Source organism: Anopheles nili, chromosome 3 (genome assembly GCF_943737925.1).
Source record: "Anopheles nili chromosome 3, idAnoNiliSN_F5_01, whole genome shotgun sequence".
Classification (NCBI taxonomy): domain Eukaryota; kingdom Metazoa; phylum Arthropoda; class Insecta; order Diptera; family Culicidae; genus Anopheles; species Anopheles nili.
The window spans coordinates 67,481,833-67,548,031 of NC_071292.1; the positions used below are offsets into that span (position 1 = coordinate 67,481,833).

The 66,199-nt window shown below is 47.5% G+C and overlaps 10 protein-coding genes across 13 annotated transcripts in view; 5 read left to right on the forward strand and 5 right to left on the reverse strand.

Annotated features, from left to right (window-relative positions):
• The first annotated feature begins 2,360 nt into the window (after positions 1–2,360).
• On the forward strand, positions 2,361–7,846 carry LOC128725778 (F-box/WD repeat-containing protein 7). The gene is made up of 9 exons (XM_053819549.1): positions 2,361–2,679; positions 2,716–5,744; positions 5,817–5,930; positions 6,032–6,550; positions 6,621–6,802; positions 6,904–7,129; positions 7,201–7,411; positions 7,491–7,662; positions 7,735–7,846. Exons 1-9 carry the CDS (start codon positions 2,427–2,429, stop codon positions 7,844–7,846), a joined length of 4,818 nt encoding a protein of 1,605 aa, XP_053675524.1. The 5' UTR covers positions 2,361–2,426.
• A 2,590-nt stretch (positions 7,847–10,436) lies between these two features.
• Positions 10,437–11,856, forward strand: LOC128723509 (solute carrier family 66 member 3). Of its 3 annotated transcripts, none has more exons than XM_053817261.1 (4): positions 10,437–10,634; positions 10,712–11,264; positions 11,344–11,464; positions 11,539–11,856. In XM_053817261.1, the coding sequence occupies exons 2-4, from the start codon at positions 10,875–10,877 to the stop codon at positions 11,664–11,666; spliced, it is 639 nt and encodes a 212-aa protein (XP_053673236.1). In that variant the 5' UTR covers positions 10,437–10,634; positions 10,712–10,874; the 3' UTR covers positions 11,667–11,856. The 3 variants fall into 3 exon arrangements, with proteins under 3 accessions (XP_053673236.1, XP_053673237.1, XP_053673238.1); XM_053817262.1 differs by having other exon boundaries at positions 10,437–10,613; XM_053817263.1 differs by having other exon boundaries at positions 10,437–10,609; positions 10,730–11,264.
• A 253-nt stretch (positions 11,857–12,109) lies between these two features.
• LOC128725589 (uncharacterized) lies at positions 12,110–14,119 on the forward strand. Its single transcript, XM_053819344.1, has 6 exons — positions 12,110–12,154; positions 12,229–12,517; positions 12,605–13,112; positions 13,175–13,426; positions 13,493–13,802; positions 13,907–14,119. Exons 1-5 carry the CDS (start codon positions 12,110–12,112, stop codon positions 13,620–13,622), a joined length of 1,224 nt encoding a protein of 407 aa, XP_053675319.1. The 3' UTR covers positions 13,623–13,802; positions 13,907–14,119.
• Positions 14,120–21,482: 7,363 nt separating this feature from the next.
• LOC128725367 (NF-X1-type zinc finger protein NFXL1) lies at positions 21,483–24,611 on the reverse strand. Its single transcript, XM_053819108.1, has 5 exons — positions 24,147–24,611; positions 23,591–24,043; positions 22,845–23,503; positions 22,026–22,779; positions 21,483–21,940 (listed from the first exon to the last, which is right to left on the reverse strand). Exons 1-5 carry the CDS (start codon positions 24,609–24,611, stop codon positions 21,527–21,529), a joined length of 2,745 nt encoding a protein of 914 aa, XP_053675083.1. The 3' UTR covers positions 21,483–21,526.
• Positions 24,612–24,887: 276 nt separating this feature from the next.
• Positions 24,888–25,942, reverse strand: LOC128726910 (uncharacterized). The gene is made up of 2 exons (XM_053820755.1): positions 25,808–25,942; positions 24,888–25,745 (listed from the first exon to the last, which is right to left on the reverse strand). Exons 1-2 carry the CDS (start codon positions 25,940–25,942, stop codon positions 24,888–24,890), a joined length of 993 nt encoding a protein of 330 aa, XP_053676730.1.
• A 424-nt stretch (positions 25,943–26,366) lies between these two features.
• On the forward strand, positions 26,367–29,248 carry LOC128723398 (phosphatidylserine lipase ABHD16A). Of its 2 annotated transcripts, XM_053817132.1 has the most exons (9): positions 26,367–26,547; positions 26,666–26,719; positions 26,789–27,102; positions 27,177–27,316; positions 27,378–27,631; positions 27,707–28,056; positions 28,121–28,260; positions 28,327–28,463; positions 28,530–29,248. In XM_053817132.1, exons 1-9 carry the CDS (start codon positions 26,488–26,490, stop codon positions 28,638–28,640), a joined length of 1,560 nt encoding a protein of 519 aa, XP_053673107.1. In that variant the 5' UTR covers positions 26,367–26,487; the 3' UTR covers positions 28,641–29,248. The 2 variants fall into 2 exon arrangements, with proteins under 2 accessions (XP_053673107.1, XP_053673108.1); XM_053817133.1 differs by lacking the exons at positions 26,367–26,547; positions 26,666–26,719 and having other exon boundaries at positions 26,943–27,102; positions 27,180–27,316.
• A 390-nt stretch (positions 29,249–29,638) lies between these two features.
• LOC128726030 (ribosome biogenesis protein BRX1 homolog) lies at positions 29,639–30,951 on the reverse strand. The gene is made up of 2 exons (XM_053819811.1): positions 30,760–30,951; positions 29,639–30,694 (listed from the first exon to the last, which is right to left on the reverse strand). Exons 1-2 carry the CDS (start codon positions 30,949–30,951, stop codon positions 29,666–29,668), a joined length of 1,221 nt encoding a protein of 406 aa, XP_053675786.1. The 3' UTR covers positions 29,639–29,665.
• Positions 30,952–31,774: 823 nt separating this feature from the next.
• Positions 31,775–36,404, forward strand: LOC128723613 (serine/arginine repetitive matrix protein 1). The gene is made up of 5 exons (XM_053817371.1): positions 31,775–31,786; positions 32,030–33,032; positions 33,102–33,300; positions 33,385–34,005; positions 34,156–36,404. The coding sequence occupies exons 1-5, from the start codon at positions 31,775–31,777 to the stop codon at positions 36,311–36,313; spliced, it is 3,993 nt and encodes a 1,330-aa protein (XP_053673346.1). The 3' UTR covers positions 36,314–36,404.
• Positions 36,405–38,339: 1,935 nt separating this feature from the next.
• LOC128724868 (uncharacterized) lies at positions 38,340–43,586 on the reverse strand. The gene is made up of 4 exons (XM_053818590.1): positions 43,566–43,586; positions 42,462–42,837; positions 39,385–39,553; positions 38,340–38,529 (listed from the first exon to the last, which is right to left on the reverse strand). The coding sequence occupies exons 1-4, from the start codon at positions 43,584–43,586 to the stop codon at positions 38,340–38,342; spliced, it is 756 nt and encodes a 251-aa protein (XP_053674565.1).
• A 14,626-nt stretch (positions 43,587–58,212) lies between these two features.
• LOC128724869 (nucleolar protein dao-5-like) overlaps positions 58,213–66,199 on the reverse strand; it is a 9,297-nt gene continuing 1,310 nt past the window's right edge. The window contains exons 2-9 of the mRNA XM_053818591.1: positions 66,063–66,199; positions 64,864–65,375; positions 64,258–64,261; positions 63,251–64,169; positions 62,468–63,112; positions 60,462–62,329; positions 60,174–60,359; positions 58,213–58,978 (exon numbers count right to left, since the gene is read on the reverse strand). The exon at positions 66,063–66,199 is cut by the window's right edge and continues 487 nt beyond it. Of these exons, the coding sequence (XP_053674566.1) occupies positions 58,823–58,978; positions 60,174–60,359; positions 60,462–62,329; positions 62,468–63,112; positions 63,251–64,169; positions 64,258–64,261; positions 64,864–65,375; positions 66,063–66,199 (4,427 nt within the window). The 3' untranslated portion in view covers positions 58,213–58,822. The remainder of the gene's footprint in view (positions 58,979–60,173; positions 60,360–60,461; positions 62,330–62,467; positions 63,113–63,250; positions 64,170–64,257; positions 64,262–64,863; positions 65,376–66,062) is intronic.

Here is a 66,199-nt window from a genome sequence, read left to right on the forward strand (position 1 = left end):
GGTCCCTTCCGTCAAAAGAGGCTCCACGTTGGGAGCTGTGTCATCTGCCTCTGTGTCGTCCACTCTGTGTCGGGATATGTCCTTTGAGAGCCGCGAGTTCGTGTCCTTTTTTTTCCTGCCTGTTTTAAGTTCGATCTGACCAATTGCCCCCCGGGGGGCGCATTATCAGCAAAGAGAGGCCACACTGTGATCACCTGACGTGGTCATTCGCTGACCAGGCGTAATCATTACCCCCCCCCCCCGTCCTCCTTCTCCTCTTCCCCTGCGTTTGGAGGAGGGTAATTGCTAGCCGTAGCGTAGTGTTCTTTGTGGCATTTTTGTTTTTGTCGCCCATACCAGACGCCGCGTCATTTTGCGGGTTCGGTTTGGTATTTTTGCTGGTGCCTCTGTTGATGCAAATTTATCGACCCGCATCCTTTATACGTATATATTAGCGTCGTCAGCATACCAGCGCAGCATCCAGCCCGGAGGCTCGCAATTTTCAACGCTCGTTCGCATTTAAGCGTCTGAAATTCAATGACCCGTCACCGGGGGGCATAAGGCAGGGGGAACTGCATCGTTTTCAGGATGCATGGTGGTGGTGGAAGCGTTTCCTTTTTTTTATAAATTACATGGCATGCGAGCTACTGCAGATTATAATTTATAAATGCATGCTTAAATGCCAACCACCGCTTTTTGTGGAAGCGGTTAAAAATATTGACGATCGTATAAATATTGATTATGGTTTTAGAGATGTGAAAAAAAACGTTTCCAAAAACCGGATTACAGTTTGGCATTGATACACGGGGAGGGAAGTGGAGACACGACGCTGATTACGAGCGGAACTCTCCACGCATTTGCTTATGGGTTTCGATATGCTCGTATGTCTAGAATTAGAAATAATTCGAACCAAAGGGAGGGGGGTTTCGGTGGTTCTGAGAAGCTGAGAACTGGGCTGAGGTTTCTGCGGTTTACATTATCGGGTTTCCCTTGAGACGTTTATCATATTTCAGGTTTGTGTTATTGTCTTGCTAAAAAAAAGCATCAACTTTACAACAGCAGGAGCCGCCAGTGGTTTGTGGTTTCATCTTTGAACATGCTGCCAAAATCGAGCTGCAGAAAAGTGTCCCGAAAAACTCGTTTTTTCGCCCTATGAGATGGTAATCACCGCCGATCGACGGCGCCCGTACCTTCTCGATCTCCTTGAGCGATGATTATAAGTTGATATTAAGATTTATAATAAGGTTGCTTGGTGGTTTTTTGTGTTTTTTTTTTATTCGTACGCTAGCTATTTGTAGCTTATCTGACAAGTGGCACATTTTATCGTGTCAGTTACGACAACGAGAGCCAAAGCTAGTTCTACTGGTTTCGAGGGGTACGCGTTAACGTTTCAGCAAAATAAAAACGCATCCATCTTGCTCGCCTTTGCAACCTGGTAGCTGGTAAATTGTTCGCCACATACCAAAAAAAAAAACCAGACTCATGAGCAGCATATGTGCGCCACAATCACCGCATAAGTGAACGGCGCTAAAGTTTCCCTTGAACGCAGGAGGGCACCTTCACAACTCAAACTCAACGACGTCACCACTCATATGACGTGGCATTGCTGCAACACGTGTTAGGTTCATGGCGAAGAAGGCACAGGGACACGGAGGGAGTGCACTACGCATTTTCCTCCTCGAAAGAGGGTCGTTTATTTCAGTGCCAAAAGTACGCACCACAAATGCGACAACGTATAATGATGACGTCGTTTGAGACGCGCCAGTGGCATTGGCGAATATGCTTCTGGTGGCGTTTGTTTTTGTGACCTGCTGATTGCAGCTCTTTCCGCCTTTCTTTTGACCTCGCACACACCGCGCCCGTTGATGGGATGGGGCCACCCTTTACTCCCGAGCCGGGCGTGTGCAAAAGAACCGCATCAGCCATTCAGCTGGTTCTGCGTCGTTAGAGTTTAATTTTAGTCCACCACTGCAAGTGTTGCACCTATGATGTACGCCGTGATAGGACCTAGTGATGGTGATGATGATGATGATGATGATGGGGTTGATGATGTTGCATATATACGCGCGCCAGTGTTACTGAAAGTAGATGAGGCGTTAAACTGTGTCAGCAGCAGCAGAAGCAGTGGCTTATATGGCGCTTTATGGCGGACTTCTGAAGGACTATGCTGTAATGTGCATAAAACAAAGCAACAAACAACAGCATCGTGCTTAATGGGCAAACCAGAAAGACAGCAAAGAAACTGAGATTTATTTGCTCTATTCAGTAAATTGTTGTATGACATTTTTTAAACTACTTTGTATAACGTTATTGGAATGTTTTACTCGGCGTTAAAATTCTAATCATGTATGTTTGTGCTCTTTGTGTCCTTCCAGCCGATAGTACGCCAACAAACACACAGTGCATGCAACCGCGATTCGACGTCGTCTTTGTCGCCGTATCGAAGAATGGCAGAACAATGTATCGTCAGCATTGAAGACAGCAAGCAGCACCAAGCGCAGTCCGACTGCTCCCATGACCTCGACAGTCATCCTGCCAGTCCCCTAAGCCGTATCGAATCCCCCACGTGCGCCGACGCGACAGTGACCGCCACATCGAACAGCGACGACGAGGATCGGCTTTTGCTGCCTGATGCTGGTGTTGTTGGGACCAGCCCTCCAAGGACTACTTGCGATCATCATTCCACTCCAACATCCGGTGGTATTGGTGGCGGCGTTGGTGACGTCGGTGCCGGAGTAACTCCACTTTCATCCGGCTGCGATGGGAACGATGGCCCGAAGAAGCCCATCTGGTTGTTCTCCTCGGTGGAGCAAGATCGAAGGCACCTGACGCGCATGGACAGCAATGGCAGTGATGATGTCGATGGTAGTCTGCAACATGAGCGCCTTCTTCACCTGCAGCAACAGCATCAGTGTCCAATTCTCTTGGAGACTCCTACGCTAGATCGCGCGGATGACTGCGATGGAACCGCGAGGGAACGGTGCAACGATGTAAATGCTAGAAACGGTGACATGGATGTGGGGAAATGTGGAAAGCAAGTTATTATCAGCGACAAGTTGGCGTCAGCGAAACCAAAGCGCCTCAGCGATGAGTTCTTTGCGGACGACGACGATGACGATGACGATGAGGAAGAGGACGACGTGGATGAGGACGAGGATGGCAATGGTTCCACTGCGAAATCCGCTCATCGGCCGATGGCCGATCAGGACGCGCTGGTGGATAGCGAGGCACAGGCAAGCTTGAGCGAGATAAAAAATCTAAGCATCACCTGCAACGGCAAACGAAAAGGGGCCATCGAGGAGGCGGATGACGAAGAAAATGGCCAAAGTATGCTCGACCGGGAAACTGAGCAGGATGGTGAATGTCGTGATTCGTCCGGATCGAAGGATACAGCACCGTTGTCCACGTGCCGAGACGCGAGCGCAGGTTTGGCTGAACAGCTGAAGGGTGAATCCGTGCGGATGTTCGATGACGCTATCGAAGAATTCCCAGGACATCAGTACGAGCAGCACGACGATGTCGCCGACGACGAGGAGCTTCTGCTGGACGATGTGCAATCGATGGACGCGATCGAGCGGCGTGATTTCGAACAAGAGGGTGGCTTTTTGATAAGAAACAGATCACTGATATCTGGCGATAGACTGAATTTAGAATTTTTAAATACCCTTAATCGTCCATCGGCGAACGAGCGATCGCAACAGGGGCAACAAACGGTTCCGACGGAGGAAGCCCCGACGGTCCCGAAGCCCTCGGAAGCGCCAACGTCGGTGACTTCCGCCACATCCGCCGTCGAAGCTGTACCGTCTACTTCATCCTCCGTCTCTCTTTGCTCCACCGCGCCAATGGTGGCAAGCACGAGGATGGTGATTACGGAAGTACAGCATACGACGACACCGACGAGCAGTAGATATCAGTACAAGCAAGATCCTCACTATCATCCGCACCACCCTCGGGATGGTAAAGCCGGTGGAAAGGTGCCCGTCAGCAGCACTGGTAGCAATAGCTTTAGTAGTAGTTATAGTAGGGAAACCGAGAACAATAGTACAACCAAGTCCGCAGTTAATAAGCTTACGAGAAACCTCTCCGCTAGTCTAGCTAATTGCAACACGAAAAGGATCGAAGGAACCGAGGATGAAGCCACCGGCACTACGGCTGGTGGTACATCTAACACGACGACACCTTTATCAGCATCGCTTGCCTCCTCATCGTCCTCGTCCGTCTCCTCATCCTGCTCCTCCTCGAGCTACTCTCTGTACTCAGCGTCCGCGGCAGCACCGGAAGAAGAGCACGCGCTCGCGGCGGCTGATGCACCCTCGATAGAGAATTGCAAACCGGAACTTGCCGAAGCCTTTCTGAACGCGAACTCGAACGATAGTGTGTCTTCGGATAGATCACTCTTTGCTGAAGGAGCCACCGAGGAAGAAACCTCAGAACCTGCAATTGACGAGCAAACGAAGGAGGACAACACACATCACGATCCTTGCTGCTCCACATCGTCATCGGCTTCGTATTCGTCGTCATCCTCACCGTCTCCGTCACAGACTATGACGATGGCACCACAACCCAGCGAAGGAGTTTCGATGATGATTTGCTCCTCGTCTGCACTGCCTCCTACTGCGTCACATTCGGCCGCTTCGTCGATAGCGTCTTCCAGCGAGGAATCCACCACCGCGCAAGATAAACCCTTATCGTCATCGGTCTGTTCTTCAACGCCGGACGAAGATCTCCCGGTAGCGGAAGAAGATGATGACGACGAGGAGGATAGCGGTATGAAGGTGGAACCTGACGAACGTCCTTCAGCGGCGGTGCCTTCTAGCTGTGCTGGTGGCAACGGAGATGGGGCCAACGGCACGCTAACCTTCAGCTGTGCTTTCCCCAAGGAGGACGGAAAGAAAACACTGCAACCGTCAACTTCAGCCGGCGAAAGATCCCAGCAAGAGGAACCGGCTGGTGCGTCGAAAAGCCCTAGTAGCACATCGGCAGGATACCAATCTCAGCACTCCCAACATCACCATCGACGTCAGCTTCATCATCATCACCACCATCGTGCCAGTGCACCCGGCGAAGGAACGATCGGAACATCGTCTGCAGCTTCCTCATCATCCCGCGTGACGTCGGCGTCCGCTTCTGCTTCTGGTACAGCCGGGATGGCTTCAAGTCCGCCAGCAGCAGTAGCAAGAGATGTGAATCCTGCGCCAGAGGTTGTGGTAGCATCCTATCATCAGCAACGCGATGCTAGCACCAACACCTCCAACTCACCGGAATCGAGCGAACCGGAAATCGACGAAGAAGACTGGGCCGATTGCGAGGAGGGTACTGACGAAGAGGTGTGTACCTGTCGGGACTACACCGATGAGGATGGGTTCGCCAGCAGCGAGGATGAGCTGCCTTCGCGCGACGTAGATCTGTCCAGCTATACGCATCTCGATACGATATCGGATGATCTGCTACATGACGCGCAAACACCAAGGCTTCATCGGAAGCGGAAGCTGACAGAGAACCGCGCTCTCCTGTACGGTGATAGCAGTAGTCCGGCAGCCGAATCACTGAACTATAGTAGCCGGAAACGCCTAGCGCTCGAGGGAACAACCGCTGCAGGAACAATCTGCTCTACGGCCAGTTCTACTGGATCATCTGCCGCAGGACTCGTTGCGGGCACTGCTGCAGCATCCTCTGCGACTGGAATCGCGTCTTTGGTTGGTGGCGGAGTTATCGCTTCAGCGATTGGCACGACACCACGATCTTCCCTGCGAAGCCCATTGAATGTAAGTTACAACGATATTATCGATCATCGGGAGTTGATGAATAATTTTACATTTCATGCAACAACGTTTCAGATTGCAACAACACCAACTTCATCCACTTTGGGAGAGCGTAAGACACCTAGAACCATTATACCGACCAAAGATAATCCTCCTCCTGCGCTCCACGATTGGTTGCTGCAGTTCCAGGTAAGTTTAATCCAGAACCATATTTTTAAATGTACTGTAAAATATTGACGTGCAACACTAACCGTGTGATTTCTTTACCTGTCCCTCTGCACATCTCATAGCGATGGTCCAACGTTGAACGGTTGCGGGCGGTAGATCGTTTGATCGAACTCTGCGAACCGACCCAAGTGCGCCACATGATGAAGGTGATCGAACCGCAGTTCCAACGTGACTTTATCTCGCTCCTCCCGAAAGAACTGGCGCTGCTGGTTCTCTTTCACCTGGAACCGAGAGATCTACTACGGGCGGCTCAAACTTGTCGTAGCTGGCGCTTCCTGGCCGATGACAATTTGTTGTGGAAGGAAAAATGCAAGGAAGGTGGTATCGGCATCGAACCCTCAACCGATCGTCCGAAGCGTGGCCGTACCGGCAATATGCCACCGATCTCGTCACCGTGGAAGGCAGCCTACATGCGCCAGCATATTATCGAAATGAACTGGCGATCGCGACCCATCCGGACGGCGAAGGTGTTGAAGGGCCACGACGACCACGTCATCACGTGCCTTCAATTCTGCGGCAATCGCATCGTGTCCGGATCCGACGACAATACGCTCAAAGTGTGGTCCGCCATCACGGGGAAGGTAGGCGAAGAATCCGTGTTTGTGAGAAACCGAATTCCACTCACCATATAATGCTTTTACCTTTTTGTAGTGCCTTCGAACGCTAACCGGTCATACGGGTGGCGTGTGGTCATCACAAATGGCGGGCAACATCATCATCTCCGGCAGTACGGATCGAACACTGCGCGTCTGGAAAGCTGACACCGGACAGTGCATGCATATACTGCATGGTCACACCTCGACCGTACGCTGTATGCATTTGCACGGCAACAAGTGAGTGACATCATAATGCATTGCAACCATAACAGAACACACGCGCATCTAGTGCAGGAAATAATTTCAATCTAAACCGATTCCATTTCATCCTTCAACAGAGTCGTCAGTGGATCGCGTGATGCAACGTTACGCGTTTGGGATGTCAATTTGGGTACGTGTCTGCATATGTTAGTTGGACACTTGGCCGCCGTCCGGTGCGTCCAATATGATGGCAAGCTGATCGTGTCCGGTGCGTACGACTACATGGTGAAGGTATGGAACCCCGAGCGCCAAGAATGCCTGCACACTCTACAGGGACACACCAATCGCGTCTACTCTCTCCAGGTATGTTAGGCACTTTGCATTCCATTCCACTCTGGTGACTTTTACTCATCCAAATGTCCTTTCTCTTGCAGTTTGATGGCATACACGTCGTGTCGGGTTCGCTGGATACTTCGATACGCGTGTGGGATGCCGAGACGGGCTCCTGTAAACACGCACTGATGGGACACCAGAGCCTTACGTCGGGTATGGAACTGCGGCAGAACATACTCGTCTCCGGTAATGCCGATTCCACTGTGAAAGTCTGGGATATCATCACCGGGCAGTGTCTGCAGACACTCTCAGGTAAGGCGATAACTACGAAAAATGGCACATCGTTTTTAGCATCGGATAGATATAGCTAATCTCTTTGCTTTCTTCACAGGACCCAACAAGCATCAATCGGCCGTAACCTGCCTGCAGTTTAATTCCCGCTTTGTCATCACCAGCTCAGACGACGGTACGGTGAAGCTGTGGGATGTAAAAACTGGAGAGTTTATCCGCAATTTAGTGGCGCTAGAATCAGGCGGTTCCGGTGGAGTAGTCTGGCGTATACGGTAAGTCAAAAGCCCCTCATAAAAGTCACTAGAAAAGTCCTTAATATTGTGTTCCTGCTTTTTCTTTTACAGCGCCAATGATACGAAGTTGATATGTGCAGTCGGTTCACGCAATGGTACGGAGGAAACCAAACTGATGGTACTCGATTTCGACGTAGAAGGTGCCTGCTTAAAATGCTCATAATTTTTAAGATGACTCCTATTCTGCATCGCCGCCTCACAGCAGTTACTACTGCTCGTGCTGTTGCTGCTATTGCTTAGCTCGATTTGTACTCAGTTTCACTCTGTCCCTTTTCCCACGATACTATCCGATTGTATCCATACCTCTATCCCCCTCCACCCTCCAACTCGTGTCGAAGTAGCATATTTAAGAATACGAAGAAAAACATACATTCATGGAGGTGTAGCGTTCACGTCCTTACGTTCACATTCACCAATCAGCGGTGCGCAGTGTCGCAGTGAAAGCTTTCGATCTCGAGTGTGAGGTTCACCGATAGGATCAATGAATTGTTGGTGGCGGATATTATGACGTGGCGGTGATGGCTTTTGCTGGAGAAGCTTCGCAGACGATAAGAGAATATTGTGCACGTGCACTAAGCACAAAAGCATTGCAACAACAGAGAATACGGTACACTGATAACCATCGATCGTGAAAGGTTGTCAAAAAATGTATGATGGTTCGGAATGGAAATTTTATTTTAATTTCCAAAATACGAACACACTCAAGTGCTGCCATTATGGGCCGCTCGGAACACACGTTAGCATTCCGTTGCGTTTGATTGGACAAACATGTTTATTTAGCATTCGTAATATTATTCGTATTATTGTCGTTAGATTCGGCCAGTTAAAGAGAGTTAAGTAAAAAATGTCACAAAATGGCACGTTTGTTTCGTCTCTACGTGATGTATTTGTCACGCACCGGTTTCCCATATTATTGGTGCGTTGTTTCGTTCTTTTATGTATCGTTGGAATTTGTGAATCACGGTTGTTGATTTTTGTTATAGCACTTTTACGCTGAACTCCCTGTGTTCGTTTTTTTCTTTATATCCTGCGTGTTTCCTCGATGGCTAAGTTTGTTTGCCTTCAGCCGTAAATTATTTGTTCTATGTTAAACAAACGTTATACTGATATTATTGTCTTCCCCCTGTACCGTTAGTCCACGATAAACAAAATACGCTTGTTTTGGATTCTCTGCTGACAAGTGTTCATATAGTGGAGAAAATCGGCCAATGGTGCCTCCACGTTTCAGCTAGCCTCTGTTAGCTTTATGCGATATATTCTCCGGACGAATCGATCTCGAATGTTTCCTGGCAAAGCGCGCTGCTCGTATGTATTCCGTTGGAGTAGGATTATGAAGAAAAACATGCTACAAAACGTACACACCAAACAGCTATACCCATAAATGAAACGGGAGATTATTAGTAACACACAGACGATACAAAAAACGAGAAATAACACTCATGATAGCACCACACCACAATTCGCGGATAATGCTTTATTTTTACGTAACATTAGTTCGTAGTGTAGTCAACAAAACGGTGAAATCCCAATACGAAAGTGTTTGTAGAAGGCAATATTAATAGACGATTTGGGTGGAAGCAAGGTATTAGGATTGTATGCGTATAAAAACAAACACTGCTAAAACCCGTAAACAAACAATATACCACCCGCCGCCACCCCCAGGGCTTCGGATGAAACAGAAACATTAATAATACTAGCGCATAAGGGCACGTGACCCATTAGCGATATAATGTAATCTGAATGAGGACAGATAAAGAGAGAGAGAGATAGAGATAGGGAAGAGAAAAAAGCACACATACACCCCGCTACCGAATCCTCCCTAACCCCGGGGACTGCTCCGGTAGGCCAGGGAAGCCCGAAAAGGGTGGACTGAAAATGGCCATCAGAAAAGGAAACGTAAACGGTTCCAAATGTTAGGTTCTCTCCCGCCCACCACAGGACTGCCAGCAGGACGTGTGTAGACCATTTTTCCTTTGAGGTTTTTCCTGCCGTTCGGTCTTATCATTTATTTGGTTATCGGATTTCATTGTATCTTTCTTTTTCTGTCGGTTCCAGCGGTTAATGTTGCGTTAGTTTGGTGGAACGATATTATTGTACAATTTTAGTTAATGGTAAACACACTCGTACTTTCCGTTTATTACGTTTGTTTGTTCATCCGTGTCTCTTGGATGAGTGTCCTTTTTTATTATGTTTCGTTTTCTGTTCTTTTTAGACAAGGATCTATTAACTGTGTGAATGTGCTTTAGTTATTGTAGTTAAAACCCCCCCTCGGAACACGTATTCCAAGCAAACTCAGAGCAAAAGGATAAAGAAACTGAATAACACAAACAAAATTAGCGACAAATGTATATTGCTTGTAGTTGGTGTTTTTTTTGTTGTTGTTCATATCTTACTGCCATTTCTCTCTCATGATGACTTTAAATGGTTCAGTGCATCCGAATTATGCGAAAAATTAAACCGTTCTATGGAAAACCCTCCGTATTCAAACCCGTTGAGATTTGTCAAATCGTACGCGATGGTGCATTTGACGGTTACGCATGCTTGCATCGCGAATGCATACCGACAGTGCCTGCTGTCAAAGCATAACTGCATCATCCACGAATGTAAACAATTCTATGCTCACCGTGCACTGGTGTTAGTGACGACGGTACTGCGCCAAACGCGAGCGAACAGCTGGTGTTACGGGCTGGTGGTCCTTAGCGTCGCCCGTGTCTTTTTTTGTCGCTTTCTTCACGCCACCCCGGATGGCGGTGGTGCGTTGTTGTTATCGCTAAAAATGCCGAAAGGTCGATAATTACGTGAGCGAACCGTGCCTAGGTTGACAATCCGCGTAGACGGATGGGACGTGAAACTGCACACCACATCATCGTCGCTCGCGTAGGTTGTGCTGCTGCGTAGAACAACGGTGGAAAAACAAATCCAACACGTAGGTAACTTGGATCGGGCCAAAGGTAACGTAGATTGTGTTTCTCCCAGTGCATTTGAGACTCACTCCACCACCCCATTTGAATGGCTTCTCTATTTTTAGGCGGCACCTTAATAATAGCCAATTTTTCGACCTCAGGCCACTTAAGCTATTACGCCCGGTGACGCCCGTTCAGTGACGGCTGACAAAAGCTGTCCGATTGGAGGAAACCCAGCGGGCCGTTGTTGCGTGCAGATTCGTGGAATACGGTGCCCCTCATATCGAGATGGATTTCCTAGACGAGCGAGGAATCTTGTACGTGATAGCGGACCTGCTATCCATCGTCACGATTGCTTCATGTCTCGTATCGAAGGTGCCTCAGATACAAACCGTCCGGCAGCTGCACTCCGCCAAGGGGCTCAGCGTAAACGGACTTCTGATGGAACTATGTAGCTACACCGTCACGATGCTGTACAACTATACCAACGGGTACGCGTTCCTGTCGTACCTGGAGTACCCTATTCTACTGCTGCAGGAGTACGTCCTGGTATACTACGTGCTGCGGTACGAATCACTGCTCAATCAACGAGCGTACCAATTTACCGGACTCTACGTGGCGGTGTTTATTGGCTTCGCGACAGCCATTATTCCCACCTCCATCCTGATGATGCTTGTGGTAAGAACGCGCGGAACTTGCACCCCACGAACGTGTGGTTTAAAATGCTCTATGCTCTTGGGTTTTTTTTTCTCTTCAGCCATTCACCACGCCAGTCGGGGCGACAAGCAAAGTAATGCAGCTGATCGCCATTCTCCGCTCAAAGGACTCTCAATCCGTTAGCCTGATCACGTGGGGCATATCGGCGTTCACCAACTCAAGTAAGCCATTTTTATTCCACCCACGTGTTGCTGTAGCCCTTTTTCAAACATGCTCGTTTATCCGTTCTTTTTAGCGCGCATCTACACGATCATGCTGGATTCGGGCGACAAAATGTTGCTGGCCAACTTCGGTATTTCCACCCTGCTCAGTACCTTGGTGTTGCTGGCCGCGTGGTACTATAAAAAACCAAAGAAAGATTAAGCTGTCTACTGATGGGATTTTGAGACCGCTTTTGGAACGTATTTTTATCTCAACAAACCTTACTTCTGCGCGAAAACTAATAACGAGTGAGACAAGCATCACGCAAAGGCACAAAGAGGCATTTCTGCACATTTGCTGCTTTCCAGCTTTAACCCATAGCTAACGAACAATTTTACGATCTGACTTATCACATACGAAAACTAATAAATTGATACGAAATGTGGATTTGAAGAGTGCATCCCTTCGTGCGAAAACACTGCATTGTCATCGGTAGAGACCGGCTAACGACAGCTGAGCCATGCTCGGTGCATAATCGAGTCTAATCGCAGTCGGTTTCATTGATAAACCCACGCTATCAGCGCTAAATTGGAAAAGCGAGCATGCGAGATGATAGCCTCTTGGTGCCGCGTGGCCAGTTCATTCAGTAGACGGTTGGCATTAAAATGGACGACTTCTTTACGGTGCGTACGTACGAGCAGTTTAAGCAGGTGATGATAGCTAACAGCCCGTCGCAGTTCCGTCCGTGACAGCATAATGCAAATTCTTCTGCGTTTCGAACTAGGACTTTCCGGAATGGTTGATCAAAGTACGCAGCAACCCGTGGGAGTTGTTTTCCCGGCAACCGGGTTACATCGCTAGCCAGGCATATTGCGTTGTCGGTACCGTGTTGTGTCTCGTACACGCCCTAAATCGTGGTGGTCGATGGCCTTACCTGTGGTTCGCGAGTGTCCTTAGCGGAATGTTGATTGAGACGTGCTTCTACCTATCGCCGTTCGGAGAAGTGGTCTGGCTTAGCCCAACCGTCATCGATCTGTTCGGCCAGCGATTGCCGGTGTTTATTTTCTTCATGTGTAAGACCTTCCAACGTTCACCTATAATAGTTAACTCCCCAAAAAAAACACCAATGCACCATTTTCGTCTTTGCTCCCGCCATCCAGATCCATTCTTCTATTATCAGGCGTTTTGGGCGGTTTCCAAGCTGCAGCTTAAGTGCCGTTGGTCCGAACATATCGCAGTCGGGTTGCTGGTAGCGTTGTTCGATTTCCCCTTCGAAATGGTCAACATCAATCTGCTCCACTGGACGCTGCACGAAACCGACCAGATGCTGGCTGAGCGGCTCTACTCGGTACCGTGGACTGTTTTGCCGTTTCTCGCCGGGACCACGTTTGCCTTTTCCTGGCTGTTCCATCAGCTGCGCAAATGGTTTGCACGGTCTTCATCGAACCGATGGGACGCAGGATCACCGCACGTGGAACTCCTGGTGGCCATCGGAAGCGCTGGTTTATCGGTGCCGATCGGGTCGACGTTATTTCTTCTTCTAAATTACCCCCTGCATACCGTGCTCGGCATTCCAAACCGGGTCGTTATCGTTGGGGTGTTTCTGTGTTTGATTGCTGTGGTCTGGAAGTTTGATCGGAAAAGTAACCGAAGTATGCCTGCGAAGAAGTAAGTGACGGGAGAATATCACATAAAAGAATTAACTAACATCTCATTGCGCTTCCCGACAGACAATCGGTGCTAGATCACGTGTTGAATGGGTTTATTATAGGCCACTTTTTCCTCTATCTGACGATGGGCGTTTTGCTTGATCCTGAAAATGCCGTTTCGACTGGCAGACATCAGCCGATCGGCAGCTGCCAGGATGAGGACACACGGCTCTGCATCGATACCGTTAGTAAGGCCAAATATGATTTCCACTGCACCGAAAAAAGACCCTTCGAAGGCGCCTATTGGTACACGATCTGTGGCACGCCGTTTGAGTGAGTTTTGGCCATTGTATCCGCTAACCTCGTGTAACATTTGCTTCGATTTATTTTCTTTACCAGAAATCGAACCGAAGTTCTATTCGTCCTGGCAGTGATCTCATTCATCGCAGCGCTCATTCATTGGACGGTACACTACGATTTCATCAAAAAGATCGCACCCACGGAAGGAACCAAGAAAAAGGGACAATAAAACAGTTGGTTATGTTTTTGTTTTTAATTATACAACTTTATTGTAGTCCTTAAAACTTAGCTTTGGATTTCTACACGATATGTTCTTAAGCGAGCTAAACTTTATGCTGAATGTGGGAAATAGACGCCGAAACGAGACAGAACGATAGCAAAACGAATATGCGAGTGAATGAGAAAGATAGTGAGTTGAAAAGTGGTTGGATTGGTCGGAAGAATGCAATATTTTAAAAATTTATCAATGTCAAACTGTAGAACCGAATAAATGTAATTTTCCACCCATTTCAGGAAGCAATGGACAATTATGTTGCAACGATATTTCAACCAACAAAAGCGGGCCATTTTGATGTTATTCGTTTCTCAAATAATAAAACATTCGCTCAAGAATGGGTACAAAGTGCAATAGTGAAAAGAGAGACATTTTCCATTGGGAAAATGAAATTAAATGAGAAACATTTTCCATTGGAAAAAATAATAGCAATTGTGTTGTGCAGCCCTGTAACCGGGTAGAGAGAAAAATACAAGGAAAACAGGAAAAATAGCTGATTGCATTCGAGTTTTGATTTGAATTTATGTTTAAGATTGATTTAACAGCAGCTGTTTATCGTTTATCAATTCTAAGTCTGCACTATCTCTTTACCATTTCCAAAACATTGGAGAGATGCTTTGTTGCATAACATTTACGTCAATCCATTTACTGCAATTAAATGGAATACGTGTAGAATTTAATTTTGAATTAGCTTGAATTTATTCTCCACGAAAGAAACATTTGGGCAAAAGCGCTAATTATAAGCAGACTTAAGAAATAAAATGATCCTCGGTGAGAGCTTCAAATCAAGCAAAAGATTCTATGCGATGTAGCGTGCAAGCGGTTGCATGCAATAAATTTATTCGGTCGAAATTTGTCGCATCTTGCCATGAAAATTTAACTTTTGGTACCAGGAGAGCATGAGTTTCGAAGGTAACAGCAAAAATAATATTGTACTAAGTAAATTCCTAAAGCTCGGAATGAATGAAATTTGCAGCTCCTAAGTAAACTTCTGAAGCTCGGAGCGAAAAATAGTGTCCCCTTCACTACTACCCTCGCTACTAAAAATATTGATTTTACCTCCGAAGTAAACTTCTGAAGCTCGGAGCGAAAAATAGTGTCCCTCTCACTCCTACCCACGCTACTAAAAATATTGATTTTACCTACGAAGTAAACTTCTGAAGCTCGGAGCGAAAAATAGTGTCCCTCCCTGGTATTAGTAGGACTATTTTTCGCTCCGAGCTTCAGAAGTTTACTTCGGAGGTAAAATCAATATTTTTAGTAGCGAGGGTAGTAGTGAAGGGGACACTATTTTTCGCTCCGAGCTTCAGAAGTTTACTTCGGAGGTAAAATCAATATTTTTAGTAGCGAGGGTAGGAGTGAGAGGGACACTATTTTTCGCTCCGAGCTTCAGAAGTTTACTTCGGAGGTAAAATCAATATTTTTAGTAGCGTGGGTAGGAGTGAGAGGGAGACTATTTTTCGCTCCGAGCTTCAGAAGTTTACTTGGGAGGTAAAATCAATATTTTTAGTAGCGAGGGTAGTAGTGAAGGGGACACTATTTTTCGCTCCGAGCTTCAGAAGTATACTTCGGAGGTAAAATCAATATTTTTAGTAGCGAGGGTAGTAGTGAAGGGGACACTATTTTTCGCTCCGAGCTTCAGAAGTTTACTTCGGAGGTAAAATCAATATTTTTAGTAGCGAGGGTAGGAGTGAGAGGGACACTATTTTTCGCTCCGAGCTTCAGAAGTTTACTTCGGAGGTAAAATCAATATTTTTAGTAGCGTGGGTAGGAGTGAGAGGGAGACTATTTTTCGCTCCGAGCTTCAGAAGTTTACTTCGGAGGTAAAATCAATATTTTTAGTAGCGAGGGTAGTAGTGAAGGGGACACTATTTTTCGCTCCGAGCTTCAGAAGTTTACTTCGGAGGTAAAATCAATATTTTTAGTAGCGAGGGTAGGAGTGAGAGGGACACTATTTTTCGCTCCGAGCTTCAGAAGTTTACTTCGGAGGTAAAATCAATATTTTTAGTAGCGTGGGTAGGAGTGAGAGGGAGACTATTTTTCGCTCCGAGCTTCAGAAGTTTACTTGGGAGGTAAAATCAATATTTTTAGTAGCGAGGGTAGTAGTGAAGGGGACACTATTTTTCGCTCCGAGCTTCAGAAGTTTACTTAGGAGCTGCAAATTTTGTTCATTCCGAGCTTTAGGAATTTACTTAGTACAATATTATTTTTGCTGTTACCTTCGAAACTCATGCTCTCCTGGTACCAAAAGTTGACGACCGGAAAGGTCGTAAAAGAGTGTGCGAGAAGGCACGCTCTAGTGTCGCCCCCTCGGTGGCGAAACCTGTGCTGCAGGTTACTGCAGCAACAGCAACAACGCAGGAGGTCCCGATGGACCTTCCTGTGAATGAGGCTTCGGCCTCGAATGTGGCGGGAAACGTGGAATCCCGCCGTGAAAAGATCCCGCCCTTCGTGGTGTGGGATCTGACGGAGCAGCACCACAGTTCGCTGTGTGCTGACATGAAGAAGGAGCAGCTTTCTGCTACCTTTACGTTCCTTCCGCGGAACTTCTGCAGGGTATCCTGCAGAACCCGGAAGGACCATGAGGCGGTCAAGGGACTCTTGATCGCCTTGAAGCGTGAGTTTTTCACGCATGATTTTCAGGGGGACAAGCCCTACCAGCTTGTCCTCAAAGGGCTACGATATGGTTCCTCGGACCATGTCTTGGCCTTCCTGCAGGAGCAGGGTCTCACACCCACTGCGGTCCGTGAGATGAATGTAGGAGCCCTCGAGAAGGTCTCCTGCAAAGCGTTTGTGATCTCCTTCTCGAAGGGGACCACGACGCTTGAGCAGGTGCGTGGGATCACGCACCTGAATTACACGCGCGTTTGGTGGGAGAAATTCTCCCCCAAACGCTCGGAGTGCACGCAGTGCAGCAACTGCCTGCATTTCGGCCATTCGGCAAAAATGTGCCACATGGCCGCCCGCTGCATCAAGTGCGGCGGGAAACATCTGGCTCGACAGTGCGCTGTCGAGCTCGATAATAAGCGCAGGTGCGCGAATTGTATGGGCAATCATAGCCCATACAACCCGCACTGCTCTGCGCGACTTGCCTTTCTGCGAAAGCAGAAAGGCAATGTGGAGCCCATGAAGCCGTTGCGTACGGTCGAAGTGGGCCCCCACGTAAGGTACGTGCCGGCCCCGTCGCCGGATAACCCTGCGTGGGATAAGGCACTTCCGTGGGTGCAGGAGCACCCCAAGAACACCCCCGCCCCCGTAAACGCTCCCGTTTGCGCGTGTGAGGGATGTCCATCGCGGAAGCCAGCCCCGAAGGCACCGACGCCAGGTGCCTCCCTGCCGACACCAGCCCTGCAGCAGCCAACGCCGCAGGACCAGCCGGCCAAGCGCAAGAAGAAGCGCGGAGGCAAAAAGAAGAAGGCCTCCAACAAACAGCTACAGCAGCAGCAACCGCAGCAGCTGGAAAGCACTACCGCACCGACGGCTCCCCAAGGGGCTCCGAAGGCTGCGAAGAAAGCCAGCCGCCAGCCTGCCCAGGATAAGCTGGATAAACTGCGGGAGACGCTGTCTCAACAGCAGCAGCAGCAATCCCAGGCAGAGGACGAGATGGAGAGCCAGTTCGGCGCCATCGTCCGCCTCTGGCTTGAGTTCAAAAGGGTGGCTAAGGTCCTCCCTAGGGATCAAATGTTAACTCATATGATCTCCTTTATCATTCGCAGTGACCCTTAGATGTGCCACCTGGAATGCCCGCTCCATCGCCCAGAAGAAGATGGAGCTTATAGATTTCCTGAAGACCAAGGAAATCGACCTGATGGCCCTGACGGAAACCCACCTCCAACCGGATCGGGCCTTCAACCTACCAGACCACGCCGTGGTCCGCCTCGATAGACAGGGAAGTACATATGGTGGCATTGCCATCCTTGTCCGTCGTAGCATTAAATTCCGCACCCTTTCTCTTCCAGGGACGGAGCTGGTGGAAGCAGCTGGAGTCGAGTTAACCTCCTCCCAGGGCAGCTTCCGCTTCTACGCAGCCTATTGCCCCCGGCAAGCCCGCGAGGTGGACAGATCCGTGGAGACGCTGAAAGCAGACCTCCGGAAGCTCACAAGAGCCCCTGGCCGATACATCATCGCTGGGGATCTGAACGCGAGGCACCATGCCTGGGGAAATGCGGCTGTGAACAAGAACGGGAAAGTGCTGTATGAAGATGCGCAAGCAGGCTTCTATTCGGTGCTGTTCCCGTTCCAACCCACTTTTAACAATGGAAGGAGCTACTCGACGTTGGACATATTCCTGTCAAATATGGACAACGTGGATACTCCAACAACGCAGACGGCGTTATCATCGGACCACCTGCCAGTGGTGCTGGACATTGCGGCGGACACTGTGACGCAAGCCAGGAGGCAGCGGCGGGACTATAGGGCGGCGAACTGGACGAAGTTCGAACGGGCCGTCGATAGATCCCTGGATACGCGTGTGCCCCTATGCTCGATAGACGATATCGATGCAGCCGTGACTAGCTTTATAAGTAGTGTTAGGGAAGCGGAAGATAGGGCCGTTCCCCTGGTGGCTACTAAAGCCAAGCTAGTCGAGATAGATCTGGAAACGCTACGCCTCATAAAGTTACGCAACTCTATGAGGCGTCGTTTCCAGCGTACCACAGATAGGGCTTACTACCTAGCATATAGGAAACTTAGTAAGGTAGTAAGGAACCGTCTGGGGCAAGCTAGGAACGAGCATTTCTCGAAGGAGATGCGCTCGATGCCCAAAAACTCTCGTCCTTTTTGGAGGGTTACGAAAGTTTTAAAGAATAGACCTAGGCCTATTCCGCCCCTGGGTGAAGCTCCTAATCGGAGTTTCACGCCAGAAGAAAAAGTTCAGCTCTTGGCTGAACATTTTGCTCACTCACATCGAGTGAGCGACACGATGCCTAGTCCGCACGATGCTGTTGTTAGCAACAGCATCCGCGGACTAGCATCGGCTCAATGTTCGCTTCCTGACACTGACCGGGCAACCTTGGAAGAGGTCCGGACACTTATAAAGTACAGTGTCGGGTTCAAAGCTCCGGGACCTGACAACATCTTTAACGTGATGTTAAAGCATGTTGGTCTCAGAGCTACGAGCTTCTTAACCAGCATCTTTAACAGATGTCTGGAATTGGGGTATTTCCCGACGATATGGAAACTTGCAAAAGTCGTTCCAATCCGGAAAGTGGGGAAGGATCCTTCCCTAGTTTCGAGCTACCGTCCGATCTCCCTCTTGCCTGCTGTAAGCAAGGTTTTTGAGAGGGTGATACATACGCGGATGGAGGCCCACTGCTCTGACAACAATGTGTTAACAGATGTTCAGTTTGGATTCCGAAGAGGACACTCTACAGCTCACCAGCTGCAGCGTGTCCTGAATGTCATCAATGACGGAAAGCGTTGTGGAAAGTCCACTGCGATGGCCTTATTGGACATCGAAAAGGCTTTCGACAACGTTTGGCACGACGGCCTATTGCATAAGCTTCGTGCCCAAGGATTTCCGACGTACTTAGTGAGAACCATTCAGTCCTATCTGAGTTCTCGTACGTCGGTTGTTCATTTAGGGGGGACAATGTCCGCCCCCTATGCCAACTGTGCAGGCGTTCCACAGGGGAGTGTCCTAGGACCACTCCTGTACAACTGTTTTACGTCGGATGTTCCCGACATGGACAAACACACGCAGCTGTCGTTATATGCAGACGACACTGCGATTTTGTACTCCTCTCGTAATCTGGAGTGTCTTCAAGGAGGACTTCAGAGAGGTTTGGATAAATATATCCAATACCTCAACGAGTGGAGGATAAGGGTAAATTATGAAAAGACCCAGGTGATGGTGATCCCTTACAAGCGACAGATGCTTATGGCTTCTGTCGTGCGCAAGGTGAAACCCATCACAATGCATAGCAAGGAAATCCCCTGGTCCACAGATGTGCGCTACCTCGGGGTTACCTATGATCGAAAGCTGTCGTTCCGACAGCATGTAGATCATCTTGCTTCCAAGACGTTTGGTCTCCTAAGGAGTTTGTATCCGCTCATCGCGCGACGCTCGGGACTGTCGAGAGATAATAAACTTATTATCTATCGACAAGTCATCCTGCCAGTGCTGATGTACGGATCAAATGTCTGGAGCAATTGCTCAAAAGCGGATATCCTAGTGGTGCAGAGAATCCAGAACAAGTTTCTGAAGATGATTCTCAATCTGCCCACTAGGTATCCCACTAGGGACCTGCATATAGATGCAGGGATCCCATTGGTAAGCGAGCGCATTGAGACTAGTCTCATGCGACTCCAACTCACCTCCCGGAACTCAGCACATGCTCTGATCCGGGACCTTTTTAGGTGAATTTTTTAAGTAGTGTGTAGTTAGGTGTAGGTTGGTTATTTAGTTTTAAGGTAGTTAGATTTAATTTTAAGGAAAAATGGGGTCCGTCCCCGATAGATGGCCTTGCGTGCCATCAACTTCCAGCCATGCGTGCTGAGAATTATCTAGCCAGGTAGGGAAAGTTTTAGGCAGAACAGCTTAGGGCCGGTACCAATGACTAGACAGGATTGAAAAATTATAAGGCTCAGTAGCCACACCTAGCGTAGATACTCAGGAATCAGAGTAGGAACCTAGATCAGAGGATGTCATCACGTTTTAGGGGTGTCATCACAAAAGTTGTAGAAAAACATTAGTGTATAAATAAAATTATATGCCATTTATTGGTCCTACCGGTACCAAAAGTTAAATTTTCATGGCAAGATGCGACAAATTTCGACCGAATAAATTTATTGCATGCAATTGCTTGCACGCTACATCGCATAGAATCTTTTGCTTGATTTGAAGCTCTTACCGAGGATCATTTTATTTCTTAATCCTGGTTATAATTAGCGCTTGTGCCCACATGTTTCTTTCGTGGAGAAAAAATTTAAAATTTAATCCTGCACGTGTTTTATGTTTAGGCTATGTATTAGCACATCACATAAAAGCGAAATGAAATATGGTTTTGTTTTGTAAAATTTTCGCTGTTGAATTGTTCAAAAATGTATTTGTTCTTTCATATTTTAAATCGTTCGCTTTGCACGCTGTTATGTACTGTTCCTAATATATTGTGCACATTTCTTGTTCGAATGATTAGTAATTATTTTGTATAACGCTCATTTTTATTTCCTCAAAAGACAGGCTTGAATTTCCTGTCTTAATACTTGTAATTATAAATGAAAAAAACCATATGAAATGATATTTTGTATGTACAATTTATTTGTTCGAATTAACCACATGTCCGAATGAATGGTCCGGGTGGATTTGTATTGCGCTGCCTGGAACGAAGGCCATCGTTAAACGACACGAACGGAATCGGATCGAAGAAACTGTCGCTCATTGGAAATGTGGCAAAGTTTCTGTCTCTATTCGCCCTGGTGGAGCGGATACCGATCAATCAGCACGAGCTGGGTCGGTTGTACGCGTACATCGAGAAGGACATGAGGAAAACGGTCAACGAGTTGCAGTTCTTTGTCCAGAGCGGCGGGGACATTGTACGCATTCAATCGTCCAACGGATTGGATCGCTCTCGGTTGGAGTTTGATTAGGAACTTAACAAGGCGCTGAATGAAACGAGGGAAGAAGACAGCGAACAGGCGGCCGGTTGGATGCCCGCCGGCGGCAAAAGCTTCGAAAGGCCGGAGGAAACGCGCGAAGAATAGCCAGGATGCGCAGTCGCTCAAATTCTACCTCAATGGATCAAACTTGATAGTTGGGGAAATATAAAAAAAATTTAACACAAATCCAAAGAAACAATTTTGGAAGCATAACTCTCACAAAACAAATCACAACAAGGAACGAAACCTCAAACTCAAACAATTTATTTCATAAAGAGAAGGTATAGCACTACTGCTAGCAACACAGCCACAATTGGCAGAGCATATACTGCCCAGTGCCGTCCCGTCTCTTCCTGCTGCACGTGCTGGCGTTTACGCTCACGATGTTTTCGCCGATTAAACTTACGCTCGTACTCTTCAAGCTCCCGTTGGTTTTCAAGTTCCTGCTGGGCGCGAACTTCCTGCTCCTTGCGATCCTGTTCCTCTTGCTTCTGGACTTTTGTGGCCTCACACTGCTGGTCACACTCGAGAGAAGAATTGTTTCGCGCTGTTTTGCAACTGACTTCCGCCTTCCGGTTGCCGCATTTACAAACAATCTTCACCTTCTTTGAGCAAAGCTCTGGATTAGGACAGTTTCCAGGGTGACAAATAGCAGTGCACCGATGACCGCAAGGAAACTACGTAAAAGAGAAACCAAACGAAATCAAAGCGTATTGCACAAATACATATTTTACAGCATTTGGGTCTACAAACGGGACTCACGTTTTTGATGCACTTCTGGCCACAACTAAGAAAGGACGTACGACGACGCTCGAGTTCCTCCATTGCATCCTTGTCCTCCTCATTCAGCTCAGCTGGATAGAACTCGTGACATTTGTAAAACACCTGCGTCAGTCCACAATAGCAGCTTGACTTGATCGACACCAGACACAGACTACATGGAGGTTCGTGGCAACGCCGAGCACAAGAATGAGTGCATCCTGCCGGACGGGGTATCTCGCAACCGGCCGAACAGGGCTCGCACCGAGAATCCTGTGTCGTGCTGGCCCGATGCGTCACCTTGTGGCAAAGCAACGGACAGCGATGCATGCCGCACTTCAGCAACCGACCGCATGGTCTACCACACGACGAGGGTTTGGAGTTAGAACAGGGGAAATCCGCCGTTTCGTGCCCACCCAGGCACATCACCGGAACCTTCACGGAGCAGGGCGGATGTGGCAGTGCTTTCACCTCGACGATCTCCTTCGGCACGTCCCAAGGACCAACGGGTTTAAAGTTTTTCTCTCGCGTCACAACTCGCATGGCAGCGTGGCACTTGGCCCGACACTCATGCTCACAGTTGGTCGTGTCGTTCGGTTGCCCGCACGGTTGCGTACACGGAGGACAATCGCCAGCATGGCAGGTGTGCGAATTCTGATGATGACATTTGGAAGCCACGCGGCATGGAAGGTTACATTTTGGAGTGGTTATTTTCCGCTCACGTCCGCAGGCTACTTCCACTACTGTGCCACCGCACCTGAAAATGAAACGAGTTTCCCCGTTACAGTAACTAACTCTCACAACATGTTGGCATCAACTTACCGGCACTTGATGGTTGATTTTTGGTTACACGGATAGCACCGCCCCTGGTGGCACAACGAGCTGCATTTGTGCTTCCCGCAGGACAGTGTCTTTCCGCAGATCCGATCACATGGTTGGCATTGTCCATTGCAGCACTTGCGATTACACGGGTGCTTTCCGCAGGTGCGCATTCGCTTGCATTTGCTTTCGCAGATCGCCTCTCGGTGACAGACGACTTCCTTCTTCGTCGAGCCGCACCGGCACACCTTCGGTACGAGTTCCAGGCAATTACCGCACGGGCCCTGGTGACACCTCTCGGGACATTTGTGTTGGTTGCAGGCGAGGAGCTTCTCGCACGTGTCACCGCACGTTCCGATCCGCTCCTTGCAAGATGCGATGCGGGCTTCCGTTTTCCCGCACGGACACGATCGGGGCAGTCCGAGCGGACAATCTCCACATGGTCCAGTATGGCAGACGCGTTCGCAACTATGCAAACCACACGGGAACGATTTACCGCACACTGTATCGCATTGCCAGCGTGATTCGTGGCAGTCCACTTCCTTGCACTGCGCTCCGCAAAGGCACGACTGCTTGCTGCGGCTCGTACAAGGTGGACACTGACCGACATCGTGGCATTGTTTACCACAGTCGTGTATACCACAGCTCAGCTTACGGGTACACTAATTAAGAATAGAAAAGAAAATCATTAGAATGGTTTAAATTAAGTTGTCTTTAAAACCTTAAAACACATTTACTTTTAGACTCACCTTTTTGGCGCAATTCCAAGATTTCAGTGAACAGCGGATCATTTTCACCGGTGAACTGCCGCAGCGACACGAAATGCTTATCATTTGTGGGCATGGAGGACAGGGCCCTGGATGGCACAACAACCGACAAGTGTGACCACATTGGGGGATTAGTCCTTTTAAACACTGATCACCACACGAATGTGGGATCAGCCAAGGATGCGCTTCCGGTTCTCGCACTTTCTCGCAGAAACACTCGTAATGGCGTGGAATTTCCTCCGGCTGGTACTCCCGTCGGCACTTCGGGCAATCCCAAACCACAGAAAGGGCCGGCTTTGGGATGTATTCACCGCGGTTGTTGTAGTAGCCCTCCTGCTGTTCATGGTTCATGCGCTTCATGGACATGCTATCATTAGCCCAGCGCTGAATGCACATGAGATGGAAGAACGTGTAGCAGGAATTGCAAGACCAAATCTGAAAATAGAACTCGCACAAAACGCATGCTGGAGTGATTACGAACGCACCGGCATGCAACACGCGGGCAATCTGGGCGATTCCGATACCCCCAACAACGAACCTTGTCCACTCGTTTCACCGTATCGATGCAAATGAGGCATACGGCGTTTCTCGATTCAAGCAGGTTCTGCAGATACTCCTGCGTTTTGCCCAGATCTGTCGATACTCCGTGGTAATTTTTTAGTACGTTACCCAAAATCTCACCAACGTGTTCTTGCTCCTCCTCTTCGTCGCTCGAAACGTATTCGCTAACGTACATCCATGCCGTTTCGGCGTGCTTTCGCTGCACATGGTTGAACTTTTCCTGTGACTTCTTTAGCATGCTGGACGATACAGTAGTAGGCAGTGGAATCTTGGAACCAGCCACATTGTGATCTGGTGTAATGGCTTTTGATCCGTTTTGTGTGGCATTTTTGGAGGGTTTCGGCTTTCCAGCACCGGTCGTGGATTCTGGCATCGGTTGTACAGGCACATTCCACGCGTTCTGCTGTTTCGGAACTACCTTGCTTCGGTTGCGATAAGCCATGATTGCGTTCGTCACAGGAGCAGTACAGATGCCCGAATAGATTTTTCGTAGATTTACCTTGGCTAAGCAACGATATGTGAAACTGTTACTGGCCTACTCGATGTGTTTTTACGTGGAAACGCGTTAGGACTGACGTGCATCTAACGCCCTAGTGAAAAGAGTACGGCAATTGCAAACATTAAATTAGAATTTATCCAATCAAAAAGTCAGTTTATTATCAAAATCTTCTATAAAATAGAGATAATTTATATTACGCATACAATATTTAATGGGTGATTATGACAAGCGCAACTTGGGAATTCTAGAGCGATTCGTTTGCTTAGCAGAAGTGTTCAACTCTGCACTGCCGAAGTTACCACTGCGGGAAAGTAACTTTTGCTCGTCTACAGCCATGCTCTGTTTAATCTGGCCTATGAGGGCCATTTTACGGATGTTATTTGGTGTAGCAATGTTAGTCACACAACCCAATGGCGTACGATTTCCCGACTTGTATCCGGCCGTAGTCAGCTTATCCTTTTTCGGTGTTTCATCTTCTCGCTGGGTGCGGTTGTCCTCTACTCGCTCTTGGTGCGGGATTTGTTCTAGTTTTTCAACTTTCTCTTTCGTATTTTCCTCAAAACCCAGTACGACAGCTACCTGGCCAGAATGATCTTGGGAGTGTTCATCATAATTCAGCTCAACAAGCATCATGGGGGTCCGGGCAATAGCGATGTTCGGAGAACGGGGATCTATACCTGCGAACGGTACGACCTGGGCATCTTCGAATATGGTCACCTCTTTCGGGTCTGTCAACGATTGTATGATGGGCTCGGATTCGTCGTACTCGATCTGTAGATTGCATATATCCAACATTTGCGGATCACAATCTTTAAACGATGCATCCACATTGTCCACTTCTTGTAAGACGCTGCACTCTTCATACTGCAGTGACGAAACGACATTAGTTAAGCTGCAATCCGCTTCTTGCTCCGGATCCACTATCAGCGGAGTTCTGGTGAATGTGCTAGGAGACCGCGGATCAATGATTGACTGAAAACGCTTTGGCAAATGATGGGCCGGTGTTTGCATCGAATCAGTGTTCGGGTTAGTCAGAGTCGCAGTAAGATCCTTTACTTTTGTAATAGATGCATAATTCTGCGAATTACAAGCCTACGAAAGATGTATAAACAAATATGCATAACAAAACATAAAATAACGCTCCAACTTACCTCTTGAACGATCGGGCTTCTGTTGATGTTGAGCGTAGGCGAGCGAGGATCGACAAACAGTTCGTTGCCTTTTTCAAGCGAGTTTTCACGGGAGGGAGAAACTTTGCTGTGTAATGATCCCATTGTTTCAGATACACAACGTACAATTGTTACGATTCCAATCGAAGAAAAAGCGTATGCGCCGCTTGTCGGTTGCTTTCCGTTTGCTTCGCGTTCAAAACTTTGACAGTTACTTGCAGTTTGACATCAAACACGACACAAGGTATATATCGTCAGATGTCCTTTTAACAACAACAAAAAAAGTCAAAGAGCCAAACTCTCTATTTTTTTGCATCGTAGTCGTGCGGTTTAGGGGGATAATGTTTTGTTAGATAAGTGGTAGGTCCGTCGATACCTAGAGATCGATGAGCAGTCACTAATTCCACCGATTGGATTCCGAAGTTTTGAATAACTCCAGCTGAGTGAAACTGCCCAAATCCATTTACAAACCATCCAGTGGCGTAGTGAGCAAATTATCCTCCCATTCCAGCGGATCCTTGCAGTGCGAGGCTTATCGTGCGAGAAAGCTGTGCGCATACGTCCGTCGGGGTCGTTTTGCTGACGACGTTTCACGGCAGTGACTAAGATTTCCTAATATCAACACAAAAGTAGTGCTCTCATTGAAAAACATGCCATTCCATAAGTACATTTTTACTCCGAGGCTGTTGAAGGAATACGATGGATCCCGGGTCTGTGGTACCAATTGCATTAACCATCCAGTAGAAACCTTACCCATGAATCTAATGATCCTAAATTTATTTTCCTTTCTGGTCGAACGCGTTGGATTTAACTGTTACTGCGAAACAGGACAACTACGAACCTGGCACTCTGGAGAAATATGGGGATCAACTGTTGACAGCTGTTAGTGTGCTTAAATCGGTACTTCACAGATTCAATATTTAATCTATTTATGCTCTTCAACTTCCACAGCTGAATCTAATGTGGAGCTTTAGCTACTACACATCGCCTATCTTGGTGTCTATTCTGTACCGGCGGGGGTATTTCGTCGCTGAATCCGTTGGAGCTTTTGCAAAAGTAACAACTGGCATCGGTTTGCTGGTGGCGGTATCTCTGTGCATGCGGGGACTAGGCCGCTCGATGAACATGGTATACGTAAGATTTGCCGAAACACTCGAAAATGCCAGACGCAACAGTGACCGGACTGGCGATCCCAAGGCTGCTCTACGCCGATACGATTTTGATTTCCACCAGTGGCCCATCGATTACACCGTGAAGAGCGGAAGGTTCGCATCCAATGTCGGCACGAGAATGCTTGTAGGCGATGACGTTAAATTAACGTATCATGTCACTTTTACAGTAGCAAACCAACGGCTCAGCGGAACAAGAACTTCTGGATTTCATCCCTCCCGTGTCAAATCGCTGCCTACGTTGCAATTCACACATTCGGCATACGAATGATATACCCAGGGTCGGTGCGATTGCTGCAAAGTTACGTCGGTAAGTGGCAGATGCTATTGAATGATTTTATAACCTACTCAGAACATTACACAATTCGTAGAACCGATGCTTATTGAAGGCCGCACAAAGCTTGTAACCCAATGTAATGGCCAAAGAAATAAGGTAAAAACTACTGATGGAAATGAAATCGACACGATCATTGTCGACAATCGACACAAAAGCGCAAACGGCAAGACGCTCGTTATCTGTTCGGAAGGTAACGCCAGCTTCTACGAGATTGGGATCATGTCGACTCCGCTCGATTTGAAGTATTCCGTCATGGGGTGGAATCATCCGGGATTCGCAGGGAGCAGCGTAAGTTGATAACGGAATAATTGCGTCGATTACGAAGTACTTTCTCGCTAAAAAAGCATTCCGAATTACTTCCAGGGTCGTCCGTATCCGGATCAGGATCAGAATGCTATCGATGCGGTGCTGCAGTTTGCGATACGAGAGCTTGGATTTAAACCAGAAAATATTATCCTGTACGGTTGGAGCATCGGAGGATACTCAACGCTATATGCCGCCTCACAATATCCTGATGTAAAGGGCGTTATTTTGGATGCCACGTTCGACGATGTGTTGCACCTGGCTCTACCACGGATGCCGGAACGGATTTCAAACATCGTCAAAATTGCTATCCGAGACTACGTAAATTTGAACAATACTGAACTGATCGCCCGATACAACGGGCCGGTGCTGTTTATTCGTCGCACGGAGGATGAAATTATCTGCGCTGAGTAAGTGCAGCAATGGAGCCAAGTTCCGTTAGGATATTTTGAGTGAATCTATTCGTTTTTGCAGGGACTCAGTTCTTAGTACGAATCGAGGAAATTTCCTGCTGATTGGCATGCTTAAACAGCGGTTTCCCAACATATTCAAGCCGGAGCAGGAAGTGCTGGCGAAGGAATTACTTTCGAAACCTGTTGATTTCATCAAGAATGGTAGGAACCGTGTTTCCTATGATTGCCTCCACAAAAACTATATTCTCTACGATCTATGATTTCCAGTGCCAGATGATCAATGCGTCTCATTACTGATGTCCTATTTAAGTGAAAATGGCAACAATGGTACTAGTCGGAGTTATCCGATGGAAATCGGATCGGAATATACTAGCGAACAACGTAACTCCATGGTTAAGTTTTTGGTAACTCTCGTTCTTTTTCACAGTCTTGGATCGTCGATGGTAGATTATTTGGTTATTTTTTTACAGATTAAGAAACACTTATCGGACTTCAAATCATCCCACTGTACGCCATTGCCGGAAGAATTCTTTCAAACACCTTGGGAAATTCCCTCCGAAACCGATTATGTTTTCACATAAACGTATGTAAGCACTTTTGCGCTGCATCGCCTGCAGCGAAATCAAAAAGAATAAATTTTTTAGTTTGCTACACTGACGATTTTGATTATTTGCCCTTTTATAATCTTAACGTATATAGTGTTGCTTGAGTTTGTAATTTACCTCTTTCCACATTAATGGAACGTTTTTTTACATATTGTGTGAAATTTGAAATAGTGAAAAGAATACTTTTCACATGTATGTATTTTCCTTTTTTTTTATGCAAACGTGCGCAGCTCATTGCAAATTTGTCATGTAAACGTGTCACAACAAAAAGGGTTGATCTGATCCAAATATTAACTAATGAATCTGAAACCTACCCGCAATTGCGAGTGTTATAAAGGACAGATGCAAACTATTACACATTCTCATATGACATCAACATTTATTATTGGTATATGACTGGGTGGTGAAGGCAAGAACTAAAACCAAACCCCTTTTAACGAAGGGAATGCATGCAAACAAGGAGTATTTTCAAGATGAAGACAACATTAAACTATTTTACCCAATGGGTGCATGTCCTGATAATCGATGTACGTGCGGTAAAACCAAAATAAAACCTCACATCATCAAATATTTATTATTACTGGTAGAGGAATATAGCATTGAAAATCCTTTGGTTTTAATTTAATTATCCGAATCCGGTGAAGAAATTAAAGAAAATTTTGTTAGTAAAACGGCTTGCTCCATAATTTGAATCATTCCCTTACTGTTAAGCATTCGGAATTGCCAGGCTTCGAAAGATGATTACAAAGTTAAAATGACACCAGACGACTCAATCGGTAAAGGTCTTTTATGCCTTTGTGGTGTGATAGCGTTAATTTTGCTTAATCGCATGACCTTAAGCGATTCCTAAAATTCTTGCAACAGGTTAAGACCACTAAGCAATTGCAGCGACGGACAAGTAAATAGAAGCCGATTGAAAGTAAGTAATTTAAATTTACCATTTATTGTATATGATCTTGCGTGCTGATGGATTATACGCTATCATTTAATTAGCTGGTTATTCATTTCTCTTTACCGTTGATCGCTTTCTTACCCTTATTAACCTTACCACCCTTCTTTAGTGTGCCAACTTTGCTCGACAAACCTCCTTTACTTTTTGCTGAAGTCTTCTTACCGGTAGTTTTTTTAGCCGTGGTCAGTTTCAGTTTGCGCATAGCGTCACGTTGTTTGACGCGCTTTTGCTGTTTTTCGATTTCCTCGCGCTCCTTGTCCAGCTTCGGTTGGCGATTTTCATTCGTCAACACCTGCTTGGCACATTTTTCCACACTGCTCTTGAATATATCACCGTAAGGCGTGAGCTGGTGCGTATCTACCGGTGCATTCAGCTCATGTTCAACCTTTTTCCTCGCCTTTTGCACATACTTCTCACTGGCTGCTTTTCGAAGCATCTGACGGTGTTTGGCTGGGCTCTGGTAGTCGGGATTTTCCCAAATCGCATCTCCACCGAACGAACCACTAAATATTTTGATCGGATTCATCACAAACCTTGGCCCGATTTCCGTCAAGCCGCCATCTTCGGAGAGTATCTGGAAGTGCCTGTACCAGACTCGTTTGTCTAAGTAGGTGAACGTGATAACCCGGTCCATGAACGGTTGGCTTTTTGGGTGTTGATTTGGTACGCCAAAAGTTTGTACCAACAATTCCTTGATTAGTGCCAGGTGCGGGATCTTTGTGAAGTCTTCGCTAAACGAAAGCACAGGTCGCGAACCACGCAGGCAATTACCGGTCAATTTCATCTCACCCATAGTGTGAATGTTTTCGACTAAAAATTTCACTGACGGGCCAGCCCCTGCATTAGCGAGCCACATATACAGGTCACGCTTTCGGCGACCCTCGAACAGCATCACCTTATTGCAGTGCTTCATTTCGCACATTTCATTCACTACTTGGAGAGTCTTCCATCGCTCCATCTTGGGTTCGGAACGATGGTGCGGCATTAATGTTTTCAAGTCGCGCATCAAATGCCGGTCCCGGTGGTTGATACCTCTAGCGCACAACACCAACACCCGCTGTTTGTTGGTCCATTTTGTCTGCAAAAATATTGATAAAAGGACATTGATACGAACTTTTCCGACAAAGTTTTCAGCTACATTACCTTTCTTGGGATAACCTCGTCTGAGATGCGTGTTTCTTTAAGTGGCGCAATGCCTTCATCTGAAGACTCATCGGAATCTTTAGGTTTAGACTTTTGTTTGCTTTTCTGTTTCTTGAACGGCTTCAGTTTTTTAGCCAATTTAGGCTTCGCCTTGCCGTTGGCATCCTTTTCATCGGATTTCTGTAGTTTCATGGTGCACGATTCACGAAAAATAATATTGCCTTCAATAATCGAACAACACGCGGTTCTCTTGATGCGAGATACTGACATATGTTCAAAAGAAGCATCAATAAAATGTTTGACATTTGTGGGTCATTCCAAATGATCTTGAATACAAATCAACAACATTCCATGAAAACAAGAAATGTAAATACAACGATTAAGTAAAACACAGAAATAGTTAACTTTTAGGCACATACAATATCCAATATTTCAAATCTCAAGCATGCTGGTTGTACTAGAAATGTTAGACAATAAAAGCGAGCTTCTCCCAGCAAACCTGGTGAAAAATATCTCAATCTTCTGATAACCGTTTCTTTGGTTGCTGTTTGACATTTAGCTGCTGACAGGACCTCTACTTTTTGCCGTATTTTTTACTCACCGAGAACGCCATTTTGCAAAGGCCGCGCGTACACTTTATGTGTGTGTTTTTCGCTCGGTAGTTTGGTTTGCAAGTTAAAAACTTGCTACCGTTGTGGAAATTAAGGGACTGTGTCCTTATCTGCACTCCCACGATGCTCTGCTCGTAAAAAAGGGGCGCCTCCAGTGCACAGAAGTTGTCCCGTACTCCAACTCGATTAGGGCTGTCCCGGACCGACAGGGTAAAATTTGCCGGGGAGAAATTGCTGGCAGCCGTAAGGAGTGGAAAAAACGGTTCAATTTCAGGCAGAACTGGTCTGGTCGCGTAAATTCACTGTAGTGATCATTTAGTGTAATCAGGCGAGTTTAAATCCTGCTACTATCAAGCACAGGATAATTGGTTTTCACTCCGCGTATCCGAAAAAGCGGCCTCAGTATGATGTTCACTGTGAGTAGACTTCTTGTTCCTTCTTTTTCCCTTATATGTCGTTCTAAGATAGTATGAATCGCAGAAGGACGTGTAAATTGTGCAATGTATTCTGTACGTACGTCTTTGCCTCCCAAAAACACACCTGTTCCGGTGTTACGAAACTTGTACATAGCTCCTAGTTGCTCCTGTTTTTGTCTATGCGTGTGTGTGTGTCTTGTGTGAGCCCTTAAATGTGATATTATTATTTTCTTGTTCATCCAGGGCACGAATCAGCAGCAGGACTCCCGGTTTTCGGACAAGGAGAAAAAGCTGCTAAAACAGATGAAGTTTAGTAATAATCTTAGCAAGCGGGTCGACATGTCTAAGGTTAAGCTGGACGTACTACGTCCCTGGATTAGCCAAAAGATCACTGATATGCTCAACATCGAGGACGACGTCATCGTCGAGTTTGTGTATAACCAGCTTGAAGAGGAAAAGTTCCCGTGCCCGAAAAAAATGCAAATCAATCTGACCGGGTTTCTGAACGGCAAAAATGCAAGGGTTTTCATGGAGGACCTTTGGTCGCTACTGTTGTCCGCACAGGACTCAGAGTCGGGCATACCGGCGGAATTTATACAGGCGAAAAAGGATGAAATTATCAAACGCGAAGAAGAGGCACGCATGCAGGATGACGGTGGTCGCGGTCATCGATCAAGGAGTCGCACGCGCGACAAGGACGACGGCAATAAAGCGAAACCGAACAAAAACGCCGTCAGGCAAATGTACAAACCTGAACCGGAGGACTATCTCGACGAGGAAGAAAAGATGATTGAGGATTTCATAGAGGCGGATGTGCCGAAGGAAACAAAAAAGGCACCGGCGGTCACTACGGACCCTGCTGTGGCAACTACTGACGATGTGACGGTAAAGACCGAAACAAAATCTGTGGTCCCGACCGAAAAGAGCTCGAAAGAGCACACAACGTCACGGCGTAGGTCATCTGAGAGGGGAAAATCCAGTGAACGCAATAATGATTCGAAAACGCGAAGAAAATCGCGTGATCGTTCACGATCGCGTACGGACCGGCGTGCTACGTCGCGCGATCGTAGAGGATCTTCCCGCGAGCGAAGATCATCAAGAGACCGTCGCCGATCTCGTTCACATCGCCGTTCGGTGGATCGTTCACGCAAACGTGCTAGCCGCTCGCCAAGGGACAAGCGTGGAAATGATCGCGATCGTCGGCGATCGCGGAGTAGCTCTCTTTCTAAGAAAGAAAATAAAAATAGTAAGCATTTGTGTACATCTAAATGATGCGATTTTTGCTACATCTCTTCTTCCTACGTATGTAATTTAGGTAACGGAAACTCAGCGGCGCTATCGAAGGTTCAATCTAAACTCATGAACATGGCGGAGGGAAAAAAATCAACCTCTAGCAAAAAGAGTCCTAGTCGATCCTCAGTCGAATCGCGCTCCCGCAGTAGGTCTGGATCTGGCGCAAAAACAGCTAACCGAAAAAAGAGTGCAAGTCGTTCTCGATCTCCATCGAAGTCCAGGTAGGAGCTCAAATTTGAAATATATCGTATGTTGCTTTAACGGTCATGTTTCGCTTTTGCTTCTTCAATTGTCTTTGAATCTAGATCGAAGAAAACGAAAAAAGGACAGCCTAGTTCACGATCTCACAGCTCGAATTCAAATTCTTCGGGCTCTTCGTCGTCCAGCGAAAACGAGGACGATAAGAAAGCGAAAGCTAGTACCACAGCAGCCGGTCCTGTCCCTAAGAAGCGCAATGGACGAAATAGTCGTAGCCGGAGTAGGAGCCGTAGTCGTAATCGTCGCGATACGTCCAGAAGTCGTTCTGGTAGTAGCCGATCATCGTCATCGGGGGATCGCAAGAAGGACGACTTTGAGATACAGAAGAAGGAAAACAGTGTCCAAAAGAAACGCCACTATCGTTCGAACAAGGATTCATCATGCTCGGACGCCGAGGGTGGCTCAGGAGCCAAAGGTTCTGCTTCGTCGCGTCGCCGCCCTATCGACGGTAATGGGGGACGCGACGGCGGAAGGTTTGGTGGTCGTGATAGGAACCGTGAAAGACGTTCGGTCTCACGTGGACGAGCTCGCGACGATGGACCAACACGTGGACGCGGTGGTCGTTCACGTTCACGTTCGCGTAATCGATCCCGGTCACGGAATCGGTCCCGCTCTCCCAGAAGACGGTCACGATCCCCTGGACGCCAAATAGGACGAGTAAATGCCCGGTAAGACCTGTTACTACAGCATAATTGTTTTATTTTGTGAAATTATTGTTCATTAGTCTAGTGTTCTTATTACGAAAAACAAAATGCGCAATCCATTTCACTTTGAAAGTGACCTATCATTTATATTGGAATTATTTATTCTGCTTTCAGTGACACAAACTATGGCCGCCGAAGGTCACCTCCTGCATCGCGTTCGGGAGGACCTGCTCGTGGTCCTGATAAAGACAGAGAGCGTGAACAGCACCGTGAGCGGGACCGTGACCGCGAGCGCGATCGAGAACGCGAACGTGATCGCGATCGCACTAACCAACAGCAGCGTTACTCGGGAGGAACTGGTCCACCAGGGCGACGTGGTTCGTCCCGTGAGCGTGATCGTGACAGCGGAAGAGGGCGTGATTCATCTCACGCCGGTCCTAACAATATGTCGCACAAGTGGCGTCGCTCAGATGAGCCACAGAGAGGCGAATCGCAGCGACATCGCCAGGAAATGGGTCCTCCAGCTTCGAACCGGTATGATGATCGTGAACGGAACCATCGGGAAGCGGCTAACCATCGCTCGTCAACCGGTGGTGGTAGCAACCGGCGCAGCAATAGTGTAGAAATGCAGGATCGGCTGAAAGGAAACCATGGCGGTTCCTCAAGGAGCGGTGTGCGCAAGACTTCCCAGAGCCCCGCTGACTCTACTGGAAACCGCCGATCGACAACAAGAACATCAAATGCGCGCGATTCTACTGAGATGTTCGATGATGGCGGCGGCGGCAGTGTAGGAGGATCAACAGAACGCCTTCGTAATTCCACCGAGCAGTCGCGAACCGAAAAAGCTCCAGTTCGAGGAGAAAGTGCCGGTGAAAAAGAGGAAAACACACGTCAAAAGCTATCTTCCGACGAAGCGATTCGGAAGCACCAGAATGCCGCAGGATCCACGGCGTCAGCCTCGCGAAGGTCGAACGATCAACCGAACTCGGGAGTGCGAGAAACAAACAAAGCGCTTGAGGAGGGTAAAAAGCCCTCGAAATCCGTGCCCTCGTTGGCCAACAGCTCAGGTCGAGCAGCTCGGGAGTACAGCAGCAGCCTTTCGCGGACTCCTTCTCCCTTCCTGAAGCCGCATGAGCGGGACGCCGCCGCGAGCATGAATGCACCCACGGCAAGCACTGTTACAGCAGGCACTACGACAAACGCCACCGCAAATCAGAAGCAGCAGAAAGCAGTCAAGGCAGGGCGGCAGCAAAAACGTGCGAGTTCTGAAAGCGACGATGATAGCTCCGGAAGTGAAAGTGACGACACGCAGGACGAGCCAAAAAAATCGGCATCCTCTCGGCGAAGGGACGGGCAAGAGGTTGAAGATGGAAGTGACAAAAAAGCTGCGGCCGCGGCAGCCGTCACTGCCGCTGCTCGCAAGAAACAAAAGCTTAAGCGAAAGCAAGAGCCGAAGAAGCGTGGCAAGCACCAGAATCGCGCTTCATCGTCGTCTTCCTCATCAAGCAGTGAAGATAACGAGGAAGACGAGAACAATGAGGACGCCAATTCGTCAGACGAGAGCGCAGGGAAAAGAAAATCGCGCAGCAAGGATCGTCGGGAACCAAAGAAGGCAGCCTCAGTGGGAAAGCCAACTGAAGCAGGAGCACCGACCGAGCTCGAACAGCGCCGGAAACCGCCACCACAGGAGGGAGAAAAGCGAAAGCAACACCTCGACAGCACTTCCTCGGTTGAGCAACACGGTTCAAAACGGCGAAAGCAAGCCGCTTCCGATAGTGGTCGGGCTACGGCGGATGACCACTCCGGGGCGAAGGTAGTTGGCGTAAAGCAACACTCGTCGCTCAGTTCGACCAACAACGTGTCCTCTTCGAGCTCTTCAAAGGGAAAAAGTGGTGCAAAGACGTCCATGCCGGCGGGTGAGCCGGAACGCTCTTCCTCCTCGAGCGATGACTCCGAGGATGACCGGCAGCGAAAAAAACGACGCAAGGATAAGAAGCGCCAGCGGAATGCGTCACCCGACGACGGTAGCGGTTCGTCTGGCAGCAAACCCAGCAAAAAACACAAGAAACACCGGAAACATTCGAAGAAACACAAGAAGCATAAGAAACACAAGAAGAGTGGTAAAAGTGGCGGCGGTGGTAGCAGCAGCAAATACCAGCGCAGTTCGTCGTCTTCCTCGGACGAGGACGAAGGAGCACCAGTTCGCTCGAAACGGGGAACCGGCCCAGCGGGGGGTAGTGGCAGTGGCGCGGTTGTAAACGATGACCTCGAGAAGCAGCTGCGCGAACGGGCCCTGAAATCGATGAAGAAACAACAAAGCATCTCGGACTGAGCAGTCGTTCCGTGGTGCACGTGGCATGCTGGCAACAATTGCCAGGATCGCCAAACGATTGTATAGATAGTTTATAGGGCGTCCACTGAGAGAAGCACGCTGGACCGGTTCCGTACAGAGGGTTTGCGTACGCCGGAAGATCTTCTCGTGCAGTCTGAGCAAGATTTCAAGCAAAATTCTCTGTATCCGTGTTCCTTCCGCGGATGAAAACGACGCATGTAGAACCCGTGTGTCCTTTACTCTCACACCATTTTATCATAGGCGATGTCATCGGGGGCGAACGAGTTTGTGGGTACGGTATTTCTTATCGTATCTAATCTCTCTCTGCTACAGTAATATTAGCAAGTGGGAAATTTCGTGATGGGTTCTATTTGTTGTGTGTGTGTTTGTGTGTGGAATAGCACTTTTCACGTATAACAAAAAAACAAGCATGAACACAAAATAGTTCCACTCTAGAGGGAAAGGCAGCAATAAACGAAGCGAGCAATGTGGTGAGAGATTGAGAGAAAAAAAGCTGCCCGCATGAGGATTGTTTTCCGTACCGCGGGTTATCGAGGGCCGCTAGCGAATGTGTCGGGAGGGCAACGATTGTTTGCAGTGAAATGTACCATTTTGCCATTAATAGTATTGATGTAGGCAAATAACAGCCACTGGAGTATTACAGCGAAGAGTAACATCCTAGAGAGCGGTAGGAAAACTTAAAATTCATTTCCCAATGACGGTGGCTGCGAGTTTCCAATTTGGTGTCACCATAGTGACGCTGGTTAGTAAGCTTTTCTTGTTTTCCCACACACACACATACGCACTGGCGCGAACTCGGCGTTGTTCTTTTTTCTTTCTTTCTCTCTTTCTCGCTTGCAGCTCTTTTTGTTGTCTATATCTGAACCAGTAGTTTCCGGGGAAACTCATGGTTTCGCGTAACGATGAGGCAAAACACAGAAAAAAATATTATAAAGATTCTAAGCATTAAGTAACTAAATTAGACTACGAATTGCATACCCGATAAGACAAGTAATAAATTAATGAAGTCCTTTTTTCTCATTCTTTCCCTCCGGGCTACGGAGAGGACGATTTAACGTGGCGAATATTGTGAAATCGTGCACTACGGTAGCGATAATTTATCAAGGCGCCCAGTTAGAACCGGAAAGAGACATTATAATTAGCAAGCAGTGTAATAACGATATCCGCAAGAAGGAGGTACGGGATGAGACAACCGAAACATTCATTCTCTTTCCTTTCCCAATACCTTATTAGAAGCGTGTGAAAAATGGTCTCAACATTTGAAAATTGTAACAATAGAAATCGATCAAGCGGAACAGAAATAAAGGATAACCATAGGAAAAGAAGTTTCTCTATATGCAAATTATGTGTTACCTGCTTTCTATGTGGGAAGAAGAAGGTTGACAAGAAAAGAAATGGAAGTGGGTATAATATTGTGGGATTTGAAAGAAAAGCGTGTCATCAACCGAGCTCCCAAATTGCTCTTAGCTGCACTCGAAGGGAAGATGCTCATTAGGATTTAACCTTCTTACCTTCATCGTGTAGAAAATTCATATAATCTCGTGTTAGAAAAATGTTTTATCCCCCAAACTTACGCGCGAATCGGGTAGAAAGATTTATTTATATTTACAAAAAAATATACTAAATGCGCCCGCGTCCTCGTGCACATGTCGGTCGTACCCTATTGTCGAACCGCAGTCGTCATAATGTAACTACATATAGCTCGCTCACATTAAACCACTAGCTTTCTAAGATGTGTTCTAGGAGCGTGTCGCGTTGACCCTAGTTATGCGCTGTCCCTTTGCCCCGTTTCTGGATTCCTATCCCTTTTTTTGATGCGTCAATAATCGGCTGTGATTAAGTCACCTTACGTGAACAGGAACAGGTCAAAACACCTAACCAAAACCGGCTATCACCTCGTCCGAACATCTGCTGTTGTGCGTACCGGCAATCACTTCTTCATTCGTCCCCAAATTCGTCCTTGTTTGCTTTACTCTAGGATGGGGACTGCTCATGACGAATGTCCTCAAGGGATGAAGTTACCACCGGTCTCTCGCGGTTTGTCGGTCGCGTACTTCGGCTTGCAGACACACCCACTCTCCACCAGCACGTAATCCTGGCCGGTCAGTGTCACCGGTCCGAGTGGAATCACCAGGAACAGATACGGAACGTACGTTTGCGTGCACTCACCCCGGACGACATCACACTCGGAAGATCTGACGAAGGGATGGAAGTAGATAGAGAATGAAAGGGACATAAATATGGGAGTGCATCGATTTTCCGAGCCAGGAATGTTGATAAAGCGAAGGAACGGACGGGTGAATTACTGCAAATACTCTACCGCACTGACTTTCACCGAGGTCGGAGAAAATCGGTCAAGTTTAAAGGCCGACGAGCAGCTGGACGCGATAAAACAAAATTCCGCCCCACAATATGTTAATCTCGTGACCGCGGGCACACCCGACCATGTCCACCGGTGTTTGGTTTTCGCTTCTTCTTCTTCCTTTTCTCCCCCTTTTCTTGAGGATTGCGGGAGTAAAAGTTTAACTTTCGCAGCCTACTGCGACAACGAAAGCAGAAGGCAAAGAAAGCACGGCGCGCACACGACAAAAGAGACAGCTTTATGAGATTTAAAACAAAAGCGGTGAAGGCACTCGACACGATGAGCAAAAACCAAAATGAAAAAATCCGCAACCGAAGAAGGAGAACGAGCGAAATCCGTCCGGGGGCAGTAGAAAATGGCCCAACGTCGCCGTTTGCATAAATAATGGCGCCGCATGGCACGATCGAAAGGAGAATACAAAAAAAAACATTCGAAGGAAATGCAGCACGACATCCGCGTGTGCCGTGGGGCACAACTTTCTGTCCGTGCTATCACGTGGTCACCATGGCAACGGTGTGGAAGAGATTCCCGCGGAATGGTGATTGAATTTCGTTTGATATGGAATTTTTTATGCGCTCCGTACCGGTGTGGTCGCTTCGATCGCATCCGGGCACGTGAAATCGTTTCGCTTAATTTAAACCAAATGTGGGCGTCTATGTTTCCCGGGGCTGCTGGTTCATATACTTACTCGCACACCTCGAAGACGACCTGCTGCAGGAGATCGGGGAACTTCTGCACGATCGTGACCGGTTGGCCGGAAGTCAGGCTGACGCCGTACATTGGAGCGGTGGTGTTGTAGCGAGTTTTGCACAGACGCGATGGCGTATCCCGGCACTGAGTGCTGTCCAGCGAGCGACCTTCGGAGGAAAAACAAACGCCAATGGGAAGAAGAAAATGAGAAACAAAAAAAAGAGACAGAACAAATTCGAATTAGAACCGCGTGGGACGTGACGTGGGGTTTGAAATGGAAAGTTCAAATGGTTTTCCATATACGCGGAAGTGGGTTCTTCCTTTCGAGATCGCTTTTCCAAGTATGGCCGTGGTCGTACGAATGCCCTGACAGAATATTAACGAGCTATGGCGGTGACATTGAGCGGCGTGGAATGGTCGTAATTTCGAACCTACTTTGGGTAGCTTAGAAACTAAAATTAACAACAGCACCTGACCATTCATCGGGACAAGAGAGATCGTGATCATCTTTGTTAAGGGTACCAAAAGTACGGAAGCTACTACGTGTATTGTAGTCATTAATTTGGGGATCAAGCATAGACCTTTATGCTGATGTTTATTTCGAGAGATTAGAAAAATAGCTTGAGCCAACAATAAATTATAATTAATATTAAGTCAACAGTTTCGAAGTCACACGAGATCCTTTCCACAATGAAGCCCCTTGTTTGGGCCAGCATTTAAATTCTCTTGTTGGGAAAACGACCACATGGACACCACATGTTGATTCAAAATTCAGTTCAAAATACGATGACTTATGCCGAATACCAACTTCAACTGAATGGACACCTTCATTACTCGCATATTAACCTCTGGAATGTCGCAGCCTGGTCCGGCAGTAATCGCCCCTCTTCCTAAAGGCGACGAGCCACCCGAGAGGGACATTAGCATACTGTCGCATTAGCATCTGACCGGCACCATTCCACCGTTCTAGCCGGACGTTCTTCGTTCTCGTGGGACACTTTCAAGTCGCGCCGTGGCGCAAAGACAAGCACTTGCCACCGACCTGCGAGTTACTGTTACTTCGGGGCAATGGACGGGTCCGATCACCCGACGTAACGGTTTTAGGGGAAGTAAAATGGGCGACAACACCCCACGGAATGGCTGATGGACCGCGGGATGATGGACCAAGCGAGGCTGTCCGATCGCCAGATGGCAGGATGCATTCCAAATTTGCCCGCGTCATCCAGACGCGTCCGAAGGGAGCAGCTTTTGCAGCTTCTGCACATCGTAAGTGCCACGGACAGCGGTCTCTTCGCAATCTTTTTGCTAGATGTGGCGTGAAATGAAGCGAGCTGATAATATTCTGTGCTGTCGAGGTTGTTTCGAGAAAGTGCATGTGTGTTTGAGCATCACCCGATGGCAGCCATTTGTGATGGGTCTGAGAAGAACCAGCTTCGCTTAAGACTTTTCCCAGCCTTGCATCCACAGTCAAACGACATTTGTGGGGAGGATCAGCGTTCCTGTACAATTTTCCGTGCTTGTAAAACACTCTTCATTATCATCAAAATCGTCACCTCACCGAATGTCCACTGGCGATGACGACTCACACGAACTGAAAGTAATCGGACGTAAGTGGAGCGAATCGAACAAATTTCACGAATTTCCCCTTCACCATTTTCAAGTCCATTCGCTCCGAAGAGGGGAAAAAATGGTTAAATTTTCGCACGCACGCCTACTTGGATCGACGCGCTGACCTTCCCCAAGGGCAAACATTTCCAGGCGACCACAGAGCGGCCAGGAGAAACCGAGCTGCGAAATCTCACGTCTCACGACCTCGGGCAAATGCCCGTGAACCTGAAAGTGTCAACACCTGCCGGTGTTCGTTTCCGCGGCCACCGAACCTGAACGTCGGGAAGGCGGGAATTTTGGCAGTTCGAGTGCCGTGAAAACGGTACCCGTTAGTTTCGCTTTTCCCGGCGCCACGAGCACGGTCGAAGAAAGTGAAGTGTGGTCTTCTTACGCCGTTTGGTGGCGTTTTTTGGGGCGATTTTTCTTCGCTTCCGGTTGCGGTTGTGCTGTGAGCGAGGGGTTTTTTTTTTCACCGGGAATCACACGTTTTTCCGCACAACCATCGAACCGACTGTTGGCACGTCGAGTGGAACATCTCGGGGTTTTTCTGCGTCCGCGCAAGTCAACACCAGGCAGCAGCACACTTCATTTGCGAATTTCCAAATTGAATTGCTTTGTTTAGGAGGTTTTCTTTAACGCTTCAGCTTTCAAAACTGCTTGGGAATTGAACGATTTACAAGCTGGCAGGTGTGGAACAGGTGCCCAACTTGGAGAGGAGCAATAGTTTCACCACTTCAGCGCCTTTTGCGAACGTTGCTCCATTTTCGACCGCCATTTTGCCGCCGCCTGCCGTTTGGCTGCACGAGCCATGGCTGGGAAGGTGTGGGGAGGGAATTTTCACCTCTTCCCTCCGCCCACCTTCTCCCACTCTTCCCTGTTTGGGTTCTTCTTTATCGTCTTCCTGTCTTCGTCCTTCAGGCTGCCGAACAGACGAGCGGACGCGTTGCGTTTGGCTGGAGCGCTACTTTTCCGCTACTCAAATGTGTAACGGTAAGCTTAATTTCCTTTCTTGTTTCCCGAACGCCGTGGGAAAGAATGTGAACACTCGCGAGGGGTTAATCGATTAGCGCGTGCATCTCGATACCCTGCGCGAGGCGGTCAATGGTGGCCAGGGGGCTTAGAAAGCTGCCAAATGTACCACTGGATTGAAAGCGTTCGTCGGTCGAGTCAGTTTACCGGGATGTGTAAACTGCCAGAATGGATGGCTCATCGAGAGGAATGAGCAGTGATCGGAGCGGAAATTAGGAGCTTTTCAATTGACAAATAAAGGGGAAAAAACGCTTTTCGATGTTGACCTTCTGACGTGTTAATCAAAGCATACTTTGATCCTACTCCTTTAAACCATTGATTGAATCAATGATCTTACGCCGGAGCTCCTTTGTTTTAAAGGAAGATTTAAGCTCAAGACAAGGACAAATTATTTGCCATGGTGCTTTTCCACCCAATCCTCCCACCCATTATACTCACTGTATCGTGTGCGGGCAGTTTCGAGCGTAGCAGCTTCGTTAGCGTCTCCATACGCCTGCAGAAGAGCACGTTGCGTCAACATCGGGTCGAGTGTGGGCAGCTGGCTCATACGACCCCGCCGAGAGGATCCACCCGGTGCCCAGTTCGAGAAGGTCCTTGCTACCAGACTAGCCGGATAGGGCGCATTATTCGGCCCGACACAGTTCGGGCTATCGGTGAGCGCATCCCCGGAAAGGTACTTCAGCGTACCGCTGCTTGAGCACTTTTCCGATGCCGTCGCTGGTCCTTCCGACCAGAGCGTGTGGGCCGAACGGGCGGAGAAGGAGCTGCGTGCCAGCTGAGGACCGCAGGCGGGAAGTAGCAGAAGCGTGACCAGCTGTAAGCAGAGAAGAAGAAAAAGAACACGGTTGTGGAAAATTCATCGTTAATCAGGTTGGCAGGAGCAAATGCAAAAAAAAACAAACTACAGCGCATGGGGAGGTGTTTTTTTTTTCTCTCCCGCACGTGTGGAAATTCCTCGATGGGGGCTGATGGGTGGGTGATCGCGGCCAAACCCTCATTAATCCTTAGCGCCATTCACACGCAAATTACGCCAAACAAATTGCATCGCTGTCTCGCTGGAAGAGGGGAATTCGCGCGCGCCAATTCACACGTGATTAATTAGCGCAAAAAGGGAAGACAAAGCCATTCATCCCTTAAAGAAACTCGCTCTCTCTCTCTATCTCTTTCCCTCGTTTGGTTCCCTCACAGTGCGAACCGCGGAACCGCGTGCCAGACGCGCGTGTTTTAACGTGCCCAATGTATGGCCCAATATTTCGCGCTCAAAATGGGATCGTTGGAAGCTGAAACCGAGCGAAAAAGGTAGGCAGGAGTAAAAAAGGCAAATTGTGCACGAATGCGAATAGCGCCTGCAGCCGGGAAGTTGGCTTCCGATGTGGGTCGTTCGAGCCCTTCCCGGGAGCCGTATCAGGTCGCATCAAACGGCCGCCTGGCTAATGTGCCACCCTTGCTGCCGGCGAGGCGACCATTTTTCATTTCTCTCTGCTTTGTATTTGGGAGCCCTCCTTTTCCCGAATGGGGTGGGTTCCCATTTTGCTCAATTACCGGCAACAATGTGGCAATCATTGGGCGTGCGAGATCGCAGGAAACAATTCTTCGCCCTCGGGGAAATTCGTCCGCCAGTGGGAAGGGGAAAGAAATTAGTAACCGATTCAACACCTTCTGCTTCTGTGGTGGAAGCGCGTGCTTTTTTTTTGTTATCGCGCTTTTCGCGCCACATAAAGCAATCCCAGCGGTTCATTTTTGACAAGAGGTCACCTTTTTGTATGAGAGCGCCACGCTTAAAGGGGCCAACTGCTAGGGGCACCGTTTTGTTTCGCTTCCCAATCACGAAACCGGTGGAAATCGGGTTAAGTACTGCTCCTATCACGATGGGGCTAGGTCGCCGATGTTATCACGATGTGTGAGGGCTTTTTTTTCTACGTTCGCCTCCTTACGCCCTTAATGCTCCTGTCCGGTTGCGTTTCGTAATGCGCCGTTCCGCTTTATGCCGTAATAATGATTTGCAACCGCGCGCCGGAGCATAAGCCGCGAAAAAGAAGGCACCGAAGAAATGCAAATCGTTCGCACCTGGCGATGGGTATCATTACAAACTCACCCGGATAATGAGACTCCACAATCTCTAATCAGTTCATTATTCCCGCTAACGGTGCAGCGCTTCACGCGATTTGGCAAAGAACCGCAACCTGTGAGGGAGATTTTTCTCTAGTCGGGGGTTTTTCCACATTTTTTAGCTTTATTTGGCAACCAGCTTGCACGTGGGGAAATGCTTTTGTTTTCGGGCGTTTTTGAACCGGTTTGAAACGGCGTTAGAAGTGCTTCCCCAAGCGGACGCGCTGCGTGTGGTAATTTCACCAGCTTTACAGTAATTCGCTTGCGCAATCTATTACGACCGTATCGGGTTCGAGATAATTACAAAATGTGTTTGCTAAGCTCGTTTAATTGCTTTTCCGTTGTGAGAATGCTTCTTTAAATATCCTGCAATGTTTGTTCTAATGCATGCGTTATAAATAAAGGGTTTCAGAGGCGATAATAGCAAAGCAAAGCAAGATATTACCCATTGGGGGTTAGCATTATTGGCATGCAATTTGTAAATGTAAATAAATTTATATATATTTGAATTGAATGGTAGTTTGCTAATTGAGTCGAACAAATTTCCTTTTGAAATCAGTACCTTAATAGCAAAATCGTGCTGCTCTCGCTTAAGCACATCTCCAGTGCAAGGCAGCAGACCCAGCATTATTACACCAGTAGGAAGAAACCACACCATCACGCAGCTAAGATTTAGCCTGTTTTTCCATCCCAGGAAAGCTTTTCCCACACGCATTCCAACCGATCCGACAGACAACAAACGATCGTTATGCTACCCCCAAATACGTATCGTCCTTAATGAGGCGATAAAACTGTCACGGTCAAAACCAACCATTTTCCACCGCTGTGTTGAGTGCATTTTCGAGGCCAATCGTTTCCCTCGTGGCTGTGCCTTTTTTTCCCCACCACAGTGCGGAAATTGAGTGAGATTTACCCGCTACCAATTCGAGAGCACGTGCACGCGATTCGGTCATTTAAAGTGGTTTTTCCCCCCATCATGCCGGGGTTGCCGTTCGCTCGCCAGTTTCTCCTGGCGGTAAAACATCTTACCCGCCACGTGCTCGAGTTTCCTCTCGGGTTTGTGCCTACGAGCCCCGCTCCATCTTGCCTTGCTGGTTTTATTTCATTATTTATTGTATTTTCCGCACGCTTTACGCCTGCGGCGGATGCAGCGTTTTCTCGCGATCGCAACTATTTTCCTGGCTTCCATTTTCTCCCGTTTTTTTTTTCACGTCCGGACAATGGCAACCGAAATGCAAATCCCGTACGCCAAGCCACACCGAACCGATGGTGGTTGGCCATCCCGGGAACGGGGGCGAGCCAGAACAACGAGCGATCGATTGAAAGTTTCACCGGATCGGGTGAGTTTTCTCCCCTAGCGCTGTATAAACGCCCTTTGCGGATCAGCATCGGTGGCTTGCATGTGTCACCTTTTGCAACAATAGCGCTTTATTGAAAGGCACCCGCGGCACTTTCCACGAGAAAACCCGTTCACTCGGCACAATGGGCGAAATTATGATCGCAGGCATCGCGGTAACCCTTTCCCGCAGCGGCTATTCAAAGCCCGTGTTTCCTATGGCGATTCTTTCATCTCGAGAGGCTTAGCAAGATCTACGGTTGGGGTTGGGTAGATATGATGTATGGATTGTAAAGGTGATGATCTATGCCATTGAAACAGAATAAAGCACATTTACAATGGGGCTCGTAGAGGTTTTTTCGAACCCTTTTTTTTAGAGTATTTCAAATAATCAATCGTTAGTTTGGCATAAAAATCTAAAGGGATGAGATTTCTTAGCATCCTTTTTGCATACACCTCGCACATCGTCGATCTGTCTTTTTAAAGAAGTCTTACAAACGAAAATCCTCAACATGTGCGGATCCTCAACATATTCCCACCCTAGCCAGTGGATTATCACCGATTTCCCATGCATCTCTCGCCGGTACTGTGACACCTTGTACCATTTTATCCACCACCGGCTCGACCATTCAGTTCCTGAGAGAAAACGTTTCTTCCCAACGGAAAAACCTTCACCCACGGCATCGCAGCGAGGGGTGTTCCAATTCCCAGCACGAACCGTCCCCTAAGCCACCGAGTCCCAGTTCCCGGTATGTCACCAGCATGTTCCATTCCCACCCCCAAAAAGGGTTGCAACACAAACCATCCCCATAAGGTAGCGGCAAAACCGGGGCTCGATCGACACCTCGCCGACGTACGTACGTTCCGTATCGATTTTCACTCGCAGCAAACAACCGCGATTGACTCCTGTGGCACGGTGGCACATCACCGGATGGTAGTTTTCAATTTCAATGGAAATTCCACCCCTAAGCTGGGGGTGAGAAGCGGACGAACACGCGCCCACTTTTCCCTGGATCGTTTGCTTTCCACGCTTTTGCGAGCGATCGTACGTTGGGCGCTGGTGGGAGATTGCAGCGGCAGGAAAATGTGCCTCTCGCCCGTGGCCGATGGGGCCTGACCTCGATTTTCGTCCCGTGCAGCCACGGAACAGCCACCCAACCCCCCGAACGATGGCCATTTATGCTGTTAGCAGGCGGGCAACGATCAAGCCCGAAACAATCCACACAAGATTAACCCACTCATCCAATTGTCAGCCTCCCGGCCCGTGGGTGGTGGTGAGATCGTGAGGAGGGGGTGGGGCTGAGATAGATGGCTGAGGGGCAGGGTCTAATACCGCATTCTACTGGCGTGCCTTTACTCGCCCACCAACACCAGAGAATGGCTCTGCCCGCGACACGCCATTTTCCCTGCACCTTTGAGGCGCGTATGCAAATGCACCCATGGCGATGGAGCTTCCGCAAACATCCCTATTGGGGGGGTGGATTGGGAGGTGATGGGTTGAAGAAAAGTACAATAAAATACTTTCGACTTCGACAGGTCCCTTGGCGGGAAATCGCACGAAGGAAAGTTGACACCGATCGATCGGCGCATACACACAACCGCGCGCGCGGGCGCCTGCTGCTGGGAGCCATTCGTCGAAAGAGAAAATGCACACAGTCACGTTTTTATTATTTGTTGCGCGTTTTTCCAACCCCAGGCAAAGTGCATCGCGCTGCACGCCGAAGAGAAATTATGATATTAGCGAGTTCGCTTTTGTTTTCCTTAGTTACCGCCGCACGAAGGTCAATTAGTTGCTTGTGGGATTTTTCCTTCCCATCTCCTCGGAGCTGATCGTTATGCCATCGCGCTGGTTGAAGCGGTTTATCATCGGGTTTTCAATCCCGCAAGGATGCATCGAAAAACTAGCGGGCCAGCGGACCACAGTTAATAAATTAATCCCCTCGTGAGTGGCTCGCCGCGGGTGAAAGCGTCGGTGGGTTTTGAAGCGATCATTAAGATATGGTTTTACGAGTAGACCTTTTTTTTTGTTCGCCCACAGGACGACCGATCAAATGAATTTAAATGTGAGACTATTTGAATATTTTTCATTAGAATAAATTATTACATGACGAGTTGTTCTTGTGATGGGCAAAAACAGTTATTTGCATGCCATTTATGATACGTGTGAACGTTTCTTTCTTGTTGTTTTGAGGGCATCTCAAGCTGTTTTAAATTGATAAAACTTTTCTATTTTAAATCAATTTAGTTAACTGCTAAGAGTACTTCTAGGGCAGAAATCTAAAGAATGCAATTTGAAGGGCTAATTTAATTCTCAGCTCTAACGTTAACGTATCGCTCATCGACAGGTGCCGATGGAGACGCTTCAATCTAACGGACACTACCAGCCAAAGAAGCACCGACTCGCTTAGCATTTGACTAATTAATTCTTCACAACGGGAGGTAAAAAGGTGCTGAAAAGAATTTGTTGTGACGTTCCAGCGCACCGTCCCGTTCGGGGACGTTCAATAAATAACACAACTAATTGCTGCCGTGCATCCCACCACCGAATTAGGCCAAGAACCCGAAAGATTCGGGCTTTTACGACGGCCGAAAGCCGGCGATCGCTCGCGTGCTATGCTAATGAAGCGGACCGTTCTTTTGCTCCACTTTTTCGCTCCATCTATTTCCCTGTCTTCCCGGATCACGCTCCCGGTGCGTGGAAAAGCTCCAAACACCACATCACCACCTCCGTAATCGATCAATGGCACGCGTTCGCATCAGAAGCGGTTCACCACGGCGCTTATCTCCTGCCACCAGCACCTGACGGCGTGATGCCGACGTGCCCCTTGGGGTTTCTGAACCCCTGAAAAATGTATTCAATATGTTTCGTTCTTGTGGGTTGGTGGGCGCGAGAAAACGCAACGCCATTTCCGCTGGGTCTCTGCCACCATCTCCGGATTCTGCTTGACCCATTTTCGTGTGCTTCCCCTGCAACCTGAGGTGGACCTTTTGGCTTCTTGCATGCTTCTCTCTCTCTCTCGGAGTATCTCTTTCACATCCACAAGCTCGAAAATCTTCGCCTTTCCTCCCACTCCGGCTGGGCGGGCGAGTGTCGTAAAACTTTCCAAACCCCACCCGGGATGGGAGGGTGAAACACGGGAGAAAAAGGAAAAAAAACGCCACCAACCTCCGCACCGGTCCAGAATGAATGAGACGCGCGCGGGATGAAAAATATCTCACTCCCCGTATTTGGGTCAGTGACAAAATCGCTCCATCGTCGCGGTAAAATCCGGCTCCGTGAGCCACGGGTGGGTTGAGAGAAAAAAAAACACGGGTGGGATGGTCCTAGAATAGGCGATGGGTGGCGATCGTCGTGGCAGCAGTTTAAATGAAGCTTTCGAGCTTTCGACTTTGAGTTGCTAAAAAGCGCTCACGCGTCACCGAAGATGGTGCGTTCTATCGCTTCGAGTCCGGCTGAAATGGGGTCATTCTGGAGGTGGCCTCTCACACGAGAGTTGTGCGAGAAAAATTCGCCAACCCACCCAACCCTCCCGCGTGTGTGTGAGTGTGCAAATGGACACATTTATTTGCCCGGCGCGACTTTGCCACTGTTAATCGCGCCATGTGGCTGCGGTTTCAAGCCGAGAAACCAGTACCGTACCGTGCTCATCCGGTTCCTGGGGTGCCAGGTCCGGGATGTGGTCCGATCGCACCCCCTAAACCTCCCCTATTTTCCACTTTCCTCCACTGTACGCAATGTGCGCGTTTCAAGAGGGCAGAAGATAAATTTAACGGTACCCTCCCATACCTGCCGGTGGTGCTGTGGATCGTTTTCTATGTTAATAACACCGGCGGATGGGGCACATGTTTAACGGCGCTTCCGACGGCGGCCAAGTACCATCTTGCTGAGGACGCGGCCGGACACTTTACGTCAAAATTAATGAAGCAAATTATGGGGCCATTTTTCCCCCAGTTTGGCGGAACAAATAGCTCGAAATGCGAAGTAAATACCAGCCATTAGCACCATCGATCGATGGAATCAAACATTCGTACGGAATGTTTCGTGTTAAATTACAGTATTCAATTTTATTTCATTTTCCAATCTGTCGGTTGCACGTGAAATAATAGTTTAGGTAAGCTAGCTTCAATTCAGCTGGAATGAAGTTATTTTTTTTTCAATTTTCAACTCGCCTGTGCGATCGTCATGTTCAACCCTTGTCTTAAGCTAGCGGATCATGTTACATGTAGTGTCAGCTCCGCATTCACACCTCGACGGCTCAATTTCTTTCGTGTTGGGGGTTTCGATGGTGATTTAAAAAAAAATTAATCAAACGAAAACCAACAAAGCAACTGTTGGCCTCCATTCGATCTGGGACAAACACAATGCCGATCGACCCAAGCGATCCCCAATTCAGGATTGATTGAAAACGCCCGATTCTGCCGGAAACCGTATCTGATGCAGAAAAAAATTGATTCGCCAGTGCGACCGTTGCGGGGTTGCTTCTTTTTCTCCTTCCAACCACCGGCCACAGTCACGGCGGAGAAAGAGAGCAAAAACGAACACAAAACGATCCGTCTGACCCAAATTCCACCCGACGTGGTGCTAATTATTTCTCTTACCTCGAGCCTGCTTTCGAGCCTCCCCGATGTGAAACGCAAAAAAACGAACGTGTCGGCTCGACCACATCCCCGCTTGATGCAATTATTCCGCTCAAAAACGCTCGCAGATGAGTTTCTTCCGCCTTCGAGCACGAAAGACTTGCGCGACACCAGAAGCGACGAACCCGCGGAATCGGTATGCAAGTGACCTCAAATACCTCGACGAAAACAATCTGCTTATCAAGTTTAGCTCATCATATCACGCCGACCCGGTCCATTTGCAAATGTATCTCGAGGCTTATCGCGCTATTGCTACCCACACGGTCGCTTTTCGCCGGGAGCTTGCAAAATTTCTCACCAGTCATGTTTTCCACTCATCGCCACGCATCGCTGCGTACGATCCCAACCTTGAAACAATCCCCCTGGTGATGATCGCCGGCTTCAAGTCGCGGCTTGAACTTGACCGTGGCCAATTTTCAACCTTGTTGGGCGCGCGCGCGGTCGAAGTTCGAGCTCCAATCGGTGGGGCGCGTTCGAGCGAATTGTTTTATGTCTTTATGGGGTGCTCGCCGTCGCGGAACGCTTCTATAATGGTGCGAATGCTAGCGAAATGATCATCGACTTGATTAGATGGCCGGGACCGGAGGAGCGATCGCGACCGGATCCCGGTGGGGTGAGCAACAAAGTGATCTTTTAAAGTGCGCTGTTGGGCAGACTGGAGTAGTTGATGCTCGCACGCGCCGGAAAGAGAAAGACCGGAAGGTAGAAAGTGTGTCCGATCGTATTATGTTATGTGGCAAACGACCGTGTAATGAAAAAAATGGCCAACAATATCATTCCGGTGGGGTGCCGGCGTGAATGTTTTGCAATAAAATTTTACCAGCTACCGAGATCGCTAAGGTTGCCAAGATCGTTCTCGATCTCGAAGCGATCTTGTCTATTCTACGGTGTTGCCAAAATTATCCACATTTTCATCTTCCATTTCCAATAATGGCGTGTTATTTTAGGAGAATTTTCGTGTACAATTTCTCTCTCAACGAATCGTTACCCACCTACCCAATTAACCTACTCTACACGCGTTCATTCAGCCCTCGCACCCTTTCGGGCATGTTTACGCAAAATCAATTACTCGGACACGGGTTTCACTCTTCCTTTCCGGCACCAGCGGCACGTCGTTCACGGGCTGCCCCAATAAACGTGCCAACAACTTCCGCCAAAGCGCCACCGAACGACAAACAGCGATCGCGCGATCGAGCGCAGAATTTACTTTCGCCCACCCAAATCCCTTAGGCCCTCGTACGACGGCCAACGGTCAGCTCGCTCATGCCAGGCGCGGGAGCCGGACGAAAGCAAAGAAAACCCTCGACAGGGCCCTGCACCCTGCCGCCTTCGGACCCGTAATCGATTATAAATGTTTAAAAGCGTGCCAATTCCGCCCGTCGATCGGTTTCGGCTTTCTTTCGCCTCCTTTAGGGGGGTGAGCCCGGCCAGCGATGGTTGGACCGATTCGATCTTATCGGGTGGTGTTTGCGAAAGTGAATGCCCCTACCGAAAACACGGTTTTGGACCAGGGGGAAATGATGGCCTACTTGCCGTCGAGTGGCCTCATGTGCTCGATCGTTGCGTTCGTTCGGAAAACGCTTTATATTTATATACCTTTCCGCGGGCGTGAAGAATTTTCGTTCTCGATTTCGTTACGATCACGATCTCGATTGCTGGTCGAGCTTTTGGAAAATTAGTAGCAAATGGGATTAAAAATGCATTTAAAACTACTTGAATAGGCTATCTAATTTAAACTTCTTTTTTTCAATACAAACAAAGTACTTTGAAAAATTGTTTGTGCTGATTTCAACAGTAATTCAATGTACACTATATTGTTTTTTAATGATTGCGATACAGCGATATATAATTTTCGTTATCCTATATTTATTTCATTTGTGAATTATAGCCTTGGCGAAAATCCCACCTCATAACAGTTGAATAAATGTGTTACAAAACATAACAGTTCTTTATTCTTTTGTCGTGGCGCTAAAAAAACTTTCAAAAGTAAATAAAAACCACCTCCAATAGGTTTCAAAAAACCACACGAAGATCCACCCATCGAACCAGGGTCTCAAACGAGCAAAGATGCGGTTCTGTGGTATGATTTTTGTACTCTTTTTTTTCGCTCGCGCCCAAGAGAATCGCTCCGCTTTACGCCGCATTAACTTTTAATGTATTTCCCGGGTGTTCTTCTGATTTGCCTGGTTTTGCTCTTCTCTCCAACCACTTGCATTCGAAACGCAAGGCGCGAGCTTCAACAGAACACATAAATTCGAGTGGCGGCGAACTGCCGGGCAGAAAAACACGACCAGTGGAAAGCGGAGCTTCTGAAGAGCTTTTTTTTTTCCACCAACACATAACCCAAGAATGGTGGTTGGTAGCTGCCGATCGTACAAAAACCACACGAAGCAGACCCATCAAGTGCGAAGCCAGTGTCAGTTAGCTTGAGGTTGGTGGCATTGGTGGGATTTTATGTGAATTTTCTCATTATTAGCTGCCATTATCCCTTCCGACCGGCACGAACCAACTCCCGGGGGACAATCTTTGGCGGCGTCGTATTCAACTGGGCTACGTTTCGTTTCGACTCCAAGGTGAGGAAATCATCGCAAGATTACGCCCCAGGATGCCGTTGAAGCTGTTCAGTCGATTCACGCACTCGTAAGATGCGTGGTTGGTTTCCAGGAGGCTAAAAGAGCTCCAGGAGAACCTGCGAAGAAGAAGCATTTTGCTGGGCGATCGGGCTACCAACAGGATGGTTTATAATTAGAGTGGTTAATTAAGGTTCATGTGTAATTTACAAATCAATACGTAAATTGAAGGCTAGCCTTGGGGTGTCTCAGAAAGATGAACGGAATAAAGCTATCTTTTTATATCTTGGACTTATTTTTACCATCGTAATAACTTTAAAATCAACTGATGTAAACGTGATAAAATACAGAACAAAAGGCATCTATCGATTCATTGATAGGTTAATGCTTATCTTGATAGCTAAAAAAGATCTCCATGTTCAAATTTTCTCAAACAAGCAACATATTTCACTACACAAATACCATCTATCGGTGTTCATCAGCTGCTTGTGCAAAGAACCAGACATCCCATCTAGCCATCCCATGAGGGATTTCTTTTGGTGCCTATTTGAATATTCATGTTTTGCCTCAATTGAAAGCACGATTCAAATTCATTGAACACTTCCGTTCGTGTCCGATGCAACATGCGCAACCACCTTCAGACGACTCGAAACCAGCTGCAGCCACCCGGGAATCCAGTTCGAAGCCGCGATCTTGAACTTGAACGGTGTCACGCCAAACCGACCAGTTTCAGAAAAGCTCGAACTCTCCCCCCCCCCCCCAAGCAAATCCACCAAGACCAGTCCTGGCGCACCCGTGGCAATTTTAGGCTTTCGCATCAGCTCTCAGCCACACCGCCAACGAGCGCGAACTGCGCGATGCGAAACAATCGACATTCTGAATCCACACAAACCCAGCGATGGCTGGCATGCAGACGCTGCGTGAACAACAACCGCACGCAGGCAAACACGCAGAGTGTCGCAATCGGAGAAAAGTAATGGGGGTTTTGTATGCAAATCATGCGACCCGATGCGTACGGTGTCATATTTTAAGGGCCGATCGTTCGACCCACCGATGCAGCCCTGTGTCAGACCTGCGGGGCATCGAGGGATGAAACATTTCCCCAACCCAATGGGACACAATGGGCCACCCCCGTGCGGGTGGTGGGGGCGTGTGGGTGATGCGGGAAATTATGGGTTTCCTTGGTTTGGCTGTCGGGAGAAAGTACGACCAGTGGAGACGGATGATTTGGCGGAATTTGGTCGCTCTTTCGAGCGGATCCGATGAGCTGTGATTTCGTGCACACAAAGAGGCAGTTCTTTGTAGATTGCTTTTTTTTTTTTTGTAATCCATTTCCACAGATCGAGGTGCGTGTTTGGAGAGATAATGGGAGCTATTTGTCGCCGAGTTCTCGCGGGCACCGTTAAGGAAACGTTCCCATTTCCTTGACGCAAAGCGGAGTCTTCGAGCGGGAGTTAGGATGCGTCTTGAGGAGTGAAAATTACCCTGCTGGGTTTTCCCAGCACCATAACCTACGACCGCTCATTACCGTCAGCCAGCGTCAGCGTACACCGCTCCTGGGAAGAGAAAGCCGGCAAGTTCGGTAGTGGTCATCGCGAATGTCGCTGAATCACCATACGGTATTGTAAGAGCTATCGGTTGAAGCGACCGAGAGGTTCGCTTTTTGACAGCATCCTGGGGAAGTTGGATGGTCCGAGAGAACGAGAGCTTCATGGAAGCGATGTGACGAGTGATTCATTCCTGGGATGAAGGAACGTGCTTTGTGCGTTCTAGGGTTAGGTAAGATGTTTCCACTTTACGGGCAATAAAACGCATGCTTTTAGATGTTTAAATTGTACGGCTGAAAGCTGAGTGGTTGGTGAGAATGTGAAGGATTTTTGTATGAAACGTACACTGATTAACGTAAGTCGTTGGAGCTCCAAGATGTGTCGTAAAATGTGCGGAAAAAGAACCACAAAGACAATTACTACTGATAAAGCTACATAGTTGGTTAGATTGTTCATTAGTGCATTTTTGGAATTAGTTAAGTAGCGGGTAAATTTCTGATTTTTAATCATTCACAAAAGGAAGTGCAAGCTCAAACACAGATAATTAGAAAATAGTAGCGTGAGTGTTAGCTCTAGGGACAACGGTTGACAAACGTACCACCCAGTATCGGATTGAATTTCAAGTAAAGAAAATAAGCACAAAAACGATCACAGATTCAACCTCAACCATTCAACGCTGCGCTGCTCGGTTGCAGTGAAAATATCACAACCAAAAAAATCATGCATGCAAGAAAACGAGATATCCGCGTGCGTTTTCATTTCCCCCCAATTATCTGCCGGGTGCTTTTCGAAATCCCACTTGCACCCGCCGGAATTCTATTACATGCCACCCACGGTGTGCGGCTGCTAAATATGTATCCGAAAGAAAGTCATTTCGATTTTTAAACCCGAACAAACTAATGGAACCGCACTTAATTCGGCGACGGAAAGCAGCAAATAAAATGAACAGTCCCACTACGGCACCGTGATACGGCGAGAAAGGAACCGAAGCAGCGGAAGAAAACTGCACGAATGAGAAAGTTTTCCTTCGACCAACGAGCCGCGGCGAGGAATCGCCCGTCGCTGGTGTCTGGTTAATGGTCCTTTTGTTTTTTCTTTCCTTTTCCCGTGCTTGCCGACACGTTGCCAATAGTGATCCCAATATTTTCCCAAAGCCCCCGCGGTAATTGTGCCGAAGTGCAACGGAAATCACCCCAAAGACCCCAAGCAGCATTACCAAAAAATGAAGAGCGAAAAACAAAACGAAACTAAAACGAAACGCCAACCACCTGAGCCTCGTTGGGTCGTTCTTTTCCATTCGGTTTTGGGGCGAGGAGTTTGGTTTGTTTGCGGCCGCTGGCGATGGCTGGCGATCAAATTAACTCCCGCTCTAAGAGAGACCATGTGGGCATTCGTTGCTTCTGTGCCGATGCTTATCATCGCGTACTCACCTGTGCCAAATAGCAAACCCACCGCTGCTCCATACTGCCGGATGCTGGTTTTAAACGCACGAACGAACTGCTTGAGAGCCGGCTGTTTGCTGCTGATGCTGCTGTTTCTCCTTTTCCACCAGGTGCAGCTGGGGGTTAGTTGCTGGTGGGAATAGGATGAAGGGGTGGGGGGGTTGGGGATGGGGGTAGGTAGAGAAGACGCGGGTGATGGAGCGCGAGGGTAGTTTCTGCGTACAGATTTCAGCACCGCATTGGCCAATTAAAGCCGGGCCAGGTTAACGTTCTCGGGCGCGCAATCTTTCTTCTCTCGCGATGCTGACCGGCGAGACGCACCGAGCGCCACACACACCCACAGGCACACACACACACGCGCGCACACGTACGCACTAGCACACACACACACACACTCACAAGTGAGCGATCGCGGCACCACAAACACGGTTCGGTCAATTACCCTGCGCGCGCGGAAGGAACCACAGCGTAAGGAAGCTTCCTGACACGGGGGTTGCAAATTGGGGTGAAGTTTTCCACAGATCGTGTGGGGGTGATTCACGAGATCGCGATCCCTAGGAGGTCGGTACGAATTTTCCAACCCCTAAAGACTGGCTGACTTCGACCGATTCGGTGCCGGTTTCGTTTAATGTTTTCAATGAAAGCGCGCGGTGTAAGACCTTGCCGAAGATCCAAAAGAGGATCGTGTACCGGGAATGTGTTTGCAGGTAGCCTGCTCGAGAAATCCCTAAGGCCACTAACACCAGCACACACATGCACACTGCGTGCACGCCTTAATCCCTGCGTCGAAGATCCTTCGGGAAGGATACAACTCAAATCCTTCGAGCCCGCACGTAAGTAAGGTGAAGTGCGGTCCGTTTTCGAGGTGATTCCACCGTTCTTGGATAGGCAGCCAGCTTGGCGAGGACGACGCGAGTGGTATTGCAGGAAGGTGCAGGGTGCACGGTAGCGATCACGGTGGCTTTAGATGGGCACGCAAATGGGCAGCAAAACGGACAAACCGGGGCAAGTGCACACACGAGGGAAAAGAAAAACCCGTCCGAACGAGGCGACTGTCGGGAGAGAATTGAACGAGCGGCCAAGCGACGAACGCGCACGGACGGTGTTGAATCTCTGGGCAGGCTTCCGATCGAAGCACGCACACATGCAGCAAGCAAGCAACTGCGGCCGGGAAACAAACGCCACATGCAGCCCGTGGGTGTGCGTATGTAAAGTGGCTGTGCGCGATCGCGATCGTGGCGAGAAGGGCTTGAAGTTGATGGTGGTTCGACGCGGAGGTCACGACGCGACGAGCTCGCTGATGGGCTGGTGGTGCGCAGGATCAGCCGGGGCAATTATGTTGGCGGTATGTTATGTTGCGATCGCTCTTTGTTGGGATGAACGAATGATGTCGACTTTAGTTAGCTGTTCCTTGCCGTAGAAGCCGTTACGTATTTTGCTCAAGATTCATGCGTTTCAGATAGTTAAACATTTATTTGGTAGGTGTATATAAATCGAAATAACGAGGTGACTTTTGAGTCTATTGGATGCTTTGTTGAATTGAATTTTTAATATTAATGAAAAATGTGAACTAATAAAATATAACAGCACAGTAGCCTGGCATTGCTAAAGCATTACAATTTTCAAATTTGTAATTTTAACAAATCAATTTTTGTTTTACACATCCATCAGGTGTAGTTACAAAAGCTAATAATTAGTAATCACTCTGCCAATGGAATCAAAAAGGGCCGTTTGTTTATAACGATCGTTTGTTAATACAGTCCGGCAAGACCATATTGAAATTCAAAAAGAAATCTGAGTATATTGCTGTTTTTTGCAATAAAAGTAACATATTACCAGTATTCGTATTTTTCGCAATTAAAATAGCATAATTTTACTGATCATGTTTGTGCATTAAGATAAAAAAGCAGTAAAATATGACTACGTATCGAGGATCGCAGTTAAATCTCCCTTTGTTCGACTTGTAACTGACTGCGAACTGAGGTTCATTTTATGTCGACTTTGTTGCATTGAGTGAATTGTCGCCAATCAAAATGAACCTTTTATCTAGCTGCTTAACGCAAAAAATATGGAAAGCTACACAACGTAATGCAGATGGATGATGAGCTGCAAAAAATTTGGCAAAAATACGTCATTACGAGCCCTATGATCCTTAAGTATTCTCACGATACTTTCCCTTCCAGAAAGGTAGTAATTTATCGACGCGGAGAAACACTTTCGAAGGGATCGTTAGTCGCTCTTGAAGCTTAACTGCGGGCGTGAAATGCCGGAGAGATCTCATACTCACCGCGAAACAATGTACTTGAATAAGCAAACCCCGTTGTTTTAAAGCTGCTTCAAGATAAGGCACATCTAATTTAAGCAACCCAGTTGGGAAGTGTGCAGAAAAGAAAGTGATCTTTATATTAGCGATTTCAAAACGTTTTTTGCTGAATTTGCGGCCACGCAACGATTGCCCATCGTGTTAAAAACACTCTAACGTTCGGAAAAGTACCCAAGATCCACCTTACTTAAATCCATTTAACAATACACAATGCCAAATCCGTTTGATCACGTTTATTTATATAACTCAAATAGATTCTTACTAATGTAATACACACTACTGTGCGATATTCTTCCCCTGTATACATCTATGTCTTTCATAAATACGGGGATATATAGGCGATTTGACTTAAGATGATAAAAACCATCATTTCTAATTCCTCCTCGATTGGGGTAGTGAAAAACCGTAAAAGTAAAGAAGTAGTATTTATGCTCCCTACCGCCTATAGATAAACTATTTTCTTGGATTGTGTCCTTTAGTGTTTTTTGAGCATATACATACATACAATGTTTTGACAATAATTAGAAACAAATATCGTTTACGCTGTGATTGCGTATACCTACACGTGTTGTCCGGTTTAGGACGCTAACGTAGCTATAATAACTGTACGAAATGGAAGTAGAGACAAACCGAACGGGCACTGCTTTCTCTAGGGTCGTGGGATTTCAGCAAAAGTCTGACATCAACTTTGTATGATTGAACTGCTCTAGATCCACTATTGTAGGAGATACGAGATCCGCTGTAGCATTGTAGGAACAGCGCGTATCTATTGTTACATTGGAGCTATTCCTACATCGTTGTCGTAGTGGATCCCAAGTCAGTACAATTTTCCGCTTAATCCTCGAACTTAATCGAATTTACACTCATATCGATAATGCCTCCCTGATAGCCCGAACGTTTCTTTTTGGTTTTCTCGTGCCTGAAAGATTTGCCCTTCGTATGTTTTAGAATTTTGTTCGCTCGTTCACCGTATGATCCTCGGGCGTTTATCTGAAAAAAAAAAACCAACAACCGAAAGAAAAAGATTAATTTTAACGTTCAAATACCTGCGCTCTGTACTCCCATTCCGCCTACTGATTTATTCAACGTACACATAAGTTCTAGTCAAGGAAACAAAGACATTGCGATCTTTATCATCATTTTCCCGGGAAAAGTTCCTGTGGTTTTAGCGAGTAACAGCGGACGCATTTGAGATTCTTGGCATAGTTATGCTTCATACAGTCTGCACAAAACCAATCACCAGCTTTCAGTGGCTGTTTCTTGGCCCTCTCTCGCTTGTTTTCAGCCGGTGCGGGATCAATAGAACTACTTCGGGCACAGAAACAGATGATAAAACGTTCCTTGTTGTGGCAGCCGCATTTATCACACTTCCACATGCCTGTCTTCTCGTCCAGATTCCGTCCAACGACGTACGGCGCCACGCTTTCGCACACCTTGCAAGCATCCTTCGTCGGATTTTGCACCTCATTCTGTTCGTAACATTCCCTGCACTTCCACGTTGTGCGGGTTTTTCGACATTTGGAGCAGGCCAGACGAACTCCATAATTAACGGTCGAGCAGTCGGTACAATTCCACTCGCCAAAGCGTTCGTTTGCTGTGGTCTTGACTTCGCTAGGGTTTTCGTTCGATTTTAAAAAGCTGATGAACTTTGGCTACCATCAACGAAGGAGAAAGATAAAAATATGCATTTTGATTTGTATCTGAACGACGGAATGAAGAGAAAGGAGAATCACAATCCACAATCCCATACATTCCGTGTCCAGGCTCACAAATCAATTCAAGCCATGTTGACCTACGTCACATGTATACAAGCAAGCGAGATTATTAGGAGCGATTATGGAAGAGTAAAAGTACAACGTTAAAACAGCAATGCAATTGTTTAAACCGTTATACGGGATTGCTCGCATAGTTTCTATCATCTAGACATTGGCCTAGGTTTCACAATAAATTTTTCAGGTGAAGACATAAATAACTGCCCTTTTTCTGCTACTCTAAAGTAATAGCATTCTTCGTTACTCCGTGATTGTGAGCAAATGTTGTCATTATACCACTATCGGTATATAAACGACTTCCAAATTCGACTTGGGATGTAAAATGATCGCAAATCATGATTATCCTTTGTTTCCGTTCTACACGCACTTAAACGTTTCATTTTCTACTCTTCTCAAGTGTCTTTAATACATACCTTAGCTTCGTATGAATTGTCCTGCAACCGGTGATCAATTTCGACCTCATCTGCTCGAACGCGCTGGAATCGTGTGACTCCACGTTTTTCATCGCTGTTTGTGAATGATTTTCTTCCGCTTCCGAACCCACTGCTGGTACTACCGTTTTCTTCGAACGGTTTTTTGTTGGTCGGTGGAGTTTCGAACTGCGTGTAAGAAATCATTTCAAAAGTTGAGAAGAATTATAAGCATGAAATAGTATCGATTTCAAGTTTTACGAAGCAGTTATTAATAAACCATTAACACACCTGTTCATTTGGGTAGCCATCAGTAGGATCGCTGGCCTTCACAAAATGGTTGCTATAGTGCATCTTCTTCGCGGATGAGTTAAGCTGTTCCTGTTGCTCTAGCTTTCTTTTCTGCCCCACGTGATTTACTCCATTTGGCGTTGTTGGCGGTTTTTCGTCCTCATCTGAATCTGATTCCGAATCTGAATCTGACGTCGCGGTCTTTGCAGCATTTACATCTGACTTTGGTGTTGAAGAAACCAAAGAAACGGATTTCTGGGTTGGTTTCTTTGCAACCGGTTTTGTCGTTTCTTCGTCCGAACTATCATCGGATGATTCTGCTTTCCTTTTAGCGGTGGTTGCTGCAGGTTTCTTAGCGGTATTTTCCTCTTCTGAAGAATCGTCTTCACTACTGGATTCGTCTTGTTGAGATTTGACAGCAGATGTTTTTGCAACAGTAATCGATTTTGATGCAGATACTATTTGAGCTGGTTTCTTGGCCGCAGGTTTTGTTGCTTCCTCTTCAGAACTATCGTCGGAGCTATCATCAGATGATACTGCATTCTTGGCTGAAGTTCCATTTGTTGGTTTAGCCGCCACCGGAGTTGCTTTTACAGCAGGTGGTTTCTTTGCAGGTTCCTCCTCTTCCGAGGAATCATCACTGCTCGATTCTTCCTGCTTTTTCTTCGCAGCTGCAGGAGTAACAATCTTTGCAGCAGTGCCAGCTTTAGGAGTAGCTACGGTTTGAGCTGGCTTCTTAGCTGCAGGTTTTGCTGCTTCCTCTTCAGAGCTATCGTCAGAGCTATCATCAGATGATTCCGCTTTCTTTGCAGCAGTTCCATTTGTTGGTTTAGCCGCCACCGGAGTAGCTTTCACAGCAGCTGGTTTCTTTGCAGGTTCCTCCTCTTCCGAGGAATCATCACTGCTCGATTCTTCCTGCTTTTTCTTCACAGCTGCAGGAGTAACAGCCTTTGCAGCAGTGCCAGCTTTAGGAGTAGCTACGGTTTGAGCTGGCTTTTTAGCTGCAGGTTTTGCTGCTTCCTCTTCAGAGCTATCGTCAGAGCTATCATCAGATGATTCCGCTTTCTTTGCAGCAGTTCCATTTGTTGGTTTAGCCGCCACCGGAGTAGCTTTCACAGCAGCTGGTTTCTTTGAAGGTTCCTCCTCTTCCGAGGAATCATCACTGCTCGATTCTTCCTGCTTTTTCTTCGCAGCTGCAGGAGTAACAGCCTTTGCAGCAGTGCCAGCTTTAGGAGTAGCTACGGTTTGAGCTGGCTTCTTAGCTGCAGGTTTTGCTGCTTTCTCTTCAGAGCTATCGTCAGAGCTATCATCAGATGATTCCGCTTTCTTTGCTACAACTGCATTTGTTGGTTTAGCCGCCACCGGAGTAGCTTTCACAGCAGCTGGTTTCTTTGCAGGTTCCTCCTCTTCCGAGGAATCATCACTGCTCGATTCTTCCTGCTTTTTCTTCGCAGCTGCAGGAGTAACAGCCTTTGCAGCAGTGCCAGCTTTAGGAGTAGCTACAGTTTGAGCTGGCTTTTTAGCTGCAGGTTTTGCTGCTTCCTCTTCAGAGCTATCGTCAGAGCTATCATCAGATGATTCCGCTTTCTTTGCAGCAGTTCCATTTGTTGGTTTAGCCGCCACCGGAGTAGCTTTCACAGCAGCTGGTTTCTTTGCAGGTTCCTCCTCTTCCGAGGAATCATCACTGCTCGATTCTTCCTGCTTTTTCTTCGCAGCTGCAGGAGTAACAGCCTTTGCAACAGTGCCAGCTTTAGGAGTAGCTACGGTTTGAGTTGGTTTCTTGGCCGCAGGTTTTGCTGCTTCCTCTTCTGAGCTATCGTCGGAGCTATCATCAGATGATTCCGCTTTCTTTGCTACAACTGCATTAGCTGATTTAACCGCAACAGGACTTGCTTTCACAGCAGCTGGTTTCTTTGCAGGTTCCTCCTCTTCCGAGGAATCATCACTGCTCGATTCTTCCTGCTTTTTCTTCGCGGCTGCAGGAGTAACAGCCTTTGCAACAGTGCCAGCTTTAGGAGTAGCTACGGTTTGAACTGGTTTCTTAGCTACAGGTTTTGCTGCTTCCTCTTCAGAGCTATCGTCAGAGCTATCATCAGATGATACCGCTTTCTTTGCCGCAGCTCCATTTGTTGGTTTAGCCGCCACCGGAGTCGCTTTCACAGCAGCTGGTTTCTTTGCAGGTTCCTCCTCTTCCGAGGAATCATCACTGCTCGATTCTTCCTGCTTTTTCTTCGCAGCTGTTGGAGTAACAGCCTTTGCAACAGTGCCAGCTTTAGGAGTAGCTACGGTTTGAGTTGGTTTCTTGGCCGCAGGTTTTGCTGCTTCCTCTTCAGAGCTATCGTCGGAGCTATCATCAGATGATTCCGCTTTCTTTGCTACAACTGCATTTGTTGGTTTAGCCGCCACCGGAGTAGCTTTCACAACAGCTGGTTTCTTTGCAGGTTCCTCCTCTTCCGAGGAATCATCACTGCTCGATTCTTCCTGCTTTTTCTTCGCAGCTGTTGGAGTAACAGCCTTTGCAACAGTGCCAGCTTTAGGAGTAGCTACGGTTTGAGTTGGTTTCTTGGCCGCAGGTTTTGCTGCTTCCTCTTCAGAGCTATCGTCGGAGCTATCATCAGATGATTCCGCTTTCTTTGCTACAACTGCATTTGCTGATTTAACCGCAACAGGAGTCGCTTTCACAGCAGCTGGTTTCTTTGCAGGTTCCTCCTCTTCCGAGGAATCATCACTGCTCGATTCTTCCTGCTTTTTCTTTGCGGCTGCAGGAGTAACAGCCTTTGCAGCAGTGCCAGCTTTAGGAGTAGTTACGGTTTGAGTTGGTTTCTTAGCTGCAGGTTTTGCTGCTTCCTCTTCAGAGCTATCGTCGGAGCTATCATCAGATGATTCCGCTTTCTTTGCTACAACTGCATTTGCTGATTTAACCGCAACAGGACTTGCTTTCACAGCAGCTGGTTTCTTTGCAGGTTCCTCCTCTTCCGAGGAATCATCACTGCTCGATTCTTCCTGCTTTTTCTTTGCGGCTGCAGGAGTAACAGCCTTTGCAGCAGTGCCAGCTTTAGGAGTAGCTACGGTTTGAGCTGGCTTTTTAGCTGCAGGTTTTGCTGCTTCCTCTTCAGAGCTATCGTCAGAGCTATCATCAGATGATTCCGCTTTCTTTGCAGCAGTTCCATTTGTTGGTTTAGCCGCCACCGGAGTAGCTTTCACAGCAGCTGGTTTCTTTGCAGGTTTCTCCTCTTCCGAGGAATCATCACTGCTCAATTCTTCCTGCTTTTTCTTCGCAGCTGCAGGAGTAACAGTCTTTGCAGCAGTGCCAGCTTTAGGAGTAGCTACGGTTTGAGCTGGCTTCTTAGCTGCAGGTTTTGCTGCTTCCTCTTCAGAGCTATCGTCAGAGCTATCATCAGATGATTCCGCTTTCTTTGCAGCAGTTCCATTTGTTGGTTTAGCCACCACCGGAGTAGCTTTCACAGCAGCTGGTTTCTTTGCAGGTTCCTCCTCTTCCGAGGAATCATCACTGCTCGATTCTTCCTGCTTTTTCTTCGCAGCTGCAGGAGTAACAGCCTTTGCAGCAGTGCCAGCTTTAGGAGTAGCTACAGTTTGAGCTGGCTTTTTAGCTGCAGGCTTTGCTGTTTCCTCTTCAGTGCTATCGTCGGAACTATCATCAGATGATTCTACTTTCTTGATAGCATTGCCAATGCCATTAGTAATTACCTAAAATAGAATATTAAAAACGGCACTTAAATACTTGAACGCAATTTGCATATGCAAAATAAATTGTTTAAGCTACATTGTTTCAGACGAAACTGTAATGGCAAGATTATCCGTTGGCGATGACTACCGAAATCAATGTTTACCCAATATTGAACAAAAACACACAGAACCAATGAAATAGTGTCTGAAAAGGTTCATTTTATTTCTACGATAAATGAGAAGAAAACTTTCGTACACGTTTTACGAAGATGTATATATGTTCTTATTATCGCGATCTTATGCTTTGGAACATTCGGTATAATGTTTGCTTTAATTTAGAAAGCGGATGAGCATAACATCCTTTTAAATTTTCTCAGAACACATGTGTACGATAAATTGTATTTATCGATATGAAGGGGTTGTTAATTGTTTGTATGTTTGTACATGAGCGAGCTGTCCTTTCTTAAATCCTGATGTAGAAATTCCACCCTGTACATAAGAAAACTTTCCTGTCTTACAAACCCTCTCAGGATGAGGGAAATAAGGGGCTGCTTTGATGGGGAACGATAAGAAATTAACTCGAAATTGTATTTTCATTGGAAAATACTAGAACGACTTAAAACAAATTATATAAGCTATCTGATTCTTGCTCGTACATAGCAACACAGAATACGAGGACAATTAATTATCTCTTATTCAAGGATTCACATCTTACTCGTCATTAAAAGACATTTTCTTATTAGGTGGACCTCCGAAACCCGAGGATCCTCCCCGACCTCGCCCACCGGGACTGCCACGACCGCGCCCACCAGGACTGCCACGACCACGGAAACCGCCACCTCCACGACCACCGCCTGCTCCGAAACCACCACCACCTCCTCCACGACCACCGAAGCCTCCTCGACCACCTCGACCTCCGCGGAAACCACCTCCGTCAGAACTACCATCAGGGTTTTTGGTTTGGCATTTGAAACAGCTAAAACGGCTCGCAAAGTTGTCAAACTGGCAGCTCGGGCAAGACCAAGTTTTTTCTGGATTCGGATTACGACTCGTGCACTTGAAGCATTGCTGACGGGATCGGAAGTTCGATTGGCCGCACTCGGGGCAATCCCAATCACCGGGCCGTGGCTCGTGTTGTCTCTTTTCGGTGTTTCCGTCACCATCCTGCCATTTGTTGGATCCACCGCCGTTGCGATTGTCATAGCCGCCGAATGAAGTCCGATCATTCTATGGCACAGGAACATCATTGTCATGGGAAGGATCGGATAGATCGAGAAAATTGAAAAAGAAAGAAATAGAGAACGTATTAGCACTTTACACCACCTTCCACATATTGAGTGTAAATGGTACAATGGCATAGCGTATGCAATGATAATAAAACCAATCCTATCAGTGAACATAGGGCAACAGGAAGATGTTGATTTGTCGTGGATAAAAGGAACTATGACCCCAGCATCTACTGTTCCTTCGGTATTAATCCTTACATACATACATGGCATACACGTGTCCATTGTCAAATTTCCAAGAATGTGTCAATGATAAAACAAAACAAACTCTGGTTTAATGAAATTCAAACGATTTCATCCATTACACTAACGATTATATCGATACCTCGAGCAGAAGGTGGAAAAATGAGTGCATTTTTCTCTATTTCTATCTTTCTGAAAAACACGATCCTTGGCCCACAAAACGATTGAATCATCAATGAAACGAATTTCATATGAAATAACGCACCAGCAATTGCTGGGTTTGGTGGCCTCAACATCGTATGTCAATAAACGGGTTTGTACCCGATAAGCGAAACTGCTGGTCTCTTGAACATGTTAAGTGTTTGAAGCCCAATCGAGAGGTGATGTGCTATACACATTGCCTGCAGTATTGAAGTTCTCCCAAAGAAACTCAAATGTATCTTACCTTGTTCTTTTGTTGCGGCTTATCGTTGAACTTCGGAGTGTTGTTGCCTTTCTTAGCCAATGATTTGGGCGCTTCTTCCTCAGCTTCCTCGTCCTCATCATCTTCGTCATCTTCTTCCTCGGCTTCTTCTGCCTTAC

What these genes read in the sequence shown, in the direction of transcription:
- LOC128723398 (XM_053817132.1), top strand. Translation starts at nt 26,488, where the DNA reads ATGCCATTCCATAAGTACATTTTTACTCCGAGGCTGTTGAAGGAATAC. An exon ending in AGGAATACGATGGATCCCGG is followed by an intron (nt 26,548 to 26,665) that starts GTCTGTGGTACC and finishes ACTGCGAAACAG; the next exon opens with GACAACTACGAACCTGGCAC. An exon ending in TGTTGATTTCATCAAGAATG is followed by an intron (nt 28,261 to 28,326) that starts GTAGGAACCGTG and finishes TATGATTTCCAG; the next exon opens with TGCCAGATGATCAATGCGTC.
- LOC128724868 (XM_053818590.1), bottom strand. Translation starts at nt 43,586, where the DNA reads ATGATTGCCACATTGTTGCCG. An exon ending in TGATTGCCACATTGTTGCCG is followed by an intron (nt 42,838 to 43,565) that starts GTAATTGAGCAA and finishes CTCTGCTTACAG; the next exon opens with CTGGTCACGCTTCTGCTACT. An exon ending in GTCGTCTTCGAGGTGTGCGA is followed by an intron (nt 38,530 to 39,384) that starts GTAAGTATATGA and finishes TCCCTTCGTCAG; the next exon opens with ATCTTCCGAGTGTGATGTCG.
- LOC128725778 (XM_053819549.1), top strand. Translation starts at nt 2,427, where the DNA reads ATGGCAGAACAATGTATCGTCAGCATTGAAGACAGCAAGCAGCACCAA. An exon ending in ATGCATTTGCACGGCAACAA is followed by an intron (nt 6,803 to 6,903) that starts GTGAGTGACATC and finishes ATCCTTCAACAG; the next exon opens with AGTCGTCAGTGGATCGCGTG. An exon ending in GTGTCTGCAGACACTCTCAG is followed by an intron (nt 7,412 to 7,490) that starts GTAAGGCGATAA and finishes CTTTCTTCACAG; the next exon opens with GACCCAACAAGCATCAATCG.
- LOC128723613 (XM_053817371.1), top strand. An exon ending in CGATCTCCATCGAAGTCCAG is followed by an intron (nt 33,301 to 33,384) that starts GTAGGAGCTCAA and finishes CTTTGAATCTAG; the next exon opens with ATCGAAGAAAACGAAAAAAG. An exon ending in ATAGGACGAGTAAATGCCCG is followed by an intron (nt 34,006 to 34,155) that starts GTAAGACCTGTT and finishes TTCTGCTTTCAG; the next exon opens with TGACACAAACTATGGCCGCC.
- LOC128725589 (XM_053819344.1), top strand. Translation starts at nt 12,110, where the DNA reads ATGGACGACTTCTTTACGGTGCGTACGTACGAGCAGTTTAAGCAG. An exon ending in CGTACGAGCAGTTTAAGCAG is followed by an intron (nt 12,155 to 12,228) that starts GTGATGATAGCT and finishes GTTTCGAACTAG; the next exon opens with GACTTTCCGGAATGGTTGAT. An exon ending in CGAAGTATGCCTGCGAAGAA is followed by an intron (nt 13,113 to 13,174) that starts GTAAGTGACGGG and finishes GCTTCCCGACAG; the next exon opens with ACAATCGGTGCTAGATCACG.
- LOC128726910 (XM_053820755.1), bottom strand. Translation starts at nt 25,942, where the DNA reads ATGGGATCATTACACAGCAAAGTTTCTCCCTCCCGTGAAAACTCGCTT. An exon ending in TTCAAGAGGTAAGTTGGAGC is followed by an intron (nt 25,746 to 25,807) that starts GTTATTTTATGT and finishes TGTAATTCGCAG; the next exon opens with AATTATGCATCTATTACAAA.
- LOC128725367 (XM_053819108.1), bottom strand. Translation starts at nt 24,611, where the DNA reads ATGGCTTATCGCAACCGAAGCAAGGTAGTTCCGAAACAGCAGAACGCG. An exon ending in AAATCAACCATCAAGTGCCG is followed by an intron (nt 22,780 to 22,844) that starts GTAAGTTGATGC and finishes TTTCATTTTCAG; the next exon opens with GTGCGGTGGCACAGTAGTGG. An exon ending in GCCAGAAGTGCATCAAAAAC is followed by an intron (nt 21,941 to 22,025) that starts GTGAGTCCCGTT and finishes TCTTTTACGTAG; the next exon opens with TTTCCTTGCGGTCATCGGTG.
- LOC128723509 (XM_053817261.1), top strand. Translation starts at nt 10,875, where the DNA reads ATGGATTTCCTAGACGAGCGAGGAATCTTGTACGTGATAGCGGACCTG. An exon ending in CCATCCTGATGATGCTTGTG is followed by an intron (nt 11,265 to 11,343) that starts GTAAGAACGCGC and finishes TTTTCTCTTCAG; the next exon opens with CCATTCACCACGCCAGTCGG. An exon ending in ATCGGCGTTCACCAACTCAA is followed by an intron (nt 11,465 to 11,538) that starts GTAAGCCATTTT and finishes CGTTCTTTTTAG; the next exon opens with CGCGCATCTACACGATCATG.
- LOC128726030 (XM_053819811.1), bottom strand. Translation starts at nt 30,951, where the DNA reads ATGAAACTACAGAAATCCGATGAAAAGGATGCCAACGGCAAGGCGAAG. An exon ending in ACGAGGTTATCCCAAGAAAG is followed by an intron (nt 30,695 to 30,759) that starts GTAATGTAGCTG and finishes ATATTTTTGCAG; the next exon opens with ACAAAATGGACCAACAAACA.